Source organism: Oculina patagonica, chromosome 13, assembly GCF_052425735.1.
Source record: "Oculina patagonica isolate OP01 chromosome 13, crgOcupat, whole genome shotgun sequence".
NCBI lineage: Eukaryota > Metazoa > Cnidaria > Anthozoa > Scleractinia > Oculinidae > Oculina > Oculina patagonica.
This window is the reverse complement of record NC_135770.1, coordinates 37,238,151-37,310,239: the sequence shown is the minus strand read 5'-3', so window position 1 is coordinate 37,310,239 and position 72,089 is coordinate 37,238,151. Positions and strand designations below refer to the sequence as shown.

Below are 72,089 nucleotides of genomic sequence, written 5' to 3'. Positions count from 1 at the left end.
ACCCGCCTTGCCGGGGCACTCGGTCTACTTGCCCGGGGCACCCTTCTAGGCGGGACAGCTTTTTGCCATGTAAACGGTTATGACCGAGCTATCCCGGCTTGCCGGGATAAGTTTTCGCGCGTGTTTTTGAACTAAATTTGAAGTAAATGGCATAAAATGTATATATTCTGGACCCAAACAGTGCTATTTGATCAAAATTAGTTTTATCGGTCGGCTGGAAAATATTTCTTTGAGCAACAGCTAATTAATTCGAAATTTTCGTGGGAATGATTATCCTAATTCACGACACAACAAATTTAATTTCAATTTGACAGCCAAATACTGTTGAATTTCGATGAATTTCGCCAAAAATGAACGCAGTAAATTTCTGAGAACTTGCACATCAAATTAAAATAGGTTTGAAGACGAAAAGCCTTGATTATTCAGTAAAAAGTCATATTTTTCTTCAATCATTTGGAGCTACAATGTTTTCCGACGCCGTGACACGCTTCAATGACGCTGTCTCATCTCGGGTAGAAGGGCTGTGAATTCTGCATGTAAAGGCGGGCTAGGTTTTATCCCTTCTAGCCGGGTAACTCGGTTAGCCGGGGCACCCTCCCTCCATGTAAACAGGCCCTTAGTTACCTCAAGTCGCTTCTCGATGGCCCCGCTTCTCGTGCCATACAAGGGTTAAATTTGACAAACGACAACTACACTTCTGCCGTAGAGTTGCTCAAAGAAAGATTCGGTAAACCCCAACAAATCATCAGTGCGCATATGGATGAGCTCCTGAAAATACATACCGCAAACGACAAGCCGCACTCCTTGCGAATTATCTACGACAAGATCAGTGTACACACAAGAGGCTTGGCGTCACTGGGAGTTTCATCGAAAGAATATGGAAGCCTTCTTATACCCGTCATTATGTCGAAATTACCGAGTGAAATTCGAATTGAAATCGCACGCAAGTCTAGTGACGACGTTTGGAAAATCGAAGAGCTATTGGAAATAATCAAGAAGGAATTGGAGGCCAGAGAAGCAAGCGAAGAGATAAAGGCCAGTGATTTTACTCGAAAACCGACGCTACCGAACCACACCCCGTACAAGATTCCAGGAACGCCCACATCTTCAACATTCCTGTCCAACCAAGGCTCGCAAGGCGGCGGAAAATTCACCATTCGCTGTGCATATTGCGAAGAATTTCATTATTCTGCCTCGTGTCCGAACGTCGTTGACCCCGTAAAGCGAAAGGAAATTCTGCAACGAAAACGCCGATGTTTTATCTGTCTAAAGGTTGGACATCGTAGCAGCGAGTGCCAGACAACCAAAACATGTCGCCATTGTAACAAACGTCACCATCAGTCCATCTGCGATCATCAAGGCTCACCGAATCAAGAAATCAGCACTACTTCTATCGCAAACGACCAATCCGAGAATTCCCAAGTAACCACAGCGGCAACATTTCGAAAGCAGGGAACGGTGCTACTTCAAACAGCAACAGCAGTGGCCACCAACGAAGACGGTACAAAAACAACAAGGGCAAGAATTCTGTTTGATAGTGGTAGCCATCGATCTTACGTTACTAATGATTTGAAAGCACGATTAAATCTAAAGTCCTACAAAACCGAGATGCTGAATTTGAACACTTTCGGGGAGCAGAAATATCGAAAGCAAACATGCGACTTGGTGAAGATTCGACTCAGTAAACCTGGCCTCAATGAAGAAGTGGAAATCTCCGCGTTAAGTTTTCCTGTCATATGTTCCTCTCTGCAAAGCAAGGTGGATATCAACAAGTTCCCCCAACTCGAGACCCTGCAGTTAGCCGACGAATTCAACGATGGAAATAACGACTCGATAGATGTTCTTATTGGCTCAGACCATTATTGGAATATTGTGCATGGAGAAACGATTCGATGCGAATCTGGCCCTACTGCGATTAGTAGCAAACTAGGATGGCTTTTGTCCGGTCCAGGTGGAGAGTCGGTTGGTAACGCTACCGTATCCAATCTTGTAATTACAGGAGAAAGGGCTGATCATCCCTTCTACACGAATGAACACGACCAGCTGGTGAACACTCTGAAGGATTTCTGGGAAACCGAATCGATTGGCATTAAAGCGGAACAAGTTGAAGAATCGACCGGAAATTCGTTCATCAAGGATCTGAGCTACGATGGAAAGCGTTATGTCGTTGGTCTACCCTGGAAAGAAGAGAGAGAGGCGATTCCTAGTGAATACCAATTGAGCCGCAATCGTTTGAATTCATTGCATCACAAGTTAAGACGAGATCAAGAGTTGCTAAAGGAATACGATAAAATCATCAAGGAACAGTTGCAATTAGGAATCATTGAAGAGGTTAAGCCCGAAACCGACGACAAATTCAGCGAAACCGTGCATTATTTGCCCCATCACGCAGTTCTCCGCCGAGATAGAGAAACAACCAAAGTCCGAGTTGTCTACGATGGCTCAGCAAAGTCGCCTGGAAACAAGTACTCCTTAAACGACTGCTTAGAAGTTGGACCAAACCTCATTCCGCAATTATTCGATGTCCTCGTTAAGTTCAGGTCAAACCCAATTGCCTTAACTGCCGATATCGAGAAAGCCTTTCTCATGGTCTCAATGAACGAAGCAAGCAAGGACATGCTGCGATTCCTGTGGTTCAAAAACCCGAGCGAAATTACTCCCGAGGTCATTCAGCTTCGATTCTGCAGATTGGTGTTTGGTCTGAGACCTTCTCCTGCGATACTTGGTTCTACCATTCGTCATCACTTGGATTCATGCGAGAAATTAAATCCCGAGCTGAGCTACGTGATCAATTTGCTCAGAGAGCGCTTGTACGTAGATGACTTCCTAGGAGGAGCCGATTCAATAAAGAAAGCACAAGAAATCTACGAAAACTCGAAAGAAATCATGTCTAAAGGTGGATTCAATTTACGAAAATGGAATTCCAACAGTGAAGAAGTACTCGACATCATCAATTCCAAAGATAAATCTCTGGCATTATGCACGACGAAGACCGACCCGACAGCCGAATTTTCACAAGATGACGAGTCCTACGCTAAGTCAACGGTTGGCCCAGCAGATAATCAAGGTGACAAGCTCGTTAAAGTCCTTGGCGTGAATTGGAACACCAAAGGCGACGAATTCCTCTTCAACTTCACAGAATTGATCAAGCTTGCAAACACATTGTCAGTCACAAAAAGGTCACTACTGAAGATTAGTGCCAAGATTTTCGACCCGCTGGGTTTTCTTAGCCCTTACGTAATCCGACTAAAGGTCATGTTCCAGGAACTGTGCGCTGAAAAAATCGATTGGGACCAAGAGCTACATGGAAATTGGCTATCGAAGTGGAACTTATTCCTGTCCGAACTGGAATCGTTGAACAAGATTCGTATCCCCCGATATTATTTCATCGCAAATGCAAAACCGAATTCCATCGAGTTACATGGCTTTAGCGACGCGTCAAAACAGGCATACGCAGCAGTTGTTTATCTCAGATCGTCCTACGATGATGGACGTGTCGCGGTCCGATTGTTGTGTTCCAAAACAAGAGTTGCCCCTGTCAAACAGCAGTCAATTCCTCGCCTTGAGTTGTTGGGGGCCTGTATTCTCGCGAGATTAATGAACACTGTTCAGGATTCTCTACCCGAAGAAATCAGGAAATTCTACTGGACCGACTCTAAAACTACACTCTGTTGGATCACGAATGAGAAACCATGGAAACAGTACGTAAATCACCGAGTTGCTGAAATCCGACGATTGACATCCAAAGAAGAATGGAGACATTGCCCTGGCTCATTAAATCCCGCTGACTTGCCCTCGCGTGGAATGACTGGCCGCGAAATGGTCAACTGTTCAACCTGGTGGGAGGGACCTGAATTTCTCCAGCTGCCTGAGAACGATTGGCCTCACGATCAATCAGTTACAGAAACCAATAACGATGCATGGTTGGAACTCGTTAAAAACCCACCCGAAGTAACGCACGTGTTAACCGCCTCTGAGGGAAAACCCGCGTCGATTAATCTTACCGAAATTATCAAGTGTGAAGAGTTCAGCACTCGCGACACTCTGTTACGCGTGACTGCGTACGTGATGCGTTTTATCAACAACGCCAGATGCAAGGTCAAACACAAAGCCAATAGCCAAGATGAAATTTCCGAAGTGCGCCGAAACGAAGAGCTTTGCTCCGACGAAATCAACCTTGCCGAGACCTACTGGATACGAACAATCCAAGCTAACTCATTTGCCAGTGAAATCCAATTTTTACGAAATGGAAATCAACCGAAGCCCCTGCGAGTGGAACAATTCTCATTGTTTCTCGACGAAAACCAAATGTTGCGTTGTCGCGGACGAATTAACAACTCTTCCTTACCTCTACAAAACAAGAATCCGATCCTGTTGCCTTCAAGTCATCCTTTCGTCGATTTGCTCATTCGTCACACACACGAACGCGTAAAACACAGCGCAGTGACTAACACGCTAACGACGCTTCGAGAGAGCTTTTGGATTTTAAAGGGACGTCAAGCCGTGAAGCGTGTTTTGAAGCGTTGCGTGACATGCCGTAAACTTGAAGGACTTCCATACTCGTCGTACAATTCACCAGATCTCCCAAGCTTTCGAGTATCGGACGATCCACCGTTCACTCACACTGGATTGGACTTTGCTGGACCCTTATACATCCGCACCGAAGGAAATCAAGAGAAAGAGAGCAGCAAATGCTACATCTGTTTATTCACTTGCGCATCGACGAGAGCTGTTCACCTAGAGTTAGTACGAAGTCTGACTGTTCAGTCGTTTCTACTAGCCTTTCGACGATTTACCAGCCGCAAAGGATTGCCGGCTACGTTGATATCAGACAACGCAAAAACATTCAAGGGAGCGTCCCGAGAAGTTCAAAAAATCGCTCGATCGAAAGAAGTTATGGTCCATCTGGCAATCAATGGAATATCATGGAAATTCATTGTCGAGAAGGCTCCTTGGTGGGGTGGATTTTGGGAGCGACTGATCCAGAGCGTCAAACGGTGTCTAAAGAAGTGCATTGGAAGATCGATCCTGAACTACGACGAATTAGAAACCCTTTTGGATGAGGTGGAGGCAGTCATAAATTCGAGACCGTTAACGTACGTGGAAGACTATCATGATGGCGTGACACATACCTTGTGTCCTTCGCATTTGATCAATGGTCGACGTATCACGAGCACGCCTAATGGTGGGCACTTCGAAGTAATCAGCACGAATTCATCTCTAACCCGAAGAGCGAAGCACCACCGTCATCTTCTCCATCAATTTACCACCCAGTGGAGAAAGACGTACCTACTGAATCTACGAGAAAACAATGCCCTGAAGTCCAGGGTTCGAAGTGGGCCCGAAATTGCTGTTGGCGACATAGTGATCTTAAAGAACGATTCATCCAACCGTATGTTTTGGAAACTGGCGAAAGTCGAGGAGCTGCTACCGGGGAGAGATGGCCTCGTGAGATCTGCAGTCGTAAAAGTCGCGAACAGTGACAAAAGGCCTCGTCTGATGAGACGAAGTGTAAAACATTTGTTCCCTATTGAAGTCAACGCGAAAGACGACGACAATCCAATTGGAGAAACAGCGAACACGCCTTCTGTGGAGTCCTCCACAACTCGGAACGATAGGCCACGTCGTAATGCGGCGATCATGGCAGACATTTTGCGAAAGTCTCAGTTATAAATCTTTCTTATTTTGTTTGTTTATATGCGTTTTGTTATGTTGCTCACCGGATGTGAAGCAACCTCGGGGAGTGTCACGAAAGCTTTGTTTATACGCGTTATCGAAATCGAATGTTTACACACGTGCTAAAGACATTTAAAAGAGAGACAATGGATTGAACGTTTGATTGACATTTTTTACCTCGTGATCAATTATCGATGTCTAGGTTTAAAGCCCCGATCAAACGGCATGATAGTTGATGATAGTTCCAACTATCGCGCGCGTTTGAACACAAACTATCATGCACTATCATCAACTATCACGCAGTTTGGACGTGCTCAAATTCGACATGATAGTTGATGATAGTTTTTACCGTTTGATCGCGGGGATGATAGTGCATGATAGTTTATCGGTCAGTGGTTCAGTCAAAGACGGGCTTAATCCAAGATTCATGGCTGCCGCAAAGTAAATTCTATCGTTCGGTGAAGAAGAAAACCGAAATTTAGATTAATATTTGGACGATAGTGAAGCTGAAAACGAGAAGTGAGTGGGAAAAAGAAGAGTAAAAACAGCGTCAAGAAAGCACTGAAAATATCACTGCCAGAAGCAAGAGATGGCGTGAAAGTATCGAAAACAAGGAAAAACATGAAAACATTTCTGCACCGAGTGATAGTGGAGTTGAGAACGAGAAAAGCAAAAAATGAAATGCGCGAGCGCATTGCGTGATTTCGACCAACTATCGTCAACTATCATGGAGCGTTTGATCGCAAACATGATAGTCAGTGATAGTGAATGATAGTTGGAAGCAGTGAACTATTATCAACTATCATGACCGTTTGATCGAGGCTTAAATAACTTTGTAGATAGTTTTATAGACTTTCTCAAAGTCCTTCGACGCGCGGTTTAGGTATGTCACGTACGAAGGACTTTTCCAACTTGCAGCGCGCCAATTTTACCGACCCAAAAACGGGTCGGTGAATAAATTATAACCTCGGCCAATCAGAGTCGAGATCTCAAAGAAAGTGTCATTCAAATGTAAATCGATGCTTCTTGACGCGTCATTTCTTGTCACGTCGAGGTCACATCATGCGAACAGCGAAGGAAGCGTTGAAAATTGCTAAACAGGTCACGGGAATTGGAAACGATGAGTTAAAAGAATATCAACAACAGGCCAACAGGCCATAGAAGCGTATCTCTGCGGAAAAATGTTTTCGTTTCTGTGCCCACGGAAGCGGGCAAAAGCTTAACGTTTGAATTGGCACCGTTTGCACTCGACTACATGCGAAATGGAGGCGACACGACGATAGTCCTTGTTGTTGTCCCTTTAGTATCGCTCATGAAAGAACAAGTTTACTCTTTGCAAAACCGATTGCGGCCTCATATGTTGGAGACGACTGCAGCGACGAACAGTTGAAGGACATAATTGATTTAAAGTTCAGAATTATTTTTGGAAGTCCAGAAGCACTTCACAACATTTACCATCACATATTTCGCCGATTAAAAGTGTTTGCAATCTATGTTTAGGAAGCGATTTATTGTGTATTCAAGTAATGTTCAGCTATCGCTTCATGACCAGCCTTCAACGAATTCAACGTTTACTTTCTTCTGCTTTCTTCACGATCTTCTCATTTTTGTCGGCACAGTTTCTACAAATAATATTTGTAGTCGAGTTAATTCAGGTTCTAAGCTTAAGAATTGCCGTCCGGCGAGGATTTCCAGGACTAAGCAAACCTTGTTTTTTCCCCCTGGGCCGATCAATCTTCGTCTGTAATCGTTTTTTACGACTTCCTTAGCGCAAAGAATACAAATTTGCTCTTTCGAGCGAGGAGAAATCGAAATTCGCGTGATCGTTTAGGTCGGAGTTGACCCCGCGCTACTTTCCGACATCACAAACAAGAATTATTGAAACTTGACTCCTGCTAGAAAAGTCACGCGCTCGAAGAAACACCGCCCCCTGATAATTGATACCTCTTGCTTTCGGCGGGAAACTTGATTCAAAATCCTTCAAGTCGCCCTCTCCCGACTTCGTCACTCGCGGTCGTCGCTTCGCGACTCGCTGCGGGTCGCTTCGCGACGCTTTTCGGCTCGCTTCGCTCGCCAATAGAGGGCGACTTGGTGCAAGTCTAATAGTTTTATGATCAGTGTGTGATTAAACGAATTGAAAGAACTACGAGTGTGTTCATAACTTTACGATAACAGGGAGCTCAATGTACGTACAGTTGACTGCATTGCAAAAACACTCAAAACGCTAAAATTCGCCCTTTTGAGCTACAAGGACGTCAAAGCACAACGATTGAGGTAAGTTTACGTTTATCTTGATCATAAATATGAATATGAATATTACTCGCTATATTTCATGCTTATAAGAACGATAGAACGTTTCCCATACATTCCTATTTGAAGCATCAACAGTCGCTCCATTTGTGTGGGTTCCCTGTGATTAGATTGGGCTGTCTGTGACTGTATATCCAATGGAGTCGAGAGCTTTCCATTTGGTCGAAAATTCCGAAAATTCCGGTTTGGGGGTAAATGGAAAACTTTTTTTCGGTTCACCCGACTGGAAAATTCCCGGAAAAAGTGGAACTGCTCAAAAGGTAGTCCCGTTTTCCCGGTTGGAACGTCCCGACTGGTTTCTCGTGTTTTCTTTACCAGTTCCAGGCCCACCACAACTAAATTTTCACCGCCATTTTGTAAACAAAATGGCGTCAGAGGTCATGATGTACTAGTGTTCTTGTTGCTTGCTCGCAACGCACTCGATGGAACATTTACTAAACCACGACTGCACTTATTACGAAAATGGTAGGTAATTTGATTTGAATTCGGAAGGTGTACACTTTTGATCATATTTAAATGAGGTGCCTTCAGGCTTCACTTCGATGCGTGTTTCGCGCGCTGAATGGTTTCGAATTATTTGCTTTGTTTACTTTAGAATCTTTAGATTTCAGCCGTTCCTCCGTTTGCCCTATCAGCCAGAAAATGTGACATCCAACAACAGCAACAAGCTGCAGACCTGGCAGGATCATGATGTTAGGAACTTTTATATCATGGGCTGATTATAAACATATGTTTGGTGGCAAACAGAGGAAAAAGGAGATTTTCGACAAAATCGCTGCCGACTTCAAGGCTAAGTTCCTCAACACAGGCGAAATTTGCGACAAAATGGAACAACATTTTCCCGTTGAGAAATTCCCGGAAATTCACACCAAAATTTCCGGATTTTTTTTCTAAATGGAAAGCGCCCATGGTTTTGTACCAACTATGATGGAGTTGAGCACGTCTCTTAAAAATTGCCCGCTTGCGGAAATGATTAAGAACGTTCGTACTATCATGACTATCATGATCATGACGCTGTCTTTATTTGAAGGACTTCCACTTCTAACATTCGTTGTTTGTATCGGCCGCATCAACAATATTATTGCCCACAATGGGTTTGAATGTTCGCTGGAAATTCCAGAGGAAATTTACATGCGTCTTTCTGTTATTCCTTTGGTACCCTTCATCAACAAAAAGTCAAGGATTTTTTCCGAAATTAGTGGATCTTGCAGAACTAAAGCCTATAACTTCCACATCAACGTGTGGAGCGACGGGCAGTAGTCATTATTGCCAGTCTTCAACTAAACAAGAATTTTTGCAAACTTGCTTTCTGCAAACGTGTAATTTTGCTTGCTGTGCTGACTGTGGCTCAAGTAAGCCTGTTCCTTTTGATTTGGCGAAACTTTCGAATAAAGTACGTGTAACTCAAGACGGTGATCCAAGGAATGGGTCCATTGTCAGATCGTTCCGTTTTCAAGGAGATTCTTACATACAAATGCAACCTCTTAGGATTATACCAATAAACTATGTGAAGCCAGGGTTTACTATCAGTGTGTGGATTAAACAGAAGCAAGGAAACAAGGGGTAAGTGAAATCGAACCGATACGGGGTTTTTTTGGTGAAATGGACATGAATTTTTAGATCGATGTCTGCTTTGTACCGGATCTGTCATTTAAATCAATTAAACTCACTCTGATCATTTTATCAGGGACCGCGGAGAGGGAGGGGCTAGGGGGGCTTTAGCCCCCCCCCACTTTTTTACAGTAACAAGAAAAAATTATAATGAATTAAGAAGCAAACGAAAAATTACTGAAAAAATTTCGTTTCTGGACACCATATTATTAATTTAGTTTGTAAAGGACGAAAGTAACATCAGTTACTATTACCAAAGTAGACTCGCCTTCAACTTAGATTCATAAACAAGTAAATGCGGACAATTGTCCTAAAGGTTTTCAGTTATAATCGAAAAATGCTAGGCTTCTACAGGATCATGCTCTTTTTTTTTTAAAAAAAAAATTGCTTTTTAAGCGCAAGCGGACTTCTCATAAAAAGGCCGGCCTGTTTTGTCATTGGTCAGTTTTGATCCGAACAAATGGGTTGAGTTAATAAGACGATACGTTTGTTTTCGAGCTCATCCTAAAATTAATTCATTTTGTAACAATGAAAGTGAAATTGTCTTTTCTGTTTTCATTCGTTCTGGTAACATCTCAGTTGCCGGTACTTCAAGATGGTGAGAAATGTTCGTGTCTTGATGTAAGGTTTAAAGAGTCAGTGAGTAGTTATATCGAACGTTTTGTGGAGCAACGTCTCTTTATCGCAACGTTTTGCGGTTTTAAGCAATACTTTTACAAAAAAGTTTAAGCGCTGAACGTTTAAATTTTTAATTTCAAATGCATTTTCCAGTATCTAAGAGAAATTGAAATCCCAATTTTCCTGGGGGAGCATGTCCCCGGACCCCCTAGTTGGCTCACTCTTCCGCGTTCGATAGCAACCCTGAGAGAGGCAACCACCCAAAAGTTCCTACGCCCAACAAAGGTGCTTGAAAGGGCGTAGGGTCCACGAACAGGGTGGGCGTGGGACCTACAAACCCTCCTAAACCAACACTCCCCCTACCCTGCCACCTGCCAAGCTAGATATAGTATAAAATAATGTTAACATATTTTCTTGATTTGAATACAGGGTGAAGATGAATCATGTCATTTTTTTTTTCAACAGCACGATTATTTCTAAAGATGAAACTGTACATCCATTTTCCAATGTATTTCAACTTGTCATTCAAGATTATAACCTGAAGTTTTACTATCGGCCTGCTTCTGGTAATGCGTCTGTTGCCTCGTACACCCTTCTGCAAAGCCAAAGTGAAAAGCTTCAACCAAATGAGTGGCATTTAATAACTGTAGCCATTATTGACAAAGGCCTGTCATATTATATTGATGGAGAACTCATGAATGCTAACATTGCAACTCTGACTGGTCCTATCTCTGATCAAGGGGGTGCTGTTCTAATTGGACAGAAATATGAAGGTTAGTAGCTGGCAAGTCTACAGTTCTTTAGATGGCGATGCTCTCTGTGGATGAACATGTGAATGCAGTGCATTGTTGACTAGGCACACGTATGTTTTGTACACACCCATTTGCCATGAAGACTAGCTGTTTCTTTATGTAGGTGCACATCTTATCCTTTGCATTTAACTATTAAGTCAGAAAATTGTATACAGTGGTAATGACTGTGACAATTATACATAATTTGTCGCCTCCTTTACAGGTCTCTTTAGACTGTGTTTAGTTAGAAGCTAGACTGTAATAAAAATATTTTATTGTCAGTCAATATATACATGTACTTGTTTAGTGTCTAGAGCTGTTTTGTTTAATTTATATTTTGACTTCATGAATAGTTTCTTCGTATTTGTAAACAAGATATGAATTAATAGTGTGTGATTATTTTCATAAAGGTGATGATCAGTATGAAGGTTTAATGCAAGATATTTTTATGTACACCAGAGCCTTGACCAACAGGTACACAAAATCTAATGCCATGTAATTATTTTATTGGTCAATAAAGAGACAGCAGACAACTACAATGTACATGTAACTGACAGACGTATGGACTGACTGACTGAATGTTTCACTAGTTAATTCATGACTTGCTGATTAATCCAATGATGCAATGTATATTAATTAATTACTTACAGGTATTTGGATTATCTTCTCTTTTTCAGAGAAGCAATAGAGGCCTTCACAGGTGTGCTGCCAGTAGTGTATGTTGCCAGTAATTGTCGTTGCCCATCAACTCATCCAAAAATAAATGTTGCTGAACCAGCAAAGTGTCTGAAAAACTTAGAAGGAGACCTTGATACCGTATCCCGTTTGGCCGATAGTGCACACCCAATTGAGTTTGCCACTGATGGCGACACGCTTAGCTTCTGGCTGTCAGAGCTCACAGAAAATGCAACCATTGACATTAATTTGTCCTATTCAGGATTACAGGTATGTTCATTTTTCTTTTCAATACTGAGTTTTGGTGGTTTAACACTGAATCGTATGATACCTGTGTCACCTTGAACTTGTGTTAAGATGAAAGTCAATAATGGTAACTGACAAGCATTATTGCTTAGCAAAAATTTAAATTTGTTGCCAATTTAGAAATGCCATATTTATTTAATGTTGCAAAATTAAGAGGTTGAATTCATTTTTTTTTAATCCAATCATGCACTGTTACTGATGCAAGGTATCTCTGGATATATTATGTTTCAGTTATATTACTGAAAAAAATATAATTAAGTATTATATATATTGAAAGAAGAAGTCTTTTCTTTATTTTTTCCCAATAATGCAAAATTGTTATATCCAGAGACCACCACTTGGTTTTCATTAATATTAATTTGTTGGAAAATTAAATGGAAATTAATGAATGTTTTTTGTCAACATTACATTAAGGTGGGGGCGAGTAAACTGCATGTAAATATTTTTTTAGACACTTGTTACCTAATGGTTGTAGTTAATCGGTAGTACCAAGGGTTGAGGCAGCATCCTTAAAAGTTCACTTGACACTGCTGCATGTGTATACCGGTATTGATTACTTTGTGAAACAGCTTAGTGTATAGTAGAATCCCGATTTCCTGTACCTCCAGGGGAAATGAAAATTGCTTCCAGAAATTGGGAGGATTGAGAAATCCCCAATCTATAATAAAGTTACAGAGTAGTGCTACATCCAAGGGAAATGAATTGCTTTGAGAAATTGGGAGTTTCTAGAAACCAATTAGGGTTCAAGAAATTCCGGATTCTACTGTGAGGCCCTGCCAGGGTAAATTCCAACAAGCCACATGGCCCAAAAAGTAACGACAGCACCTAAAATAAATTTGGGACAAACGACAAACCTTTTGAAAAACTTTATTCCGACAAGGACAAGTAATTTTCCTTCAATTTTACTACCGACAGCGATGTGAAGTTTGATAAAACAGCCACACAACACATTTTTAAATTTAAACAAGTGACACGGGAACCCCCTGGCAGGGCCTCTACTGTATATAGTTGGCAAATAGATGTTTGATGCTTTTTTCAGGTATTCTACATTGTCTTGACGTTCTATGGACCAGTTCCTGCTGGGCTGAAAATTGAGCGATCAGTAGACAATGGAAAAACTTTCCAGCCCTGGCAATATTTTGCTGAAGATTGTTCTTCATTTAATTTGCCAAACAATGGTCCTCTGACAGAACCTGACTCAGTCAACTGTGTTCAATATGTCAAGTGAGTTGTCTTTGATCTGTACAGTTAAAATTACAGTTGATTTCAGTTTACGTAGCTGATCCAACCTCAATTTTTGGACTTTTTAGATTAAAAAATTCCAGACTTACGAATTAATGATCATCTGATCATGAATCTCAATTCTCTGGACTTTTCAGGTAAAAAATTCCAGACTAAAGAACTAATAGACAACCCCATGGTGAAAATTTATAAGTGCATCAAAACAATATCCCCAAGCTGATCTCTATTCTTCCCAAGATAAAAATACATATCTTAAGTTACACAAAATACATTAAAAATATACAGAACGATAAGAAAACTTGATATTATATTTAAAAATTAGCCTATTTACAAAAAAAACATTCTTAAATCTATCAGAATTTACTTCCGGGCAAGTTTATTTATTTATACCTGCCAACTCTTATGCCTTAGGCATGAGTCTCACGCCTGCAAGTTGAAAACGTCGATCTCATGTCATACGCTTACGATCCAAATTCTCATGCCTAGTTGAAAAATGTGAGTTATTATAACCATAACCGGCACACTTTCTAAAAATATGTGAATTCAAACTAATATGAGAAAGGATGTGGACGTGGTTGTATTGCCTTCGCTAATCCTGGCTTTCTCAGCATAAAAATCACAGGGCGCCCATACAAGCGGCGTGACTGTTTGTATGTTCGAAATATAAAGAAATGTATGGGGATTTTGAAAGCGTCTTATTATCGTAAACTTATTTCGAGTAATATCTATGTTTAAATTCAAAATAAACGTAAACCTACCTCAACTGTTGTATTTTGTCGTTTCTGCACCTCGAAATGGCGAATTGGAGGGTTTTGCGTTGACCGTTGCTTCACGTAATAAGAAGTTCTCTTCTTATTACGTGAAGCAACGGTCAACGCAAAACCCTCCAATTCGCCCAAATTCGCCATTTTGAGCCGCAGAAACGACAAAATACAACAGTTGAGGTAGGTTTACGTTTATTTTGAATTTAAACGTAGACACTACTCGAAATAAGTTGACGATAATAAGACCCGTTCAAAATCCCCATACATTTCTTTATATTTCGAACATACAAACAGTCACGCCGCTTGTATGGGCGCCCTGTGTAAAAATCTCATGCCTTTGACCCAGAAAAAGTTGGCAATTTCGAAGTTAAGTTTTACAATTATAATATATTGACTTCTAACAAATGTTTGATTGTTTTACTATAGGCCATTACAATCCAGCCGGGAGGTAGTAACTTTTCAAACAGAGTATCCACCACCACCAGGCTCCAACATTCCTGTGAGGCCATTTGGTCAAGGCTGCAGTAACCTGTACTGCTCACAAAGACTGCTGCAGTTCATGAAAGCTACGCATGTCAAGTTTAATTTGTACAATCACACTCTGGTGCAGAATGCTAAACACCGATACTATGGCTTGGAGAGAATTCTCGTCACTGGAAGGTTAGTTTAGACATTACATGTGAGATGTCTCCTGATGCTACGTACTGCATTCCATAAAGTTAAAACTATATCTTAGACATTATTTTTTCTGAGGAGGGAGATAAACAGGAATACTTAATGAATAAAACGCTAGGTGCAAGAAAAGGCCAACCAACATTAAATATTTGGGCCTACCAACTAAAATCAAAGGCAGCCCTATTAGTCTCCTAAACAGACGTTCGTAGGGTTCGTCATGCGTTTCTCCCCCACGAACGTCTGCTCAACCTAGCAGCCACTTCCATCGTGGGGGAGGAATGCGTGACGAGCCCTAAGAACATCTGCGTAGGAGGCCAAGTCCTACTGGGCAATCACTAATTGCCAAACTGACTAACTACACCTAGTGTAACCAGAACGGAGGCTCTGGAATCTGATACAAATTCATACAAATCACCTACAAACAACTGTACATTGGCTAAAGTATTACTTTTTACATTAAATGGTGTTTTTTAAGGTGCGAGTGTTTTGGACATGCATCATCCTTCAACTACATTAAGGGGAATGCTACACACCCTGGGCGATGTGTCTGTGATTGTCATTCATCGACTAACACTGAAGGAGAAACTGTAAGCACTTTCAGTTTATACTATAAATTGATTAGTTTATAAAGTAACACTTATTAATGTGAATTACTTCCCTGCTACTCAGTCAGCAGCTCATATGAATTCATGGAACCAGGCCCACAGTCTGGATCAGGTAAAACCCAAGACATGATGGGTCACAAATTTATGTCTGAGGTTTGGAGATTTGTGAGCAAATTGTCATGTCCATGCAGCAAAGCAGGCTGAAAGAGTGTTTGTCACAAGTTGGAATTTCAGTAAAAAAGAAAGGCTTGGGGGTTATTTTGAAGGTGCACAGAAAAACCAGAAAAGTGCTGAGCAAATTTATCTTTAAATATAGATATTCAAATGATTAATTAATTGATTGATTAATTAATACATTGTTTTACAAATTACTATTTTCAGTGTAATAATTGCAAGCAATTATACAACAACAAACCATTCCAACGAGGTGACCAAAATGATTCATACCTGTGTGTGAAGTGTGAATGTAATGAACATGCTGACAGTTGTGTCTACAATCAATCTCTGGACACCAGTCCCAACTCACGTACCCAGGGGGGAGGAGGGGTGTGTATCGACTGCCAACACAACACAACTGGATGTTACTGTGAGATGTGCAAGGAGAAATTCTACCGGGAGTCTGGGAAGAGTCTCAAGTCACCTGATGTGTGCTCACCTTGTGGATGTGAGGGGCCTGGTGTTCAGTCTGGAAAGTTGGATTGTATTAAGGTTAGTGCATTACTCAATAGAGTGGAGACAGTTAAAGCTCGCTAGTATTTTTTTTTTACATCTATAGGTGTAAGGTTTTATACTGCTAAGTCACTGTTAAACACACCATCTAAGGCTTGCCTATGTACAAGTCGAGCACACAGAGCACAAAGTGCAAAGGTGAGCGCGAGCAAACCAGAAACCAGAAGCAAACAACTTTTAGAAAGTCTACACACTATTTTCTTCTAATTCTCTACAGCTGTGTGACGGAGGATGTATCCATCCTTTCAAGTTTTAGGGATGATCTAGCTAGTAATTACAGTAAATTTCATGACTGCATTTTATTTTATTTTTGTATTGTGATTAGGATGATTCCAACTCAAGTGTCATTGCTGGTCAGTGTGAATGTAAAGCCAACACCCAAGGCCGTCAGTGTGATTTCTGTAAGGATGGCTTTTTTGACCTCAAAGCAAGTCACGCAACTGGTTGTATTTCATGTGGTTGCACACTTGATGGTACTAAAAACAGGAACAGTTCATGTCACGCAACATCTGGGCAGTGTGACTGCAAAGACAGAGTGACAGGTACCAAGTGTGACACATGTAAATCTGGATACTGGGGGCTGTCAGGTGACGAGCCTTTAGGCTGCAAAGAATGTGACTGTGATCCATTTGGAACAATAGCTGGAAATCTGAATACATGTAACTCAGTTACAGGGCAGTGCTCTTGCAAACCAGGTGTAATTGGAAGGAAATGTGACCAGTGTGCATGTGCGGCTACTTGTAGACCAGATCCTAATGGTTGTCAATCCTGTAAATGTCCTCCAAAGAATGGTGACAACAACTCACAAGGTAAAACCAGTGAAGGGCTTTACATAATCAGATGTGCAAGATATGTTGAGATCAGAAAGTTCAGTGATATTTTATTTCGCTTTATGCGCAAATTTTGCTAGGCGGTTTCTTTCCTGAAAATTTAAATTTTTACTTATATACCCTCCTTAAGAAGCCGTTATCTCGATGACTTAACGGCTACTTTTGGGTCGGTGTAAAATTCTTGGATCTTGAGATAGCCGTTATCTCGATGACTTAACGGCTACTTTTGTGTCGATGTAATATCCTAGGTCGGTGTAATATCTTTGGATCTTGAGGTAGCCGTTATGTCAATGACTTAATGGCTACTTTTGGGTCGGTGAAATATTTTTGGATCTTGAGGTAGCCGTTATCTCGATGACTTAATGGCTACTTTTGGGTCGGTATAATATCTTTGGATCTTGAGGTAACCGTTATGTCAATGACAAAATGGCTACTTTTGGGTCGGTGTTATATCTTTGGATCTTGAGGTAACCGTTATGTCAATGACAAAATGGCTACTTTTGGGTCCGTATAATATCTTTGGATCTTGAGGTAACTGTTATGTCAATGACAAAATGGCTACTTTTGGGTCGGTGTTATATCTTTGGATCTTGAGGTAACTGTTATGTCAATGACTTAATGGCTACTTTTGGGTCGGTGTGATATCTTTGGATCTTGAGGTAACCGTTATGTCAATGACTAAATGGCTACTTTTGGGTCGGTGTGATATCTTTGGATCTTGAGGTAACCGTTATGTCAATGACTAAATGGCTACTTTTGGGTCGGTGTGATATCTTTGGATCTTGAGGTAGCCATTATGTCAATGAAAAAATGGCTACTTTTGGGTGAGTGTAATATCTTTGGATCTTGAGGTAGCCGTTATCTCAATGACTTAACGGCTACTTTTTGTTGTATCTTTGGATCTTGAGGTAGCTGTTTCTCGTCTTCGCTACTTTTAGTCGTGTAATATCTTTGATCTGAGGTAGCTTTATCTCGATACTTAACGGCTACTTAAGTCGGTGTAATATCTTTGGATCTTGAGGTAGCTGTTATCTCGATGGCTTAACGGCTACTTTTAGGTCGGTATAATATCTTTGGATCTTGACGACGACAAACGGAAAACCTCAAACCGCTAGCAGCCATTTGCCGTAAACGCGATGCTAAAGGTCTCTAATGACTAAATGGCTACTTTTGGGTGGGTGTAATGTCTTTGGATCTTGAGGTAGCCGTTATCTCAATGACTTGAACGGCTACTTTTGGGTCGGTGTGGGATCTCGAGGAAGCCGTTATCTCGATGACTTGACGGCTACTCTTGGCTTGGTTTAGTAACGTTGGAACTTGAGGTAGCCGCTAGCCAAATTAGTTAACGGCTACTTTTGGTTAGCTATAATAACGTTGGACCTTGAGGATGCATCACCTCGGCGCGGAGCATTGCATTCCTGGAAAGGTACTGTAGCGTGGTGAGTACCAATCGGTGTGATATTTTTTCCAGGTTATCAAGTGGGCGGTTTACTTATATTTTCTGTCACTGTGGTATTGTACCCTGACTAGACTGTTTGTACACGCAGTAACAAACCAACGTTAATATTAAGAAAAACCGCAAGATGAAGAGTGCGCAAAGGTAAACTGTTTAACAAATCAAGTTCTTTGGGTTCAGCAGTAGAGATATAACCAGTTTATTCCTGCTATTAATTATTGATTTTATGTGTTGTTTTTATTTTTCAAATTCACAAACAAGAACGTTTTACAAATAATCTAACGAAGACTCAAGAATGCGCAAGGCTCAAGCTGCGCAAACCAGAACTGTGCTTCGGGATAAATCCGCATGGTAATTAAGTCCGCAAGTCGGGTTTCCCGTCTAGCATGTAAACGCTTCAATGCGTTTTCTCAAGAAACGTATGAAAAGTTGGCTCGCCCGGGGTAGCTCGGTTAGCCGGGGCACCCCCTTTCATGTAAACAGGCCCTAAGGTGAACCGAGCCCTCTTTCACCCGATGAAGAAAGTGTTTGAAATGAATGCCATGATACACCACTGGCATTAAAAAATGATGCCACATATCAGGCTGGGATACCTGCAAGACCCTGCAACCACCGATTTTCTCCTATCTCAAAAATTTCATCACTTCCAACAGAAACACAATCACCAAAACGTTTTCCTCACCAATGTGGCAGTGCTTTGTCGTAGCGGTGAGGCCCGTTTGCAGTTTGTGCATTCGCTAAATCTGCCACAATTGATTCAGCGCTTCGAAATAAATTTGCGTGGAGTAAATGGAAGTGTTTTTGCGATCGTTAAGTTTTATTATCTTTAAAAAAAATTCAATACAGTTATCCCTATAGTCGCCCGATAGAACACAACAACTGACTCAATAAAAACTGCCCCTAGGAGATTTTGCAAGCCCGAAGGCGCCTTCTCTGCCTCCTTCCCATCATTCCCTGCGTCAGATACTACAAATGTTCCGTTGTTGACGTTCATACAGTGCAGTGTTACTTCGATTACAGACAAACAAATCTACGTAATATGCGTGACATTAAGCTTTTTTTACCAAAACGTATATTTGAATAAGTTCCCCTCTTGATTGATAGAGCTTACTCTAAATGACGAAAACTGAGTTTATGCTTATTGCTTCAAGGCAGAAGTTACAGTCAACTCTCTCTTAACGGACACCTCTATAAGACGGACACCTCTATAAGACGGACACCTCCATAAGACGGACACCTGGGTATGGTCCCTGCCGTTTTTCAGTCATTTTACTGTAAGAAAACTCTCTGTAAGACGGACACCTCTCTAAGACGGACAACGGACACTTTGAAACCGCCAACGGACAGGCACTTAAAGTTATTTTTTCGTGAATAATACTTCAAAACTTGTTATCGACATATAGCAAAGCAGGTCAGCGCCTTTAGAATACCAAATTTACCAAAAACAATCCGCTAAAACGCATTACTTCTCTGTTTAAACTTGTAGATTTAGTTTTCTACTTACAGTATCACAGTTTGTTATTAACAAATAAGTCGAATCTCTGATATTATTTTTGTTCCACTTTATAGGTTTTGCTAACGTAAGCGACTAAAACAGACGTGTATTCGTTGTGCATAGCCGTTTAACTTTATCGTCTCAAACTTTCAGGTGTCACGTTACCTCGACTCTCTATAAGGCGGACACCTCTATAAGACGGACAGTTGGGGCCGGTCCCGAACGCAATAGAACAAGTAACCTCCGCTAAATCCCTCGGAGTTTATGTTGATCAAAATATAAACTGGGAGTGTCATATTGAAAACATTTCTAAGAAGATAGCTTGTGCCATTGGTGCAATTAAACGAATTCGGCATCTCACTCCATTTAATATTTTGATCAAAGTTTATAATAGCCTTATTCAACCACAATTTGATTATTGCAACGTAGTGTGGGGAAGCTATAACAAGAGCCTTTCTGAAAAACTGCAAAGGCTTCAAAACCGCGCAGCTCGTACCCTAATGTCTGCGAGCTATGATAGTAATTTAGATGATTTGTTCCGGACACTGGGGTGGCGAAGACTCTATTATCAAAGATTGGAACAGAAGTCTATCCTAATGTATAAAACATTACATGGTATGACTCCTGATTATCTGAGATCAAGATTCGTATATCGTGACGATGTTAGTGCTTATCGTTTAAGGAATACCGAAAACAAATTAGTTCTTCCACAACCTCGAACTGATTATCTCAAGAAAAGTTTTTCGTACAGCGGAGCTCAGTTGTGGAACAACTTACCTATAGACCTAAGCAAGCATCTTCACTGGCCGATTTCAAATCTAAATTAAGTCGGCACAGTTTAAAGTAATATCTAAATTTTAAGTAAATTTTAGACACGGCCTCCATGAAAAGCAGACTTTTCTTTTTTGTTATTTGAATTTGTTGTTATTAAATTTTTGTAGTTAGTTAGATAGGTAGATAGTCCAGTAACTTAATTGACTGATGGAAAAACCGTGTATAAATAAAGTTATCTTATCTTATCTAAGGTCCCTCTCCCCCACCTTCCTGGCTTACTCGAAATCCTCACTGAAATAAACAAGCTCCGCAGTCTTTACAATACACGAGGTAAAACTAATCTACTCTAACCCGAAAGTAGCCGTTAAATCATTTGGATAATGGTTACCTCAAGATATAACGTTATTTTACCGAGGATGATCTTTTTCCACTTTCGCTCCTAAGACTGAGTGACGGCGAGTGCGAGAGTTGGAGTTTGTACCTACCTTGCCGTCTGCAGCGTGTGCAATGTAGTTTGTTATCCAATCATGTAAAACTTTGCCAGACACGCATACTCAGTGATACAAATTGTTCCTGACCCTAACATGGAAGTGGCAATGTTGTTGTGGTCCTTGGGGAAACAGTTCCTGCCCAGACAGTGATATTTGTAACTGATCCTAAGATGTTGAAGGTCGAATGTGTTCATGCCGATAGACGACCATAGACCTTTTGTGGTAAAAATCTGCAATTTTGGAAATGGGGCAAACAGGGTCGCAAAATAGGGTCGCCCACTACCTCTCGGAACGAGTTAATTCATTGGTTCTTAAAACAATAGATAACAGGTGACAACAATGCCCCTAGCCCTGAATAACAATAGACGTAGTGTTTACAGCGGGCGAATGAAAATAGGGTTCCAGAGAGGTAGTGTATTACTGGCAAAATACGAAGTTTGTGTGGTTATTTCAAGGCAGTCAATAACTTCCATAAAGTTGAATTTCTGCGTCATTTATGAATCATAAACTTACGATTTAGGTAAATAAGTTTACTGCTGATATTTGAGGGATGTGGCCTGGGTGAGACCTGTGGGATCCCTTGATCATGAAATTGCAGGCCCCCACCCAAGAAATAATCCAAAAAATGTTGGTATCTTTATTTGAATAAGAAAAAAAAAAAAAACTTTATATACTGCACAAGTTAGTCTAAGATTGACTCCAATGTCTTTTCTACAGCAATACAGCTTTAAAAAAAGTCTCTAAAATCAATGGTCTAAATCACCGTCTTGAATACAGGATTTTCAAAATATGTAGTAGATAAAATATGAGCGGGAGATCTGTATGGGCGTTTACAATGGCGAGCCGATAGGCGGCCATTGTAAACGGCCAACAGATCGGACGCGAATATTTTATTCTACTTGTGAAATGAAAACAATAAATTGAATGCAGTTTTGTTATGCGAATCAGTAAAGATCTGTATCAAAAGTTAATGAATACTAATTAGCTGAGCAGGAGTCTGTATCAAAAGTTAATTCTATTGTTTGATTTGTATTGGGGTTTACAGTTGTGTACATGTGATCTGAATACAGTGCTGGGATTGGTTTGCACCCTCATGAATAGTTAATGAATTTTACAAGACTAATTACAACACTTCAAGTGTTGGGCAATACACAATGGGAGAATACTACAAGCTACACTACAAGCAGTCCATTTTTTTTCTCTCATGTTTTGTAAGGGCAAGTTGATTGAAAGTTACCAGTATGTGGAATTGCAAGATTGCAACCCTAGGCACCACAGTCCACGCAGTAATACACACCCTATACAAAGTCTTCAAACTAGTTGTAAGACCAAGCTGTCCAGCTTAAAAAGTGTGACCTAAGCCGAGTCATCCTTCTATGCAGAAATTATTGGCTCATTGTGCAAAAACAAAAGATATTACAAAATGATTGCACAATGATCCAAGACAACATCTGCAAAGGAGACTGAAGCCGAGCATGGTACACTGTAGATGCCTTATTCAGGGGGAATTGCTATTTTTTTTTCTGAAAGCTTTACATCAGTTATTCAGAGATGGCTCTAAAAGCTGGAGGAACGCCACCAGTGTGGAGTAAGATATCCCTCGGGCAAAGGAATCTTCTGATCTTTGATACAGGTTTCTAAGAACACCTTCAATCTTACGACAGGTCCGCTCTGTGCCTTCTCTGTCACTTTCTCTATCTTGGGCACATAATCTAACACCAGTGTGTTGAGCAACTTTCCAAATTGTTTTTTGTACTGCCTCATCAGCGCATGTCCTGCAACAGCTAGAAATTCATACAGAGCTGTAGCAGTGTAATCAGGTCTGGGTTCTAAGTTCAACATTCTTGACAGCCACGTCCACCCATGACCCAGTCCATAAGGATGTTGCTTAGTTTGTCCACTGGGGGGTATAGAGGATATGACTGCTGCATACAGTCGAACAATTCCAGTCATGCGCTTAAGGAACTTGTCTTGCTCTTCAATATCACCCTCGGAACACAGATAACCAAGTGACGCAAAGTACTCTGCGTCAGACAGCTCAGCTGTCCTTGGGATGAAGAATGGCACTAGGAATGGGCACTGGTCATAGAATTGTGCCAGAATTAGATTGCCCACATCAGGAAAACTTGACCACATGCCTATGATGACTGCAGCAATGGGAAAAGCTGAACTGTGACTGGACGAAACTTGTTGGGATCCCTGTTGGACGAGTTTCCTTGCAAGAAGTTCTTTACAGAAAGGCTGAAAAAAGTAACATGTAAATGTTAATGTGCTGTTTCTTTTTAAGTCTGTGAGAGGCATTGTGGCTTAAATTAATTGCTACACAACCTTCAAAGTCAAACGTCAGACTGTCAAGTTGGCCGTAGTCTTCTGTCAATCATACATAAGTGTGCTTATGGCTTTTCTTCTGCCACATAACAAAACTGTCGACACAAAGACCAAAGAACTGAGAAGCATTCTATTTTGCTGTTCTGCTACCAACATTTCCAAAGGGAAGGGCAGTTCTGAATCATTACCGAGGTACGACATTTAAAATTTGGCCGAAGATTTCTCCTAAAAAATTGTTTGGTTCAAATTTCTAAACTGAATGATGGAATCATTTGGCAGTTGGGAGGTTTGAATTTGGGGGTGGTGCAGCAATGCATCGGACAGTGACAGCTACAAACTAAACATAGTTGGTAGCTTTGAATGCTAAAGTACTGTAATTCAAAGATAGTCTGCACGCAGTCTCTATATTTTCTCTATATAATATGATGGGATGAGCATGAAAATAGCAAGTATATCCAATATTTTAAAGGAGCGGCAAGCCAAAAAAGCTGCAAGCGGCTGGCTAGCGCTCATATATTACGCTCGCTTGGGTTCATCCCCACAAATTTTTGAGAAAAAAAGAGCCTTCTCTCAGTCTAGCTCAAAGATTCCAATATTTTTTTTTTTTTTTTATTTTTATTATTTTTTTTGTTTATAGAAAAAAAAAATTTTTTTTTTACCTCTTCTAACAAAATAAAAAGACTTACTCGTAAAGTGTAATCTACCTTAGCTGCTGGATGCTTGGCAATGGAGATCTGTTTTCCTCCCACCTGGACAGATTGTCCAGACAGTAGTTTGGTCAAACGCTGAATCTTGTCCAGCAAGTGACTAGGTGACTGGTCAGATATGGCATTGATGGGTGTGGTGACAGCTTTGTGGAGGTCAAATTTGTACTGCTTCAATGACTTATCTGTATTCAGTGGCTCAGCTGCCTTGACAATCTCAGTCTTGTAACTTGCTAGCCTTGAATACTCTTTCCATGCTGTATCTGAAATGCAAGAGGAAAGCTCTTTTGAGATTCCAGACTTTGCTCCGCCTCGTGCAGTGGAATCTGGAGGTTGACCTGCTGAAGTTAACGTCTGGTTGTTTTGTTTTTCTTTAGAAGCTTTTGCAGCCTGTTGTCTTTTTTCTTCTTCCTCGTTGGCTTTGGCTTCTTCTTTCGCCTGACGCTCAGCTTCTTCTTTAGCAGCCTTGTTATTGGCTTCATGGACAAGGCCTTTTGCCTTTTGAAATAAGCTATAAATCAGGGCAGAACATTCCTGCATTATCTTCACATTCACCTCATCTGCTCGGCCATTTTCATGTGCACTTAAAAGACTGTTTTGCGAAACTTTCAACACTTTGTTCATTTCACTCAGGATTTCTGACACAGATGGAGACAGCAGTGACTTAAATTTACATTCTTGGAATGTTTGTTGAATTTTTAAAGCAGTTTCTTTAACACTGTTGCAAGAAACTTCAAGCTGCTGTAGTTCTTTCTTGATTTGCTGTTCCTGTTTAAGTACTTGTAACCTTAATTCTTCCACTTCTTTGACTTTCCTAACTGCTCTTTCTTTATACTCTTGGTGAGACTGTTCAAGTTTTTGTTGACGCTGCCTAGCCTCTTCACTTTTCCTCTTTTCAGCTTGTTGCAGTGCCTGTACAGATCTGATAAACTCATCAACCCTTTCATTCTCCTTTTGTTGCAAATAATGATTTTTCTCTTCCACTAGTTTCTTTGAATTCTCCACAAACTTCTCTTTTATAGAATTCAGCCTTTCTCCTGCTTCCGTCTTCTTTTCTAACTCGTAATGGTGAATAGCAACATGTGTGGAATCAAAGCTTGCCTGAAGTTCTTTCTCCAGCAACTCAGCATTTTTCACGCTTCTATTTCTCTCGTCTTCTAAATCACTTTCCGTGTTTGAAGCTAGGCTGCTGAAAGAGAAATCGTCGCTGTGCTTTAATCCTTCCTTTGGTTGAACTTCTGCAACATCGCTTGATGAAATAAAACTGTTTTTCCCGCTTACAGAAATGGAAGATGGCGAAACGGTTGACAAATTTGGGGACAACAAAGGCGGCTTTGAACATGCGGCCAAAGCTTCATCTGTCGGCTTCCAGTCAGTGTCATAAGTTAAACGACCCTTTGAACAAGATGCTAACCCCTGCAAAACGCTAAAAAGCTCCATTGGTGAACTATTTGGCGAGGTAGAAGGTAGACATTCTCTCACCAACACTCGTGCGGAAGCCGCCATTTTGATGCTCGTTAGACCTGGAATCGAATTAGCATTTCCAAATATGGATGAATAAATTCCCAACGTTCTTTGGTAGTTGAGAAACCACAAAAAAAACGTTTTATTTTGGAACGAGGAAGGGTGATTTTAGCGGCTTCCGTCACGACAAAAATTAAGTTAGAATGATAATGTTCTACGTCTACAGTACATATGTATTTCGGAAACGTTAAATAAACTAAAGAAAGCTCAAGTGTGTATTTTCGCACATTTTTTGAGCACTATTTCAATCATGATACGGCGTTCGTTGATCCAGGCGACTTGGTTGCTAAGGCACTATTCGGAGCTATTTGACCAATCACGATCAAGCCATGAGCGTCATCGGCAAATTTGATGTGCACTGTACATACCTAAACTTGATTCGATCGTTGCAGTGATTGTTAACTTTAAACAGCACTGTTTGTGAGTTTTTCCCCGATGGAACACTTGATCGTTTGTACGTGCGTGACTGCAAGGTGACACACTATTTTCATTCGAAGGACTTCGCCTTCTAATATTCGTTGTTTGTATCTTGTGTTCGACACTACTTGATGTCAAGTACCAGCTGAATTCGACCGCATCAATAATATTATTGCCCACAATGGGTTTGAATATTCGCTGGAAATTCCAAAGGAAACTTATATACGTCTTTCTGTTATTTCTTTGGCACCTTTTATCGACAAATGGTCAAGGATATTTTCCGAGATTAGTTGATCTTGCAGAACTGAAACCTATAACTTCTTCATCAACGTGTGGAGCGACGGGCAGTAGTAATTATTGCCAGTCTTCAACTAAACAAGAATTTTTGCAAACGTGCTTTCTGCAAACGTGTAATTTTGCTTGCTGCGCCGACTGTGGCTCAAGTAAGCCCGTTCCTTCAGATTTAGCGGAATTTTCGAATAAAGTACGTGTCCCACAAGACGGTGATCCCAGGAATGGTTCCATTGTCAGATCGTTCCGTTTTCAAGGAGATTCTTATATACAACCACTTAGGATTCTACCAATAAACTACGTGAAGCCAGGGTTTACAATCAGTGTGTGGATTAAACAGAAGCAAGGAAACAAAGGGTAAGTAAAATCGACCATACATTTTATTTGGTGAAACAGACATAAATGTGTAGATCGATTTTTGCTTCGACGTACCGGATACAAGTCAGTCGAACTGTCATTTTATCAATCAAACTCTGACACTCCGATCGATTTTATATGGAACGAAATCGAACTATTCTAAAGAGTTTGAGTATCAAGCTAAATCAAAATTAGAAATACAAATCTGTGGATCGAGTTTAGTTGTGTTTGGAATTAAATCTAACATCGAAATAGTCAGTATTCGATTGAGTTTGATTGCCTATTCCTCTGTCAGTTTATTTTAAAACGTTAGTAGATTATTAGCAAGCTTAATCTATGGGATTATACTGATGGAAAGCAAATTCCTGCATCAACTTGGTGACTCACTTCCCTGTTGATATCAGGAAGCTTCAATAGAGTGAGGCATTTTATGAGGGCCATTTCAGGGTACCAGGAAGTTTTCAAGACACAGTGTTGACAGGGAATTTCAACGGGTCAGATTTCCATACCGTCCATTGCATCTACCCGTGAACGCACGCACACACTAAAAACATGTTTTCAAGTGAAGTCAAACGTCTGCGTTTCAGGTGTCAAACTTTGAAGTTTAGCAGACCGTAATGGCAACTTTTGCACCCGAAGTTCAACACATGCCGGTTTCAAAATGGCGGAAAGTTTAGATATAGAGACCCTCTTCCAAGAAATTGATGCTGATCTGTGTCGATATGCATACACAGGTTCACTTGAATCATTTCGAGGGTAAAGTTTCGCCTGTACTCTGTGTTTATGGTGAGCATTTTGAGTGCAAAAGTTTGTGTTACAGTCTGCTCAACTTCAAAGTTTGACACCTGAAACACAGACGTTTGACATCACGTGAAAACATGTTTTTAGCGGCATGCGTTCACGGGTAGATGCAATGGACGGTAGCTCACCCCAAATCATTAGAAGTTTTTCCATCATTTTTTGAGTCAAGTAGCTGACCTCGTCAGGTTTTTGACTTGAGGTCCCTATCTTAAATCTGGAACAAGTACTGCCTTAATTTTTGTGTTCTGCTGCTATTATGCCAAATGGCATAATGCCAAGCAGGACATATTGTTATCGAAGGAGAGAATGGAATGTCTAGAACAATAGAAAGTCTGTAATAATAGAAAGTGGTAACAATAGAAAGTATGTAACAATAGATAGCAGATACTTTCTTTTTTATAGACTAAGTAAAAAGGTATTTCTATCATTTAAATTTGATATCTTAATGATCAACTAGTCTAATCATAAAAATAAAAAAAATCAAAAAAATTCTCCGTTTCTGATATAAAAAAGTGCATGAAATACAAAATTTGTAACAAAAGAGCGTAACAATGGGGAGCTCAGGCTCCTGCTAAGAGCTCTCTGTCTCGCTTGATTAGTACGTGTGTGTACGACGGGTTTCAGCTGCTTTCAGAGTTGTTGCTCGTGACGTACGCAGTGGTCGCTAACGACGACAAATACGCGATCAGCCTTTTTTTCCGTGGAGTAAAAAAAATAAACCCTCACCGCCCGTTAGCTAACATGAAATAAAAAATAACCAAAGATCCCATCCTGTATATGACCGAGTGAAAGCATAACGAGCTATCGACAGAAAAAAAATATTGGATTGTTTTCAGTTTGCACGTTTGCTATTTATACGCGCTGGTTTGTGACGTACGCAGCGGTAGCTGGCATGTTGCTTTGCATGCACAAGGGTTACGACTTTTAAAGGTTCAAATGTCATAATAACTTGCGTGACGAATTATCTTGGTGTAAGCCGAAAAACTGATCGAAGACAGTTATCAATGTTGATATGTTATACCAGCAGAACACACGGACCCATTAGGGCCTTATTTTTGCATTTGAAGGATTAATCCTGGGTATAGTGTAACAACCTGTGAAAGTCACCAGTGTCACTTAGTGTCTCTTCATTGAATACAGGGTGCAGATCAATCATGTAACTTTTACTTTTTTTCGACAGGACAATTATATCTAAAGATGAAACCACACTTCCATTTTCCAATGTATTTCAACTTGTCATTCAAGATTATAACCTGAAGTTTTACTATCGGCCTGCTTCTGGTAACGCGTCTGTTGCCTCGTACACCCTTCTGCAAAGCCAAAGTGAAAAGCTTCAACCAAATGAGTGGCATTTAATAACTGTAGCCATTATTGACAAAGGCCTGTCATATTATATTGACGGAGAACTCATGAATGCTAACATTGCAACTCTGACTGGTCCTATCTCTGATCAAGGGGGTGCTGTTCTAATTGGACAGAAATATGGAGGTAAGTGGCTGGCAAATTCAAATACAGTTCTTTACTAGATGGCCATGCTCTCAGTGGATGTACAATGTACATGTGTATGCAGTGCATTGTTGACTAGGCACATGAATAGTTTGTACGCACCCATTTGCCGTGAAGACTAGCTATTTCTATATGAAGGTGCACATCTTAAGTAATAAGGTGTCTCCTTTACATGTGAATATTAAGTCAGAAAACTGTATATTAAATGGTAATGGCTGTGACTGTATACACAATTTGTTGCCTCCTTGCAGGTCTGTTTCGAAAATGTTGAGTTAGAAGCTAGACTGTAAAAAAATATTTTATATGTTATTCTCAGTCAATATACATTTTGTACATATCCCGGTTCTTGTTTTTCTAGAGCTGTTTTGTTTTTTTATTTGAATTCAAGAATAGTTTCTGGGTATCTGTAAACAAGATATGAATTAATAATGTGTGATAATTATTTTCATAAAGGTGATGATCAGTATGATGGTTTGATGCAAGATATTTTTTTGTACACCAGAGCCTTGACCAACAGGTACACAAAATCTAATGCCATGTAATTATTTTATTGGTCAATAAAGAGTCAAAAGACAACCATACGATGTACATGTATGTAGTAAGCTGCAAAAAAATCTCTGACTGACTGACCCACTCAATCGATTCACTAACTGACTGACTGGCCGACCAACCGACTGACTGACTGACTGACTGATCGACTGGCTGACTGATCTGACTGACTTTTTTTGTACTATTATTAACCGACTGTTTCACTAGTTAATTCATGACTTCCCGATTAATTGAATGATGCAATGTATATGAATTAACTATCACAGGTATTTGGGTTAACTTCTTTTTCAGGGAAGCAATAGAGGCCTTTACAGGTGTGCTGCCAGTAGCGTATGTTGCCAGTAATTGTCGTTGCCCACCAACTCATCCAAAAATAAATGTTGCTGAACCAGCAAAGTGTCTGAAAAACTTAGAAGGAGACCTTGATACCGTATCCCGTTTGGCTGACAGTGCACACCCAATTGAGTTTGCCACTGATGGCGACACGCTTAGCTTCTGGCTGTCAGAGCTCACAGAAAATGCAACCATTGACATTAACTTGTCTTATTCAGGATTACAGGTCAGTGGTACAAATTAGATGATACTACCGTGCTACCTCGTGCAAATTAGTAAGACTAGTTGTGTAAAGATCAAGACCAAAAATTCTACAAGAAGAAAAGGTCTTAGTTGTAGATAGAGGAGCCCTTTTAGAGTGAAGTGTCTTGCCTAAGAGCACAACTGCAGTAACCCTGGCCAGGGCTCCAACCCTGACTGCTCAACCCAGAGTCTAATTCACTACCGATAACCAAAATGCCACTGTATCTCACACACCAAATTTTAATTTTATTTAATCAGCAGTTTTCTTTCCAACCAATATGCAAAATTCTTACAAATGGTCCAGCAAGAGACTACCACTTGGTCTTACATGCTGACTTAACCCTTCAGTGTAATGCACCTGTCAATGTTAAGCCCCAGGGTGGGAAGGGAGACAGGCAACCCATGGGAAATTTACTCAACCAGCTTTTCCCTGGGAAGGGATTTTGACACTTGGGTGCTGCCCCCTTGGTGTCGGAAATTTGACATGGCTGCCATCTCCAACAGAAAATTTTTTCATATGGGGCAGGGATTTTACATTCACAAGGTGCCCAGGGCTGGGGAATTTGACTCTGGCTCCCATGAAAATGTCACCCCCCCCCCCCCCCCCAACCCTGGGCCAGGGCAAGCCTCACTTCGTGAATGCTGTGTAGTTGACAAGAAGATTTTGTTTCTCGTTACCGGTACTTTTTTTAGGTGTTCTACATTGTCTTGACGTTCTATGGACCAGTGCCTGCTGGGCTGAAAATTGAGCGATCAGTAGACAATGGAAAAACTTTCCAACCATGGCAGTATTTTGCTGAAGATTGTTCTTCATTTAATTTGCCAAACAACGGTCCTCTGACAGAACCTGACTCAGTCAACTGTGTTCAATATGTCAAGTGAGTTATCTTTCATCTGTATAGTTAAAATTACAGTTGATTTGGCTGCCCACTTTGTGAAGATCATTGGAAATTGGAAACTTTGTTCTGAAGTTGCCGATTACGTTGCAAGTTAGCGAATCAAATTGCAAACTTCGATACAAAATTCCCAACTTTGGCCTGAATGAACTTCCCAAGTTTGCTAGTTGAGGAGAAACAAGACATGTTGCTTGGAAGTCATGGCGATATCTCAACTCCCTGATGAGCATAATTAGCTGAACCTTAATTTCTGGGCTTTTTAGATTTAAAAATTCCAAACTTAAGAACTTCTCTTTCAGTTAATTGTAAAATTTGGTTCCGTTACATTGTATATCAGACCAGATACATCAACCTAAAAAAATGCTGTTAATTATTTCTTCACTAAAATTTTAATTTTTTAACTGTTTAATTTTAGGCCATTACAGTCCAGCCGGGAGGTAGTAACTTTTCAGACAGAGTATCCACCACCACCAGGCTCCAACATTCCTGTGCGGCCATTTGGTCAAGGCTGCAGTAACCTGTACTGTTCACAAAGACTGCTGCAGTTCTTGAAAGCTACGCATGTCAAGTTTAATTTGTACAATCACACTCTGGTGCAGAATGCTAAACACCGATACTATGGCTTGGAAAGAATTCTTGTCACTGGAAGGTTAGCATTAGCTTCAAGTCCTTCAACATGTGTGATCTTTGCTGATGCCACTGCATAATCCCCCTCTGTTTGCACTAATTGTCTATGCCCATGCATCCTTACTGCACATGTAATTCATGTCACAATGCTATGCCACATAATGCATTTAGTATACACACAACAAGGGCTGGTAGCCAAATGTGTTAACTTCATTTGCAGTCTACTCTCCGTAATGGTCAGTTTCCTTGTCAATGTCAAGTTTAATTTGTACAATCACACTCTGGTGCAGAATGCTAAACACCGATACTATGGCTTGGAAAGAATTCTTGTCACTGGAAGGTTAGCATTAGCTTCAAGTCCTTCAACATGTGTGATCTTTGCTGATGCCACTGCATAATCCCCCTCGGTTTGCACTAATTGTCTATGCCCATGCATCCTTACTGCACATGTAATTCATGTCACAATGCTATGCCACATAATGCATTTAGCATACACACAACAAGGGCTGGTAGCCAAATGTGTTAACTTCATTTGCAGTCTACTCTCCGTAATGGTCAGTTTCCTTCTTTTTTTGGATACATGTAGACAACTTTTTTCCAAGAGAACTCCACAGACTGTGAGCATTTAAAAAGGAGGCTCCCACAAACAACTCCACATTGACTTTTAATAACTGTTTACATTTTTTGTGTTTTTTCAAGGTGCGAGTGTTTTGGGCATGCATCATCCTTCAGCTACGTTGAGGGGAATGCTACACACCCTGGGCGATGTGTCTGTGATTGTCATTCATCGACGAACACTGAAGGAGAAACTGTAAGCACTTTTAGTTTGTAAACTAACTTGTAAAAAAGTTTGTTGGGTGGCCACAGTAAGGCGCGTCGCGCTGTATCATAAATGAAACAATTAAAAAGAAATGAAACACTTCCCTGCTACCCTGAGTTAGCAGCTCCACTTGTAAAACCAGCCCCGGCCCACAGAAGCGATCAGGAAGAACAAAAAAAAAAACAAACCAATTTCATAGTTCAATAGATTTATGGCTGAAGTTTCCAGTTATCTATTTTTTTAGTAGACAACACAAACCAACATTCCACATCCAGGGATATTGGTAAGAGCAGGCTGAAAGAGAGCTTATCACCAGCTTAAAAAAGAAAAACTTGCAGGGGTCTACTTTGAATGTGCACAGAAAGCCCACGAAATTCAGAATATCTGGCTGGGCTTGCACTCCTTCAAATCAAATCTGACTTTTGCATTTAAATTATAATAGTATAATAGTAATAAAATTAATATTAAATATTATTGTTTACAAATAATTATTTTCAGTGTAATCGTTGCAAGCCACTGTACAACAACAAACCATTCCAACGAGGTGACCAAGATGAATCCTACCCGTGTGTGAAGTGTGAATGTAATGAACATGCTGACAGTTGTGTCTACAATCAATCTCTGGACACCAGTCCCAACTCACGTACCCAGGGGGGAGGAGGGGTGTGTATCGACTGCCAACACAACACAACTGGACGTTTCTGTGAGATGTGCAAGGAGAAATTCTACCGGGAGTCTGGGAAGAGTCTCAAGTCACCTGACGTGTGCTCACCTTGTGGATGTGAGGGGCCTGGTGTTCAGTCTGGAAAGTTGGATTGTGTCAAGGTTAGTGCATACTCAGTAGGGTGGGGACAGCTAGTGAACACTATTTCTTTTACATCCAAAGGTGTTAATTTACCATGTAAGGTTTTATACTGATAAGGCACAGTTGAACACACCATAACTGTAATTCTCTACAGCTGTGTGACACACAATGTATCCATCCTTTCAAGTTAAGGAGATGTTATTACTAAATTTCATGATAAACCATCTATTAAATGCAATGGTCACGCTACACAATAGTCATGATTCTTCACCGTATGGCCAAGACCTGTAGCATGCACACAGCCTATTATCCATGGAATGGCAGCCATGGACAGCTGTTTTGTCCTTGTTAGGACTCATCAGCACCCTCGGGTTCACCTTTGGAGTAAATGGCAGGGTCTATGAACTTATGTGAGACCCTTACGCCTGGCTATGCCATGCTGATGAAACCCAACAAAAACTTAACAGCTGTCCATGGTTGCCACTTCACGGGTAAATAGGCTGTGCGCATGCCTACAGGTCTTGGCCAGACCGTGGAGATGTGTAGTGTGACCATTGAATTCAGATGGTTTATTAAATTTCATGACTGCATCTAACATTTTTTTTTGTTATTTTGGTATAAGGATGATTCGAATTCAAATGTCATTGCTGGTCAGTGTGAATGTAAAGCCAACACCCAAGGTCGTCAATGTGATGTCTGTAAGGATGGCTTTTTTGACCTCAAAGCAAGTCATGCAACTGGCTGTATTTCATGTGGCTGCACATTGGATGGTACTAAAAACAGGAACAGTTCATGTCACGCAACATCTGGGCAGTGTGACTGCAAAGACAGAGTGACAGGTACCAAGTGCGACACATGTAAATCTGGATACTGGGGGCTGTCTGGTCACGAGCCTTTAGGCTGCAAAGACTGTGACTGTGATCCATTTGGAACAACAGCTGGAAATCTAAATACATGTAACTCAGTTACAGGGCAGTGTTCTTGCAAACCAGGTGTAATTGGAAGAAAATGTGATCAGTGTAAAGATGGATTCCATAGCCTTACTCAAAATGGTTGTACGTCGTGTAACTGCTCTGTTGCTGGAACACAACCATCACTCTTGGACAAGTGCAACAAAAGTACTGGCCGCTGTGATTGTAAGACTAATGTGGAAGGCATTAACTGTGACCAGTGTAAACAAGGCTTTTACAATCTGTCTGAAAGCAACCCTCAGGGGTGTACACAGTGTGCATGTGACACCAGAGGGACTGTCGGAGGATCAGGACAGTGCGAGCAGCAATCTGGGAACTGCACTTGTAAGCCATTGGTGGTTGGTCAGACTTGTAACCAATGCAAGCTGGGAACATATGGACTCAACCAATCAAATCCTAATGGATGTCAACCCTGTAATTGCTTTCCTAAGGGAACAACAGATGGCGACAAGAAAAGACCAGGTAAAATTTGTGTAGCACTTTGCATTATCAATTTCCATTCTTCCAAAATTTTTATTTAAACACAGACTACAGTGTATGATCTACTCCTGTGGGGGGGGGGGGAATCCAAAACTGGTGATCATCGTACCTTTTATGAATTTGGATGGTGCTGCTTTAAACATTTAAAACTAAATGACCACAATTTGGCTTATACCAACATGTAAAAGGTAAAGTCTGTGTCCAAGCCAAGTGGCCCATACAGCCGGAGCTTATCCCGATTTCCGAAGCATTAAGTGACTGAGAGTATTGCTACTCCCCCCTGGATGGGATGCCAGTCCATCACAGGGATTACTCCCCAGCAGTAAATTTGCCGGTACCCGTTTATACACCTGGGTGGAGAGAGGCACTGTGAGAGTTAAGTGTCTTGCCCAAGAACACAACGCAGCGCCCCGGCCAGGACTCGAACCCAGGCTGTTTGACTCGGAGTAGAGCGCGCTAACCATTAGGCCACCGCGCCTCCTACCGACATGTAGCAGTGCCATTATTTTGATTCCATTTAAGGATGAAAATATATTCGAGCCTCTTTCACAAAACAATACTCTGGTACCAATTAACAAAATATTATTACCCTTATCACTGTCATAGACCTTATGCAAAAATGGTTGTCATTCATTTCTGTTGTTTGGTCAAGTTTCTTAAAACGCTGATGGTGGCACTTAAATATATATGAAATATTAATATGCTATTCTGACAAGTTTCAGTGTTTTGGGTTAAATGGCTGCAAAGTAATGACTCATTAAAATTTAAGAGATTTGTATGGAAAAAGTCACCCTGGCCTGCCTAGCCTCGTTTTCATGTTTTTGGCAATATAAATACCCCTGTAACTTCCCATTAGATAAGAGTATAGCCTTTAAACTTCATACACTGATTTACTTTGACTTTATCTTTAAGTAAGAGTAATTTAATTTCGTTGGCAAATGATTTTTTTGGGAGTCGAAAATTAACAGCCGCCATATTTGCATTGGGTCTATATGGGCGTCAACCCCTTCCCCACAGGAGAACTGTGGTTTTAAGTACAATTAGATTATGTTGAAAGTTACAAAACATACAAAGAAGAAATAAATACAGAAGACATTTTTTAACATTCTCTTTTATTTCCTTTCTCATTCGCTCATGACATAACTAAATTACTTCTATCTTTCCCTTTTTTGTTGTTAATAGGATGTTGACACTCTTGTTGGCATTCAGTGAACTTGTTTTAATTTTTCTGCTTCAATGTTTTAATTTACAGGATTTTTTAGCAGCCAGTATTCAAAATATGTATAATAGAAAGCATTGCAATCCAAACCACTTTCTGAATGTATTGTAAGTTGCTTGAAAGTTAATTTTAAGTGAAGTAAGTGAAGTGGTTTTTATAAAATAAAATTGGTCTATAGGAATAAAACAATTATAATTAACAATAATCCGAGTTTAAAACCCATAGCCATTAAAAAATTTCACAAAATGTTGAACCGGTTTAAATTCCTTTGCCATGTAATGACCCAAATGATGGATAATTGAAAGCTGCGACTTCAGAAAAAAAAAACTTTTTCCACATTGTTTTCATTATTTTCGTTACTCTGACAATGATACCTTGAAAAAGATAGATAGATAAAACTTTATTTAAAAAGCGGTAATAAATTTGTGAAAATGGATGAAATGTTTCAAGATGTCATAATTTTTCTGACTTAAGTATCATGCTTTCTTTTGAGTGGAACAGTAGTGTAGATAGAGTAGAAGTGTACACTATACCTCCAACTTGACCTTTGTCCTTCTTTTTCCAGATGAACTCACATGTTCTAGTAATGGCCAGTGTTTCTGTTTGTCCAGTGTATCTGGACTGCGCTGCGACTCCTGTGTTGCTGAGTACTACTGGAATCCTTCAGGGCAGGGCTGTGTACAGTGTCAGTGTAATCTCGCTGGGTCTGTCGGAAAGAACTGTAATGATACCGGACAGTGCATGTGCAAGGCAAACATTGGTGGACGGCAGTGTGATAAATGTATTGATGGTTACTATGGCTTTGGAAAGTGAGTGACATACGTAATACGCCCAGCCATGTGTGTTTTTCCCCACCAAAATGACACTGGTTCACACATGTTCTTGTGCTAATGAGAAATCTCATACTTGTTATAGAATCTAAAGCTCTGTGATGAGACGGGAATGTTCAATTCAAGTGAATACATTGTATAATATTAATATCTTTTGAGGTTCTGAATCTCTTTGCCTTTATTTGCATTTTTGTGCAACTATTCTCCTTATGGAGGAGGAGAAAGATGTATAGTGCTTTTGTCGAAGTGGAGTACTTTTGTCTTAAATACAAAATCCCTCAGAGCAAGGACGAGAACCAACAACAAACTCAACCTTCACATGTTGCCGGGTCAAGGATTCAAGCCAGGCCACACTGGTGGGGGGTGGGGGGAGGCAGCGCACTCAACACTGCGCCAGCCATGTTTGTTTGTTTGTTTTACAATGTTTTTGTTATGTTTTTGATTTCCTCAGCTGTGTACCTTGTAACTGTAATGCAGCAGGCAGTCTGACCAGTCAGTGCAATGAAAGAGGAGAGTGCACCTGCAAAAAGAATGTTGAGGGTGATAAGTGTGACCGGTGTAAGAATGGAACCTCGCATCTGCAACAAAACAACAAATATGGCTGTAGTGGAGGTACAGTGTATGCGCCTTGTAACTAAAGACTATCAAGTAATGATTAGTTATTAGTCAGGAAGAGAAAAAGGTAATTATGTCTTTGCTAACACGGGTTTCGTTGGCTTGCATGAAACTCTGTAATTGTCTGAATAAATTGTTGAAAGAACATTGTGTGACCAAGTCTATTTCATTCTCTCCCCCAGAGCCGCTTGTCCCTCTTAGCTGGGGAAGCCTATGCACAAGAAACAAATAAGAGATTTCAAAAAGGTTCATTTGATTGGCTGTTCCTTTTGTTAAAATCCAGTCAATCAAGTCATGTGTCCCCAGAGCCACTTGTTTCTCGTGCACAGGCTTTGCCGGCTAAGAGGGGCAAGCCGCTCTCGGGACGAGAATGGGTCTATCTAACCAGGGAATTTTTTTGCAACCAGTGAAGACTCAAAAGAGAATCAATTCTTTTTGGTCTATATAATTTGGCCAATGTCATTGTAAAGAAATAAGAAAACTTTTACATTTAGTTGTAGCTCTTTTAGTTTATTGCCATACAATACAATACAATCTTTATTTAACGTGGTCAGCACGCTTAGCTGACGTCAGTTGTCCTTATGTACCACCGACTTCTCAGTACTAACATGAGAAAAGAATGTTAGGCAGGAAGTTGAGAGAATTCCTATTTCTATCTTGTGAATAAACAGGGTGGTAAAGGGGTTATGCGTGATGCGTGATTTGGGCAAAAATAAGAGCGTGACACGTGAAAACAGCTCAAATCTGGCCGTGCTACGTGAATTTCCGGTCTAGTGTGACGCGTGATCTGATTATTTTGAGGACCGTGATTCAAGCTGAACACGTTCGTGAAAACCGAAGATAGATTGAGAACTCAAAAATCAATTTACGGTATCGAAGCAAAATTGAGAAACGATACAATCTTGAAGCCAAAGACTGATTCTGTATAAGGACGCGTTCTTTCGCCCAATTTATGCATTTTAGGTCTTGTCTTACACTGTAAACTCGCCTGAGATATCAGTTTTGCTACTTGGCTATTGAAAGGTAAATGCGACACGAATTAACTAATCACTTAAAGCTCATTTTCTTTAATAATGAATACCCAAATATGCCATTTGTGAAATGGTAAAAAAATATACGTGACTCGTGATTTGTGATCCCCCCCCTTTACCAACCTGAATAAAAGGCTTAACCTGACAGCTGCCTCGTCCCCAGGCGTCCTCGTCCTTGGTCGTGCACGGTTCGCTTGGTGTTGTGGGACTGACGTGCACGGTTCGCCTCAACGTCCGGCCAATCGGCGCCTGGGGACGAGGCAGACCTGACAGTGGATCATGTTATAACACATCACACCCGCCAGATACTAGCTGACACTTACAGTTCGTTTGTGTTTTGTTTCAGCTCCATCAGAACAACCCGCGCCATTTGTAACAGTCTTATCTTCTCGAGCTATGATGCTAACATGGTCTCCGCCTGACAACCCTAACGGCATAATCCTACGATATGAGCTGTACAGAAATGGAAGCCAGGTTCACAGCGGGTTAAACCAAACATTTAATGACACATCTCTCACCCCTGACATGGTGTATTACTATTACATCATCACTTACACGGCGTCTGGAAGCGTAAGAAGCTTGGACGACGGTAAAGTTTACCGTACCTTCCAAGACGCGCCACAGGGCGTTCCTGCCCCGGTTATTACGAATATCTTGCCAAGAAATGCAACCGCATCTTGGCAACCCCCGAGCCAGGCTAATGGACGCATTATTGAGTATCGCTTGATATCTACCAACAGTAGAAATGCGGCTGAAGTTGTGAATTGCCGAGGTATTCTATTTTCATGTAAGTTAGGCGATCTCAGACCTTACACCGTGTATAACTTTACCGTCGAGGCGTGTACAAATGGCGGATGCACTCGAAGTAATATAACAACCATTTTAACGCTGCCAACGCTTCCGGATTTCCAACCGGCCCCAAATGTGACGTCACTTCTGGGAGGAAACGCTGTGACAGTGGAATGGGACGAGCCTCCTGAACCAAACGGACGGATTCTGCGTTACGAGCTGTACATGCGTGCAGCGCCTTTCACTGGCGACGGAACTTTGAAGTTTAACAGCAATCCTGCACATGACTCGAATCGCTTCAATTTTAGGATAACAAACGTGACGGGACTCATCCCATTCACAGAGTATGAGTTCAGGGTTCGCACGTTCACTGCGCAAGTCCGAGGTGACAGAGCAAGTCTGTGGACGCGGCATAGGACTGGGGAGGGAAGTAAGTCCTTTAGCTATTTTTCTGTCTGTGTAATCGTGGTAAAATCAGCCATGTTAAAAATGGGGCATAGTACAAAATACCGGGGTTTGGGCACGTGGCAACTTTGACTTCCCTGTCCACCAAACTAACTTGATTTGCTAAGAAGTTGGAAACATTATTGATAGATGTCTAAAGATGCCAAGACGAAAAATGTTAAATTTTTTGTCATCTAGCAAAATCTGAATGGCTCATTATACTAGAAGAATAATTATTCCAAACAGTTAACTAGATATCTTAGTTTTTAACGCAGATGTTTGTTGGCTGCGTGACAACCCCCAAGAATGCCTGCACAGAAATCTCAATAGAAATCTCCCAATCGATGCATAAGACAAAACGTCTCAAAATCGTGTCATTTTTCTTTTAAATTTTAGCTCCTTTGGGTGAAAGTGCCATGAACGTCGGTGCCAGTCCCTTCAACAGCAGTTCAGTTGTGGTTTCTTGGAGTCCTCCCCAGACCCCACAAGGTGTTATCACTCACTACATCATGTACAAGTACCAACCTCCTTCAAGTCCGACTGCTGTGAAGGCTGCAGAGGCGCCTGGGTCCCAGCAGCAGGGCGTGGTTGCTGAGCTGATGCCTTACACCCAATACAAGTTCACGGTCCGCGCTTGTAATAGTTTCGCCTGCTCAGGACACAGTCCAGAAGCCCTTGCACAAACATTACCTGCGGGTATGTAATGTAAAATAGTTTTTTTTTTTTAAAAAAAAAAAAAAAAAAATTCGTTCTAGTAAGAACAGCGATAACAGAAGATTAAGCCAGAGTATAGACTTACCGAACAACCGACCAACCAACCAACCGACTAATTCGTTCGTTATTTCGTTCGTTCGTTCTTTCGCTCGCTCTCTCGTTCATTCGCTCGTTCGTTCAAACCCCTTAAAAATTCTAAGTACTGTATCACTCAACCCCAAATTACAAAAAAAAAATCAAAATCAAAAATTCAAATGGTCACTGCACGCTGCCTGAGGTAATAATGATTTGTTGCAGTTTAAAGATAATTTCGTCTTTGACACAGTGTGGTTTTGTGTAAAGTCAAAAGTCTTTTGTTAATGTTATCTTGTTTATTTTGCTTTCTAAGATTGATTTTTAGAAGGAATTTACTAAGCGTTCCCTATTAAAAATCTCATAATGCTCTAACTAACCGTTGTCTAACTAGTGTTTGCTTTTGTTGTTTACTTTCATTAGCTCCTGAGGGGCAAGGACAGCCTACGGTGCTCACAGTTGATTCATCCACAGTGTACCTAAAATGGTCCCAACCCCAAACCCCTAACGGTCCTCTGCCACCGAGCTACAACCTAAGTCGAGCCTACTCAGCACTGTATTTTCCGCCACCCTTAGTGACAGAAGGAGTGCACTTCCCAGGCCTTGGATTCTACAAATTTCCATCTGACTTTGTTAGACCTGGTGACACTAATGACATCCAGTTCTGGTTCCGTACCCAGTATGCGTCCGGGCTGCTGCTATTCCTGGTATCAGATGGCTCTCAGACCGATATGCTGGCAGTTCAATTGCGTGACGGTAAACCATGGCTGATATTTGATTGCCAAGATGGCCCGGCAGCCTTCACAATTAGCGAGTCAGTTCGCTTTGATGATGGTGAATGGCATCAGTTGAAAATGACACGTTTCCGCCGTCGTGGTACACTTACAGTTGATGGATATCAAGCCAGTCAGGATAGCCCAGGATCAGCAACTGTGATCTCCATAAACACTGGAGTGTACATCGGTGGTCTTCCTGCTTCCTTCACATTTCTGCGGCCGAACTCGGGAAATTCTGAAATAAAAAAGATCAGTTTCATCGGCTGTCTGCGCGGCATCACATCAGATTCACGCCAGCTGGATTGGACGTCTGCTTTGGAAGCAGTCAGCGTTGAGCCTCAGCGGTATGGCTGTCCAATGAGAGACAAGAAGAAGGCCATATTACTCAGAGGTGGTGGCTATGTTGCCATTCATTCATCAAAGGCTGACATTCTCAGTAGCAGCATATTCAGCTTTACATTAAAGTTCCGCACTCAGTTATCCTCAGGTCTGCTTCTGTTCGCATATGGACCAACATCATCGTTTGCGATTCAGTTTGCAGGAAACCAAGTCAAAACAAAGTACGTTACGCCAAGTGTTTCAGGCTCTGTTACTGTTCCACCTCCTTCTGGTGAAATTTGTGACGGAAACTGGCACAACTTGACTGTTACTAACTTCAACGCTGGGTCATTAACGATCATTCTTGATGGCAACACTGTTGTTAGATCCGGAATCAATCTGGATATTCAATCTCGTATATATGTCGGAGGCGTCCCCACTTCGGCCGAGGCAATGGCTCAGCAGGCTGGAGTGAATGTGGAGTCGTCGTTTGGTGGTTGTGTGATTGTTCAATCTGCTGCAAAAGAGATCGATTACCTTGATACTGTGACTGCTATGCACAATGCAGATCTTGACGGCTGCCATCCTGAGTCCACGGTGCCGGTCAGCAGCCAAGTGGGAAAATGTTTGCTTTTTAATAGTTCTACTGTGTATTCTGGGAAGGCAGAGAGGTTCAATGACTCGACAGTTGACGTATTTACTGGTACGTTCGAAGACATGTTATCTAAATTTCTATTTTTTTACTAGTAATATATCAAACAGCGTTTCTCACGTTTTCAACGCCGGGGTTGGAAATAAGAGTATTTAAAATAGTGGAGTAATTTTGCGGAAATTTGAAGTGTAAGAAATGTCATGAGACACTGTCTCGTATGTTTGATACCCCGAGCTGAAAGAGTTACTTATACCACAATCGCATAACTCTTCTGTACAAATACCGTAAAATTCTTAAAGTACCAAGCCTCGTCACTTTTGGATTTCGCAGTTTTTTTCTATTGCTAAGGAAGGTGGCACTTTAGGGTAGCTATCAACTAAAAATGCTTTTATGAGGCTCTCACGTAAGAAATCAGATTAAGGGATAAAACGTGTAAAAAGAACTTGTGTTTTATCAGAACAGGGTAATATATGGTCTGTAAACAGCATTAAATCGTATCGTGCTGCTGTACCCAGGGGATCGTTACTGAAACTTATTTCGCTGCACCTACCCCGGGAGGCTCCCCCCCCCCAACCCCTTGTACGTCCGAGAGGTTAAAAGCATCCATATACTAAGCTGTTTGTTTTTTTCTTGTATCAGATTACTTGTACCGAGTAGAAAGTTATCACGCTGGAACTTTAGGCTCAGCTAAAAGTGCCTGGATTGCTTCTCGCAGTGGTCAGGGAGGTAAGATTAGAAGTTCAAACTTTTAAGGGTTGAATTAGCTGAAACAAAGTTTTGACATTGTTGAAGTAAGCTGTGATCTCAACCGGGTTTAAACCAGTCTAGACACAATTGTTGCACCACTAATCGTGTTTAACATAAATTGTTGCTCAACCACTTTGTAAATGTAATTGTACAATCGATTGTGGTTAACAGAGTTCCGTGTAAACGTTAGTTTAGTCATAAACCAGGGCTAAAATCAAATAATCAGCCGTCTTAAGACAAAATGAAAATACCATGAAAAATATATTTTTTGTGGAAACTAAATTTACAAACGAAGTGGAAGACGACAAACAAATTTAGACTTGGCTGATAAATGTTTAAAGTTAATTTCAAATAAAGTAATTGAGATGCTTTGTACTTCGTAGAGAGTTATTAAATTGCTTTCCAATTTTCTTTTCCTGTAAAAGCCCCAACTGGTCTCCAAGCCCCCATACAGCTGACACCTCTACCAGGCGGCAAAACAGTGACAGTAACCTGGGCACCACCAGAGCGTCCCAATGGAGTCATATCACAATACAAGATACTTTCTTACCGTGTACACCCCCCTCAGTCAGCACCTGGCGAGACAGTCATCTCGGACACAAGTGTTCTTAACGCTACCATCTCAGGTCTTCAACCTTACACCACTTATGAAATCAGGGTTCAGGCCTCCACGGTCGGGGGAAGCTCAGTGGGGCCTGGTAAAAATGTCACAACTGAGGAATCAGGTATTTTTCAATATTTGTTTAGTTTTATTCCTTTTATTTGTAGTCAAAAATTTTTTCTTAATGATAGTTAAACTGACAATTTTAGTTCTTGTTAAAAAAAAATATTTTCAATTAAAGTGGGCATAGAAACGAAGGAAAAAAATCTTGCAAATTTCGAAACTTTAGAAGCAGTCGGGATGATACATTTGTAGCCTATGGTGTGATAACAACCATCTGGGAAGAGGCCTCAGCTTAGAGTTTCCGTAAACAGCTTCCATTAACTGTTTTAGCCGAGGCAAACATCAGACTAACTTAATAAATTCGCAAATTGTTGATGAGGCTGTTCAAACCACGATTTGCTTTTTAGTTCCAGAGAATGTCCCAGGCCCTACGGCTGTCCGACGTCCAAGGGAACTTGAGGTACACTGGACTGAGCCTGGACACCCTAATGGCGTCATAACCCAGTACAACCTCACTCTGAATGGACATGTGAATTACAGTGGGATCAGTAATAACTTTACAATCCAAGGCTTAGAAGTTTATACCGAGTACACACTACAGCTTACCGCCTGCACACGAATCGGCTGTGCTCAAGGACCGGAGGTCCGGATAAGAACCGGGGAGTTGCCCCCAGAGGGGGTTAAGGCCCCACAGCTATTGGTGCGCGGAAGAACCGAAATTGAAGTAGAATGGGAGGAACCGAGTGTTCTCAATGGGGCAATTATACGCTATGAAATCCTGTTTGCAACCAGAGATGTTCTGAGTGAGTATGTCTCGAAATATAATGCTACTCCTGATGAACGTGACACTGTTATCAGCAATCTCACGGCAGGGACAACGTATTATATTCGGGTGCGTCCCTTCACCGGAGGCGGCGGGACCTTCAGTGACGCGGCCAACGAAACAACGCATGAAGATGTCCCAGACGATATCCCAGCTCCCAACGTGGTCGCACTCAGTCCGTACGCTCTATTCGTCATCATGTTACCCCCAGAAAAACCAAACGGAGTCATTACACGCTATGAATTGTACCAAGACTCAATAGCAGCCCCCGTGTTAAGTGAAATCCAACTGACAAACTATACAGCAGATGGGTTTACTCCGTACAGCCGCCACACATTCCGCGTGCGAGCGTGCACGGCGCAAGGGTGCTCATACGGCGCGCTAGCGGTGGCCTTCACTCAAGAAATTGCACCCAATGGTACGGTGACTTTGAGTGCAAGCATCCGCAATGCTACAGCGGTTAACGCTCGTTGGTCACGCGTGGCAGTGCCTAATGGAAGGCTGTTTTACAACTTGATGGTTCATGGAAAATTCATTGTGCGTGGTTCTGTTGAGTTAAAAACTGAACAACGGGTAGAAACTGCTATTTCTGTCGAGGAAGCCGAAAAGGATTTCATCTACAATGGCCTTCTTCCTTTTAGTAGTTACACATTCTGGGTGAATGCGTCCAATTCTGTTGGATTTGTTCTAAGTAACAATGTTACCCACTCCACCCCTGAGGGAGGTAAGTTGTCGCACGTTGTCTACCTAAGGAGTTCCTACAGGGATGCCACAGGAAATGGCCAGGGAAAATTAAAATCTTGAAGGACAGGGAAAGTCAGGGAATTTTATTTTGAGTCAGGGAAAATTGACATTTTCAAGAGAAGTCAGGGAAAATTGAAACTCTAGCATCTCTTATTTTATACCAATAAAGGCTGAAAGTGGCATTTCAGGTCGTTGTGATCTCCGCGATGTTTTTTGTTGTTGTTGTTGTTTTTGTTTTTTGAAGCTGAGACTGGAGGCCGCCACTGTATATATGCTCCTTTTTGTATTAACGATTTTAATTTCCTCAGGGAAAAGTCAGGGAAGTTTGAAAACTGATACCTGTGGCAACTATGTACTAATTGTTTGGTAGCTTGTTTCTCGTCGTTTGTAGTAGCAATGATTTTTTTTTTGTTATCTTTATATTTTTTTGTGATTTCAGTCCCTGATGGCTTGAAAGCACCCAATGTCACAGTGTTCAACTCTACTTCCGTGCATGTCACGTGGGAACAGCCTGCATTGCCTAATGGGGTTGTTGTTGGCTATGGACTACTCCAGAAAACTGGCAGCGGCGAAACAGTTCTGTTTAGTGGAATGGGATTTAGTTTTACGGTCACTAACCTCCAGCCTTTCACGGACTACGAATTCCGTGTGAACGCCAGTACTGTTGCGGGGTCTGGGTTCAGTGAGTGGACCCGAGTCAAAACCCTTGAAGATGGTAAGTTCAGTGTGCCATCGTAAATAGGAAATAGCTTTCTGTGTGAAATAATATAATAATATCTCTTCTCCTGCAATTTCCAAATTATGACAGTATTTCATGAAGTATCCTGGATTTTTTTCTCTCTTTTTCTTCTAGTTCCCAGCTCTCCGGATGCACCAGTATTTGAAAACGTGACCTCAAGTTCTCTCGCGGTGGTCTGGGACCCACCAGCTGAACCTAATGGCGTGTTACTGTATTACGTTATCTATCAAAATGGCACAGAGATCCAGAGGGTCATGGGAAACGTCACTAGCTACGTTGTGTTTGGTCTCCAGCCCTTCTCTGTCTACGTCTTCAAGCTGAGCGTGTGTACAGCGGTCGGCTGCAGCAACAGCTCCGATTCAGCGCCACAAAGAACTTTTGAATCTGGTAAGAGCTCCTATATTCTTTAGTAATATAAAGTTGTATTTCTCTTATTTAGCTACAGACTCCCGCGTTTTCTAGCGAAACGTATTGATATCGTAGTCACTCACTGGCTAAATAAAAGCGTTATCTGTTGTTGTTGTTTACGAACTTTATGGCCAATCAGTGCGTCAATAGCCACACTCACTTTGATGCCTCCACCTCCCAAACTAACTTGTTTTGTGATGGTCCAAAACAAAGAACCAATAGAAATAGGTCACAAATAGTGAAAATCTATATCTGCAGGCTGCCGTCGATACGCGTTTCGCTCTTACCATTTTTCAGAACCCTCATACATACTCCAGGAAACCTTAAAAGTCCTTCCCGACCATTGCTTTAAGAAAGATGCGTACCGACACGGGCACCTTTTCTGAAGTTCGCGTTTGCAGATTCACAATAAACTCAACCTGCCATAACCGGATAACTCTACATCAAATCAAACTGCGTGTTATGAAACTGTAATTCAGTTCCCTTGTCCGGTATTCTGAAAATAAGCCAAAGGACGGAGTCTTGACTCTTAGTAAATATGCCACACCATTTCTTATAATAGGACACCTGGCCGTAAAGGAATATTCAGGGATTCAAAGTCTCCTTTTAATCCGCTGACTTGAGGTTTGGTTGTATGTGATCCTGAAGAGCGTTTGCTCTCTGTTTTTATATTTACTTTGCAGGTCCTCGAGGTTTATCCGCACCAAGGCTGACATCCACATCAGGAAGGACTGTTGTAATAGAATGGGATGCTCCCTCTGAACCAAATGGCATCATTCAGAAATATCTGATCCAGCGACGAGTCGTGGGGGGTGGTAATCCGTCCAACGTTGCTGAAGTGAACGCTTCTCTTTCACAGCGTTATGTGGATAATACAGCGCGGCCAATAACTGCGTATCAGTACCGCATAGTAGCATACAACAGTGGCCCGGGGGAACCCAGTCCTTACAGCAATGTTACTACAGGCGAGGGAGGTAGGTGATCACATCCTCTGATTACATGTAACTGTTAGTGTAAGGAGCTTAAAGGGGCCTTGAAACGGGATTTTACTAGATTTTTGAACAGCCAAAATGTATTTGTTTCTCAAAACCTTAAAATAATAGTCCATTTTATTAAATGCTTTTAGGCGTGCGTCGGCGTCTGGCTGGGTGGCGTGGAGGGATTGCCTGGCTTCTCAGTTCCTTTTCGCTTTTTGCTGTGCTGTTTTCGCATTGGTTTTCTTCCTTTGATGTTCGTTTTTGGGTTGTTTTCTCCACTTTCGCGTTGGACCATCTGTGTCCCCGTGACGTGCTCCTTTAAGTTGTAAATCAGCATCCATGATACATGTTTACCGGAATTCAGACCTGGCGTCACTCCATTGTTAACATCAACTGACATTTCTTTCTCTCTTCTCCAGATCCCGAGGGCATAGCGGCTCCCACTGTCCAAGCACTCAGTCCCTACGCCATACACGTGACATGGACCACACCGAGCATTCCTAATGGAGTGGTCACGCATTACATAATCAGAGTCAACCACCAGCAAAACTCACGCAACACCACAATCAATGCTAACGCGCCGTTAGAGCTCAACGTGACGTCACTAGATCCTTACATTATGTACAATGTCATTGTTAGCGCATGCACGGTTGGAGGATGCGGTAGCAGCTCGCCGTCTCAAGTGCGTACGCTTCCCGCCAAACCTGAAATGCAACCCGCGCCAGTAGCGGAGGCGGAGTCCCAGACCTCTTTGCGCGTGAAGTGGGATGCACCACTCAGGCCTAACGGGGTGATCTTGCGCTATGAGCTTTTCAGGAGAACAGTTGAAGACCTTGTGGAAAATAACATTACTGCACCAACAGATTATGTAAAAGTGTTTCGGGGCACGGCTTTGATGACAGAGTTCCTTGATACTGGCCTTGGAATCTTCTCGTTACACCAATACAAGGTAAAGTCAAAAACAAAAACTTCGCTATAAAAGGTCCTAATATTTCCGTAATAAATTCCTACTGGCAGGCCATAAAACCTAATGATTCTGAGACTTGACTTGCCTTATAAAAAATCTAACTATGTATGGACAAAATTGTTTTTTTTAACACCGTTTTCAGGTTACAGTTGAAACTGGACAAGGTAACACCACAAGCAACTCCTCCCTACCCTACAGAACAAGCCCTGCCCCTCCCCTGGCGGGCGCCACTGTCAATGGAACTGCTCTGAATCACACATCAGTGTTGGTCACGTGGTCTCCTCCTGGAATCAAGAAGCTCCGTGGTGCTGTTGTGTCGTATAACTTAGAAATTGAAGACACATCCCTACCCTCCTCCCCAGTCAGTCTTGTGGATACATACCCTGGACACCAGACTCGTGTGACTGTCACAAACCTCAAGGCCAACACTATATACAAATTCTATGTAAGAATTTGTTTATTATTTTTTGCTAACTGAAGGTTTTCCTCAAAAAATCGTGTATCAAAAAGGTTGTAAGTGACCCGACAAGGCTTTTCAGCAAGCTGACGTCACAGTTATAAGATTGACCAGCATTTGAGATTTCACCTGTTGAACATTGCGATGATGTTGACTTAGCTTCTTAGGGTCCAGGGTAAGCAAACTGTATCTCTTACTCGTGGTCGATCTTGTTTTTATCAGGTTGAACTGGACAATGGAGCAGGCACCTACAAGAGTGATGGCTTCTCAATCAGAACCTTAGATGGAAGTAAGTCATACAATTGTTACGAGAAACGACGGATTAACATTTACTAGAACGTTGTTTTCGTTGACTATTTGATCGCAGTCAGGAATTGGGCGATCTTAAACCAATAAGGTGTATAAAACATAATTACGTCAATAACGCGTTCAGATTGACAGATGTTTGCCTAAGATGCCATTGGACCTCGCAATTGGAAATCGCGTCTAAAAGTATTTATTGTGGCGTTGTGGTGCCTACGGAAACAAATTTCAGCCAAATATTTACATCCAACGTCACGAGTTTCCCGCTTCTAGTGCGGTTTTCCGTCATTTGAATGTTGTAAACCAAAGCCAATCACGAGAAGAAAAAGGGCGGGAAAAAGCGTGTAAACAAGCGCGCACGAGGTGCTCTGATGGCGAATAGGTGGCGCGAGTTTTATTTTAATCACAGATTAGATTGGATTACTTTCGACGCTTAATTGGAAAAATGATTCTTTGTGATAATTAAAAAAAAAAAATAAAAAAAAAAAAACAAGAAAAAAAAAAAAAAAAAAAAAAAAATACCCCCCTCCTCTCGCGGAGCCACCATAACATTATAATAAAAAAAGGTTAATAGCTCATTTCTTAAATAATAATGCTTAAATAACTGCTTTGTTCATTTTAGTGCCCGAGGGATTCGGTCCACCTACATTACGCGCTTTAAGCAGCACCGAGATCCGCGTGACCTGGGTTCCACCAACAGAGCCAAATGGAGTTGTTATATTGTACAAAATCTATGTGTAAGTTTAACCTTTAAAGGTTTTACTTTTGAAACTTGGAGGAGCGTGGTCGAGTGGTTAGGATGCTGGTCTTGAATCCCGTAGGTCCTGGGTTCAAGCCCTCCACTCTGCCACTAGAGTTTGTTTTTGGTGGTGCCGAGTTCAAACTCTGATTTACGTTTAATTTTAACGTTTCTTTTTTTCTGACAGAAACGACACCTTGTGGACAAACGCGACTGGAGCTGAAATACTAGCCATCGTTTCTGGACTCCAACCATTCACTTATTATGTCGTAAAGGTGTGTACTATGATGATGATGATGATGATGATGATGATGATGATGATGATACCTTTATTTAAGTGTCGAGCAAAAATAGCACTACAAGAACTACTAAATGGCGACATTTAAAGTAAAATAGAAGAGTCATTTAAAGCCACCTAAAATACTAAGATAACCATTCTTCTCGATAGACATAACTTGCACAAGCTCCCACATAAATGCCTTTAGGTATATATTTGTCACCAATATTATGGCTGCCAGATCATAACTCCCTAGCTAAATATTCATTTGTTTTTTTATCCATTCATTTTAAGGTGGCAGTGTGCACTACACATGGTTGCACGATGAGTGGTCCAACAACAACAACGACTCATCCTGCAGGTAAAATTGCTTATTTATTTCACTGCCTTACTCTTCCTCGCTCAAGCGCTCGCTTTTCCCTTGTTTGTTTGTTTAGTTGTTGATATGATTTTTTACCACTTAAGACATTAAATTCCGCCGATCTCCGGTAAACAAGGAAAGAAAACATCGGAATCTCTCGTCTTCTCACTTTGTTTATGCGCGAAACACTAGCGGCTTGTTGTTGAAAAACCAGCTTTTTTGATGCCTGTTATTTATACATGTACAAACTTTCGTTTTCACTTTCAAACTTTAAGCGCGAACCTGCAAATAGCAAACAGTTTGATTTATTTCTACAGCCAAAAATAAACAACTGTGCTGAATTCTAAATTGTTTTAATCCCTTAGAGCCTACAGGGCTTGCTGTACCGCGGCTGACGGCAGGATCAACATTCATTGTTGTCCAGTGGGGTAAGTTGAAAGTCGTTTTAGATATCTGTAAAGTGATGTTCTTGTCAATGTCTCAAATGGTTACTGGAAGGTGTACTCGTAAAGAACTACATGGGCATTTGTGAATATCCTCATGGTGTTGTATTGCATTTTTAGAGCCCCCATCTCGGCCAAATGGAATCATGTCCGGCTATCAGATTTTCAGAAGAATGATTTACCCGTGTCCAACAAGGTATGTATCACGCTTGTTTTAATCGATCTGAGCAGAGGAAATATATATACATGATAGAGCGCTTAATTCGTTTTCAACTTGAAATTGTCAAAGATAAATTTGCGTTTGCTTTGGTTTTGCATTACTACGCTCAGTGATTGGTTTGAAAATCTCGCCCCACTTTCTCGACCAATCAGAACTAAAACCAAAACCAATCGTGACTCGCTCGCGCACGTTTTCCCGCGCCTTCGCGTCAGCTACATGTATTTGTTTCGAGTTTTGATTGGTTCGACTGGATTGTCTGTGTCCTTTGTGATTCGCCAATGTAACTATAACCCTTTCCTTTTGGTTACTACGACACTAAATTGAAAACTGCTCTATGCCAAAGGCTGGCCGTTAAAACTGGATTTATAGGAGGCACATCAATATGGTAATTGCAAAGTGAACGGTAACCAGTCTCGAAACCACGTCGTCTAATTTGAAGGTCGCGTGATTAACTGGTAGAAAAAGCTCATTTAATCATGTTGATCTAGTAACGGACTAGTAGTGTTCTGTACTGCTCTGTGTAAACAGACGTTTTTGAAAAGAACTGTCTCGTGTAAACAGACATGATCCGGTCTAGTCTCGGATAGGACCCATTTGTGACCGATCCCGTATGAACATTGCCAGAGGTTACACTGTGGTTACCAAACACTTGCTATAGATTTATAAAAAAACTTATTGACTAAACTGAATTATTTGCTTGATTTCAGTCCGCCACCAAAAGCCAAGTGCACCTTCATCGAGTGTCACCTATCGGAACAGTTGTGTGGAGTCACATGTTACAATCCAGCCAATCAGGTAGGCCAGGCGAACCGATCCATTTTAAAAATATATATATCCGGCAGGAAAAAACCGATAAGGGCATAACTGGTTCGTGAAGTTCTTTTTCTCAGTCTTCTGAAACAAAATAATGAAAGCCAGAAATGAGGTTATTTTTTTATTTTTTTGGGGGGGAAAATTATCGCATAAAAAAAAAAAAAAAAAAAAAAAAAAAAGGGGAAAAAAAAAAAAAAAAAAAAAATATAAATTTTTTTTTATTTATAAGTTTTTTTTTTACCCCAAACCGCGAAAATAAGTAAAATAGTTATACAACTCTCGTTTACGGACGAATTTCATTACTTCCCCGATTTCATATTTTCGGGGAAATAAGGTATTTTTTAATCTTCATCGGATTCTGTATAACCATAAGATAAACTATGATATAATAAAAGTATCTTCTCTGCTTATTTCTAGATGTGTTGTAATGGCGTTCTTCACTCACGTGACCCATCCAAGACATGTTGTGGTACAAGCTACCTACGTAAGAACCAAGCCTCTGACGTGTGTTGTGGAAACACATTCCACATAAAGCAGGCCGACTATCAGTGTTGCCATGGCGACTACATTCAGGTTCCATCAGGCCTTGTTTGTTGCCCGAAGTCTCAGGGGGGTAGTGTGGTGGGGCTTGGTAATGCCTGTTGTGGGGACACCCCCTATAACAAGAACGATCCGTCCAAGGTGTGTGTGTGCGGAGCGCTGTACGATCCCGTGCCACCAAGGAAATGTTGTGGAGGGAAGGTTGTGGCCTCTGCACAGGTCTGCTGCGGCGATGAAACGAACGGAGCCGAGTATGACCTGGAAGCCAGTAAGAGTTGCTGTGGAACTCAATACGTCCCTACAGATACGAGCCTGTGCTGCAAGGGGTCAGCGGGCGATGTAGTGGTACGTGCGCGGTCATTTCATTGGATATTTTACTGGCCTTGGTTGTTCAAAAAGCTGATAAACGCTAATCTAGGATCGGATGTTATGTTCATCTTGGTTAAAAGTGTTTGAGTTGATGCTTAAAATAGGGAAATAAAGGACAAAATGAATATATTAAAAATAATTATCCACAAATTATAAAACCGGATTCAAACTTAGCGCTAGTCCTGGATTGAAGCTATCCTGGTCGCTTTGAAGAACCGGGTCGATCTGTTCTTAGATTAAGAGAAAGTTATTTAAAATTGGAGAACTTCAGTAAGTCCCTTTTGTATTAACATAGTATATTTTTAATTCTTCTATTTCAAGGTGTATAACTACAGCAGCGCAGCCGATAAAACTGCGTCCAATCACAAATGCTGCGGAAAAAGTCGAGTGTCCAACAGTCTCTCCTGCTGCAACGAGCGTGGCTATGAACCTAGTTCCCAGACCTGTGCGGACAAGTCGAGTAATGGAACAGATGGCTGTGGACTGGGTACGATTTGTAACAAGACGGACGCGCGCGTGGCAATGTGTGACCGATGTGATTTCGACAACACAACGTTGAACTGCGGTTTCGTAGCTGGTCATTACGCGCCCACTCCATCCAATGTTGTGCCGCAAATTTGTTCGACAGATTACGAGGAAATTCTCAAGAATCAATACAATCCAAATCTTCGAGAGTACAACGACACCAGCTTATCGCCTCATACAGTTTATGAATATTACCTCGTCGCCATAAACAATGTAGGGAACGTGTCAAGTCCGGAAGCCAAGAACCGAACGCTCATGGGGCGCCCTGAAGGTCTACAGCCTCCAGTTGCTGTACCGATTTCCTCAACGGAAGTCCGGGTCACTTGGAGTAAACCTTCAAAGTCCAACGGAGTAATCCAGGAGTATAGACTCACGCGAATAAACGGACAAACTGCCCAGCGCCGAGTGGTATATACTGGTCTCAATATGACATTTACAGACCGTGGGCTCGAGCCCTTTACTGGTTATCGTTACGTCATTGAGGCTTGCACGACGCACTGCTCGTCAGCGGAAATGACGTCATTGATCTACACCGATCAAGCTGCACCTGCCTATGTGAACGCGACCATTTTAGTTCCGGTCAACTTCAGTGCGATTCAAGTGTCGTGGGTGGAGCCGCCTAAGCCTAATGGGCAGATCATTCGATTTAACGTTAGCCGTGTAATAAACAGCACTTTCAAGATCCATTTGAACCCGAATGACAAAGGTTTGAGCATGAGTCTTGTGATTGGTGGACTGTCGCCCTACACTAACTACACTTTCGAAGTTGTCGCGTGCACGCGCGTGGGTTGTACAGCAAGTCCGCTGGCCTCAATCCTGACATTGGAAGCGCCTCCTGAAGGTGTTCGCCCTCCGAATCTAACGGTTACAGGCGCAAGAGAAATCGAGGCTACCTGGGTCGAGCCAGACGTCCTGAATGGCGTTATTGTCAAATACTCGCTGTACCGAGGGGACCTTCTTGTGTATAATGGCACAGATGCCTGCTACAAGAACCAGCGATGGTAAAGATACGTGTATCTTTCAAGATAAAGGCAATGGTCTTCAGCCGGTAACGACTTACAGTTACTCGGTGAGTGCCACGACTGGCGGGGGGACCACTAACAGCAGTGCTACTACTGCCACCACCCCGGAGAGTTCACCAGAAGCCATTCCTAAACCTCGTCTGACAGTGAAAAGTGCTTATAGTATTTTGGCGGAATGGGACGAGCCCGGCCAGACCAATGGCAATATTACAAGTTATTCTGTGATCGTGAATGGAAGTGAGCATAACGTTGGTCTCAATATGAACAAGTTAATCACAGGATTGAATCCCTTCACTGTGTATTCCGTTCGCGTCAAAGCCTGTACTGCTAAAGGCTGCGGGCTCGGAGATCGCGAATACGCCACAACAAATGAGGCCCCGCCTATTGGACAGGGAGCTCCCACGTTAGTGCCGCAGGAATGGAATGTTGTTCAGATATCTTGGTCGCCTCCGAGCTCCCCTAATGGAATTATCACCCGATATGAAATCTATCGTAAGATAGGGAACAGTGCGCCCCTGTTAGTTTGTTTCACTTCCCAGCTAACCTGCCTGAACAGTGGTCTGCTGGGATACACGGAGTACTCATACAAAGTAAGAGCAAGGAATAGCGCTGGATCTGTAGACGGACCCTGGGAAGACGTGCGCACTCCTGAGGGACCCCCTCAGGGTATCAACCCACCGTCTCTGAATGTACTCAACTCCACCGCTGTGTACGTGTCCTGGACTGCACCCTCTCAACCTAACGGTCTTGTCACGCACTATGAAGTGCGTTACCGCGAGGAACTCCAAGTCCCCGATAATAGTAACATCACTGTAGCGGCTCGGGTGCCTAGCAACGTGTTGAACGTGACAGTAAACGACTTGAAGCCGCACACAGACTATCAATTCTTGATTGCAGCAATCAACAGTCGCCGTGAGGGAACGAGTGCCTGGGCGACAGCAAAAACCAAACAAGCTCCACCAGCAAACCTTCGACCATTACAAGCTGACAAAGCGGCAGATGGAAAGAGCATGCGTCTATTCTGGGACGAGCCAGGAAGCCCTAACGGCATCATCACTCACTACAAGCTGTACAAGGATGGCGTGCAGCTATACCGCGGCGCCACGCGTGAATACACGGTCACAAGACTTGTTCCTTTCACCGAGTATGAGTTCCAACTAGAAGCCTGTACTGTTGCAGGCTGCACGCTGGGTCCAAAGCAGATCATTTTCTCGGCAGAAGTGGATCCACAAGGTCAATCCCCTCCCACGGCAGGGTTTGTAAATGCAACAGTTGTCCAGATCAGTTGGAGGCCACCAGCTGTGCCAAACGGAATCATTGTACGTTACGAGGTTTACAGGACAGTCACGCCAGTACAGAAGCGCAGAAAGCGTGCTGTAACGCCATCTTCCGACCAGCCAATTTATTCCACCAATGACACTAACAAGCAGAATTACGTGTACACGGACACCGGACTGAAGCCTTACACTCAGTACGGCTACAAAGTGCGCGCGATTAACAATGGAGGATTTATCGACAGTGATACGTTAACTGTCACAACAGACCAAGCCGCTCCCACGTCCATCGACGCGCCGCTTGTCACAGTTTTAGGCGCGTACTCCGTGAACGTGACATGGAAAGAACCAACAGAACCTAACGGCGTGATCCAGTTTTATTTCGTGTACAGAAACGGCTCCATTAAATACGAAGGAAATGGGAATGAAATGAGTTTCGTGGATCATGGTTTGGAGGCTTATACCGTGTACAGTTACACAATCAAGGCTTGCACTTCAGGTGTACTTTGCACTCTAAGCTCTCCAACTAGCCGTCGAACAGCCCAGGCTGCTCCTTCAGGCGTGCGCCCCCCTGCTCTAGAAGCAGTTAGTGCATTGGCTATTAGGATATCCTGGGGGGTGCCTGACAAGCCCAATGGAGTCATCACCAGGTACCAACTGTACGAGGTGGGTGACAGCTCTCCGTTATACACCGGACTGGACAAGTCGATTACAATAAGCAACAAGGAACCTTACACGAAATATTCATTTTACATCATCGCTTGCACAAGCGCGGGATGTACGCAGAGCGCATCAGCTGAAGTGCGTACCAAGGAGGCTCCGCCGACTGGTCTTGATGCACCCAGGGCCACAGTGGGTGGCTCGTCGTTCGTGCGAGTCGAATGGAACCCTCCGAGAAAACCGAACGGCTTAATTCTGTATTACCTTGTCACGCGTAATGGTACTCAAGTTTATAACGGCACTGATTTGAGATTCAACGATCACACTGTAGCTTCATACACCGTATACGCGTATGTCGTGACAGCTGTTAATTCCGTGGATCGCATGACAAGTTCTCCTGGGCTCAGTCCTCCTACAAATCCGGGTGCCCCAGATAATGTAAGCGTACCGACTCTCGAGGCTCTCAGCGCGTCATCCATGAAAGTGTTTTGGGCAGCTCCAGGGATACCAAATGGTGTTATTTCCAAGTATGAAGTGCTGTATAATTTTAAAGGAGCACAAGGGAACGCTCAGGTCAAAGATGCTGGTGTTGCAAAGGAAACAATTCTTACTGGCCTGTTGCCGTACACGCTATATGAAGTCAGAATCCGCGCTTGTACACTCAAAGGCTGCAGCACAGGCGAGGCAAAATCTGCCCGCACCCACGAAGCTCCACCAGAAGGTCAGAATCCCCCGGATTTCCCACGTTTGGATATCGGTGCCAGGAGGGTGTTGGTCTTGTGGAATGAACCGATGAAACCGAACGGATTTATGCTGTTTTACAAGTTGTACCGGCGCGGAGCATCGCTGTCTGGTAATCAGCCTTTGGTTTATGGTCCAGAAATTTACGTTGTGAACGTAACAAATGGTTCTGCGTTAGCATACAACGATACAGACGTGAAACCGTATCACAAGTACGAATATCGCGTGATCTCGGGTAACAGCGCCGGCGAGACCGCGAGTGAGTGGTCAGTGGTACAAACTTTAAGCGCACCACCAGAGCAGCTAAAACCGCCGCATGTAAATGAAACACGTGCTAACAGTTTGGAAGTGTTGATCTTTGCACCTGGTACACCCAATGGTGAAATCAGAAATTACATTTTAGAAGTGTCAGGACAAAATATATCAGAAGGCCTGTCCACTGTTCGTGTAGTGCGCGGACTTGAGCCGTTCACGGAGTATACTTTACGTGTGTATGTTTGTACCGACGGGGGCTGTGCTGCGGGACCCAGTGTGAGGCGGAGGACGTCTGTGGGAGTTCCTTCCGAATTTGGCCCCCCGCGCGAGGTCGATATAAATGCCACTACAATAACACTGGAATGGGATGAGCCAAGTAAACCAAATGGAGTCATTCAAAGGTGGGTCTAAATTAACAATAAAATTTTCACTTATTAATAATGTCAATGAAATATTCTTTTATGCTTGATAAATTTCAACTAGATTTGTAAAAAAAAGTGTGTTTATTTTTTCTTAGCATTGTAAGCCGTATTTTCCTACAAATTATTATAAACTGAATTTTTCCGAAGGAAACTTCAAAAAACAATTATTTTGTAATCTGTTTTAATGTTGTCAATTTTTGACATTCTTACTCTTTCTTTCGCCTAAATATTTCATTTTTTGTGTGCAGAAGCGATATTCGATTTAAGGTCGCAGAATTGACAGAACGATCATGGTTTCCTTCGAATACTACTAGTCGCTTCATGCTACAAAAGTAACCAGCTATGTCAAACGCTGCTTGTGAGGGTCACCTATTTCATTTTTTTTAACAATTCTTTTCTTTTTCAGATACGAAGTTCTATATCAATCTTGTGATGTCGACTGTCCCACTGCAATACCTGAGAGCGGGATCAACACAGGTCTTTCACGGCGTTATACAGTTGAGGGTCTGACTCCTTACACCATGTACAACCTCAGGATAAAGGTTTATAACACGCTACATTCAAGACTGTCCCAGGCACAAATGATGCGAACAAAAGCTGCAAGTACGTTGAGTCTTATGTAGATGTTTTAAAACAAAGTCAGAATTGTCCTGTTCTAAAATGTATGCGGTGTTGATTGTTCGTGTTTGCCCAAATCCGTTGTCTACTGTCTGATACCCCTATGCTGCAACCCCGTCCCTCCACCCCACCCCTTCCTTCCCCCATAGTCGGTAGAATTAGCTATAATGTTGTGTTAGAGTAGTACTGAAATTTCATTGAGATTTCAAGAGCGATCAACTTACAATTTCACCAAACATTATTGATAAATAATCACGAAAACAGGTGTTGAGAAAAAAGAAAATTGAAAATTGCGGGATACTGACTCGATGTTCCGTTAAATTTTGATCAATAAAGAGAACTGATATTCCGGGTATGGGACTTTGTTTAAACGTGTTTCTACTTCTCCGTTGACCCAGAACTACACCAATCCAGATCATAAATCACGATATGTAGTTTCTCTGTCATCAATCCCTATATCGCTAGACTGATTATTCTTGATTCGTTCCAGATCCCGAGTTAACAGGAAACAGGCCGCGAGTGAACGTGACAGGGCTCAAGGTGGCTGTGGACTGGAGCGAGTGCTTTATTCTTAACGGTCCCCTGGACACTTACGTGCTGTTAGAAAACGGATTACTTACTTATGAAGGACAACAAAACAAGAGGGACCTGGGAACTAGGCATAAAGGAGGTGAGAGCAGTGATTCAGCCAATGATATTCTCGTTTCCAGGGCGGCTCAATTTCTTAGCTGAGAAATTGAGTGCAGAAACACAGTCTATCCAATCGTCTTAACGCTCCAACGAATACGTTATTCGAGCAGCCCTGGCAACGAACGAGCACGAGCCATCACGCATCTGACCAAATCTCTTGTTCTTTGCTGTGACGTTTTATGTTTTTAGATACTAATACCATTCCAGTTACTCTATGCCTCTTTTCAAAACGAAACTACTTGCGAAATCATTCAAATGAAAATGAGTTTTATTTGCATGAAAATGGACTTGCAGGTGAAACTCATTTTCATTTGAATGGTTTCGCACGTAGACTCGTTTTGAAACAGAGGCAAAGGTAACTCGGAAATGGCTATTGTTCAACCCTGACTCTTAAGTGCTACTATGATAAAATTTTTGATTTTCATTTTTTTACATTTTCGTGAACAATTAGACTTTTTACTCACCATCCAAATTTCAATCTATTACGAACATCAGAAGTCGTTTTATAACATTTATTCCATAGAATTACGGCCGCCATAATCACCTTTTCCGCTTGGTTGCGAATAGGGAGAAAATGACGCCAAAGCCCAAAAATACCTCACGGGTTGAAATTAGAATAACAATCAGCATAGAAAATTGCACGAAAAACAAGTCCAAAGTTTTTGTTTCTTTTCGCGTGATTTTCAATACATATTGTTATTATAATTTCAACCCGTGAGGTATTTTGGAGCCTTTGACGTCATTTTTTCCCTATTCGCAACCAAGCCTTGGAACAAGGTTGTTTAAGGTCGCGCGGGACCCTTGCTCATTAATAAATTCATTAGCCAAATTTCTTGACGGAGTGCTATCTTGTAAAGCTTTAATTCACTACATTTTGAACATTGATTCCTCTAAAATTTAACAAGGATATTCGGGGATGATGGAATTACATCATGATTGTCCTTATACTGAGAGATGATCGTTGTCTGTGATGTTACAAGCTCTTAAAAGTTTAACTGCAGATAATGCGATTTTGTGTCCAAGTTTTCAGCTAGCACAGCGCACCGAATTAAATGATTATATAGCCTAGTGATGAATCATAACCCCTTTTGTGCTATGGCTAGAACGAAATTTTCGATTTCAAAAACTGCTACAAGTTAATGGCTTCTAAGAGAGCAAAAATGTGAAATCTAAACTTTGAAACGTGCTATCTTCATTTTGAGAAGGAAATTTAAAAATTCGCTCTAGTCATAGCACAATAGAGTACATCAAGTTTATGTTCCTCGCGAATCAACTCTTGAAATTCTTTATCGGCGGAGAAAACTTGGACACAAAATTGCAGGTTTTGAGGCTTCCGAAGACCTTCCGAATCAATGTTTACAACAACGTGTGATATATTCAAAGCTGTGAATCTAATTATGATAATTCCCTATTTCCAGCGCACGTGGCAGAAAGCTGAGAACAATTACTAGTAATTACTTGTACAAAAGAGTTCAAAAACAAACATTCTCATGAATATTTCGTTTGTTGTCGGCTTCGTCGTCCGGCAGTTCGTGCATACTCTTTAAATAAATACATACTATGATTGCAAGGGTCCTGCGCGACCTTAATGGCGGCCGTAAATTATCGGAAATAAACGTTAAATAAAACGACTTCTGATGTTCGTAATGGATTGAAAATTGGCAAGGTGAGTAAGAATGTCTTATTGTACACGAAAATGTAAAAAATGGAAATCAAAAATTTGATCATAGTGGCACTTTAAAAAAGGTAATTTTTGCATTTGAGATTTTCGTTGTAGTGACATATTTGTTTTGCTTTTGTTGTAGAGTACACATACATAGCTCAAGCCACTACTTTAGTTGACGGCCGCAAAGTCACTGTGACTGCACCGTCCAGTGTCACAGTAGAACTACTAAGTAAGTATTGCTTGTCTTTGTTATGGCTACTTAACAGAGTTTTTTTTGTAAGGTCTTGATAAAAGCAGGCAAGTAAAGATTTGAAATAAAACGACAATTTTTTTTAAGTTTACATAACATATTTTCGACAGAAACCTCTAGATAATCTGCGCTCGGCTTTCACCGCCGGTTTCTGTGCTTAATGGCTTGTTATATTGCCTTTTTCCTCTGGATGGGATGCTAGTCGATCGCAGGTAACGCTGGTTGCACACTCATTTGTACTCCTTGCTAGAGTGAGACACTTAAGAATGTTGGGTCCTGACTAAGAACACAGAACCCGACGCGCTATCCATTAGGGCACCGCGTCTCCCATCAAATCTCAAGAGTAAACTCTTACTGTAACTCGCCCACTTACTAACTCCGAGGGTATTGGCACAAGACAATCAACCCTCCTATGTTAAGTCATGTGATCAATAATATTTCATCTATCAAAGACATTTACACTTTACGACATGATTTTTTTTTCTTCAGCTGAACCCGTCGAGCCACCAACTGCAGAAGCACAAACTGCAGATGACTGGTATCGGAGTGTGTGGTTTATAGCTGTCATGGCGTTGGTAGCCATTATTATCTTGTTCGTGTTGTTGGCATTCTGTCTGTACAGATCCAGTGGAAGTAGAACTGTTTATGTACGCGATAGAGAACCTTTGCCTCCGCGCACTAAAATCCGATCCAGACCTCCATCCATGTCGAGTCTGTACACGTCCAGCCTCGACAGAAAGAACGGCAGTATGATTGTAAGTCCTTGTTTATGTTTTAACCTGGGGAGGGGTAGAATAAATTCCATTTCCGGTCGGAATAGCTGTACATACAGTTCTTAGCGGTTTGACAAACCAACGAGGAGAAATTCTGCATTGGTTTAAAGTATGGACGCTTCCCGTTTGCATGGAATTTTCGGTGAGAATTTTTCGACAAAATTATAGAATAGTGCAATTTTTTCATCACTTGAACGGAACGAATAGACGCCGTTGTGATAACACCGCGAGAGCCTGGGTCACAAAAAAACATGGCATTCTATATCTTCCCGTCTTCATGAGAAAGTTCAAGGAAAAAACTCTCGCCGCTTCTGAAGAATCGCCCTTTATCTACACTCGACAGGAATTTTGACTGAATCTTAATCGATTCAACGGGTAATTTGTTGGCTTTCTTGGCTTAATTATCGACTTTGCTTTGTGAACGAAGTTTGGTTAAGTTGCCTACCACAAATTTCAGAACAGTTTAGCCCCCCCCCCCCCCCCCCCCCCCCCCCCGGCGTACCAAAAAATCTGCGATATTCCCGTGACGTGGCTCCTTTAAATAGAGGCTAAAGCACAACGGAAACAAACACACGAACATTTAACTCGATATTATATTATTTAATTTGCTTTATCAAAAGTAAAGCTGCGTCCTCTAGAACTTTGGGAAATATTTTAAAAGAGTTTGAGACTAGCAATATAATTTTATTTAACATTGTTTATCAGGAGATGCACCCGATGCAGAATCCATACCACAGTAGTACGACAGCCTTGTTTGACAGCACTGAGAGACTGAACAGACACGCCGACCAGTATGATTATTACAATGGCAGTCTTCACAAAGTTCCACTGGATACAAGTCAAGATTGGGACGGTTATATAAAGAGCCATAGCAACAGGGATTCTGGACTGGTAAGATCTGTTTCTATCTGGCCCCGTAGGTTTTAGTATTGTCATCTTTTTGCCTTTCATCTACCCTAAGTTAACTGTATCAGGGTTCGTACGGTTCCTGGAAAACCTGGAAACTCCTGGAATTTTATTGTGGCACTTTCCAGGACTGGAAAGTCCTGGAAAAAGACTACCGGTCCTGGAAAGTTCTGGAAAACTGTTAAACTCAAGTAACAACTGAACTCTCAGAACTAACATTATAAGAAATGTACAGACAGTAAGGAGAAATAATATTGAGATCTTGTGAGCAAAAGGGTTAATGCAAATTTTGAAGTCCTGAGTCCTGAATCAATCTGAGTCCTTGAAAAGTCCTGGAAAATTGTTTGTGAAAAAGGGTACGAACCCTGTGTTACGTTGAGGCTTCCTTTGTTTTGTGACAAATCCCCTCTTAACTCGAAATTGTGAACTCAAAAAAAGTTATTCTTTTCCAAGTCTCGATCATTGCAGACGTTTCTAAACGTATGCAAAAAAACTGTGGTGGACCAATCTGCTCTCCGCACGATTTCAAATAAATACAGTCAACCATTTTTAGGGTTGTTCAGAGTGAACAATGTGTAGCGTGCCGATATTGGCTGAAATTTGCGCTAACCTTTGTGGACCCGGTTGGGAGTGGGGTAATTCCTTGCTCATAGTTTGTTTTTTTTTTTGTTTATTTTTTTTTTTTTTTTTTTTTTTTTTTTTTTTTTTTTTTTTTTTTTTTTTTTAAATTTTTCCCCCCTTTTTCCCCCCGGGGGAAAAAAAAAAAAAATATATCCCCCCCCCCCTTTTTCCCCCCTTCCTGCCCAAAAAAATATATTTTTTCGAGTTTTTATTGGTTCACCCGATTTTTTTTTTCCTTTTTTAATGGCCAAAAAAAATAATTTGGTTTTGGTTTTACGAAACTCAAATAAAAACTGCTCTATCCTGCAGGCTAACAAAACAGGCATTCTTTTGTTGAAGTTTAGCATTGTTTCAGTTAAAAGAGCTATGTCACGGGGATTTCGCAGATTTTTGGTTTAAACTGTTCTGAAATTAGTGGTAGGCAACTTAACCCAATTAGAAAACATTATCTTTGGACATCTACAGGAAGATATAACCTTAATTTGCGGATAGAAAATTAACCTACGGCTATAGATATCGATTTTTTGGTGACGCTCGGAAACAACTTGAAAACGTTAGCCTGACTTTTTCAAGTTGCAGTCCGAGCCATCCGCAGCCAAAGATGTTCGTAACAGTTTCAGTGCTCTTATATAACAATTTTTAATAAAAATGGACCATTATTTTTAGGTTTCCTGCGACACAAATATAAATTTTGGCTGTTCAAAAATCTGGTAAAATCCGTGACATAGTCCCTTTAAAGCTGGCGTATTTACAATCTGTTCGCGTTACTGTTCTTTTTACAGTATGATGACGAAAAGTTGGACTTCTCGGACAGTGAGCCGAGCACACCGTATCAGAGCTTCAAGAGGGAGCAGTACTTCACAGATACCCATCTATAGTCTATCAAATTGCTAGAATTTGTAATCTTTTAAATTATATATTGTATTAATATCGCTGATGAATAATATTTGTAGTGTAGTTAGGTAGTATATTAAGCTTTGTCGCAGCAAAGGAGTGTCAGATTGTGATTTAAGAGTGAGTGTGGTTTTCCAACAGCTTTCGTAGTAACTTTGTTTTGGCCTTTGTTAAAGCAATCTTTTCCAGCAAATAAGGTGCGTAACTAAACTCAATCGTGAATTGACTTCCGCGCTTGGCACGGTTTGCACATTTTCCCGCGCTTGCAATTGGCACGGGTTACATGTTTTCCTGCGCTTGGTGCGGATTTCTAGTTTTCCCGCGCTTGACGCGGTTTGGACATTTTCCCGCGCTTGGTACGGGTGACATGTTTTCTCACGCTTGGCACGGGGTACAAGTTATCCAGCCCCTGCCAACAGCTAGATGGGTTTACTCGGGTTTACTTCGAGTCTTTGCTTGTCGTCTGTCAGCCTGGCTCGCAATGATAAGACATGATCGATAACGATGATGAACTTAAAGTTATACGAACGTCGTTAGAAACTGCGCTATGAACATGTTTGTCGTAAATTTATTGACCAATAATCGCGGTATTAACTTTAGTATCTAAACTTACTGGAAAAGTTGACTTTAAAAAACAAATAGTTATCTGTTGTATTTGTATTATGGATAATTGTTTATTTACGCTGGATTTCATTTGATATCTTCCACTACTGATTGTGGAACTACAGTATTTTATTAACTTGACTGCTCTGGCAGCAGTATCAAGTATTTAATAGACGCTTATGAAATACGAATGCGCGTAAAACCGTTCACACCCACCTTATTGTTCCCATATTTCCCTCGCATCCATAAAATACGAGAGCCTTCGCCTAGTCAACTCTTTCTCAGTTTATTATTTTGATCCTCTTAATCTCGATAGAATTCTAGAAGAATTTCAGGAGTATAACTTGTGTCCTGGGGGCATTTTTAAACACGTCGAGTCTAGAAGCCACTAATTACAATTATATAAAATTGATTTAAGTTTGCTGACGTTATGTTGGCCAATAACTTTTGCAAGATACAAATCGTGTGTAGTTTTACAGCTTAAGGCAAGTATTTTTTTTTAATTAAAATTTTGAATTATTTTGAGTGAACAAAGACGATGTTGTAAATGTGTAAACTACTGTAAATTAGCTGTTCATATTAAAATACACTTCTAGCAAAACAACGCCTTCCCGTTCTTTTTGTCTGGGGCTTTGTTATGGAACAATTGCACAATCTTAACGCTCCAACCCAAGTTTGTCCACGATATAAAAATGTCACTTTTTAAAATTTTGTTATCAAGGGCATGGATTTTTGGGACGATTTCTTTCATTTGAACGGTCGCTTAGTTAGGTAAATTAGCAGATTATGAAAATAAACTTGTTCTTCAGTAGAACAACGCCTTTCGGCCATCAGTAAAAGAACCCCTTTATACCGCCCGACTGCTGAGATTAACGTAGCTCAACGGAATAGAACCACGTTAATTGACAGTGAAAAAATGGTTAATTATCTTGCAATAATAAAACAACCGAGACAGAACATAAAAGCTTGGATTAACGAGGATTTCTTCATTGAAGTTTTAACAGTACACAGTCCCTTTTGGGTCTCGATCATATATGGGTTTATTGTCTGGATTCAATTCAATCATACCGGTTCAAAATTGTACAAGATGCTAAGCGACGACCAGCGAACTAAAACAAAACTCAATAATAACGAATGAATAAACGGCCGAGTTGTGCAATTTCAATTTGAAGTATAATTGATTTGTAGTGTGGTGCAGATTGCACCGGTTCCTGTTTGCAGGGTAACTGGCAATCTTTAAAACAGAAAATGCTAGTCGATGTGGACGACCGCGAAACAACTAAAAGCTAATCAAACAAATAAAAGATTATTATGGTTGATGAATATATACAATCCTTATTACACGTAACCCGACAGCAACAGCCTAATGCCAAACTCTACACAATTTTCCTGCCTGAATCTTTGGGCGTATACTTCAAAGGAGAGAAAAGTATTGGCTGAATGCACCTGACAAGAACCCCTGTAATGAGCTATTGCTAGATGGGCAAAAACTTCAGCTCTCCATCTGTTTTACCCGGTGCTAAGGGTGTGAGTGTGTTTGCTAATTACACTTTACAATCTAATTTACATGTGGTATATATAGTCATCCGGCATTGTAAGGGGACAAACAAGCCGATTTCAAAGGCAATCAAAAATCGAGATTGCGATGTCAAAATTCTTTGGTTGCCTTTAGGCTAGAATGAGCTAGAATATACCTTCGTTTCGCTAGTAAATGGTGCATTTATTTGAATTGTTGCTGAGAAGCTGTGAAGTCCGTACCCTCGAGAGCAATTGTGGATCAGTGGATCGAATCATAAATAAAATTCACTCAATACAGTAATAGGAGCTTTTGGCTAGCAATTATTCAGTTTAAAAACAATCTATTTAAAAGAATCAATTGTTTCAAAACAATCAATAATTGAGATGCGATGTCAAATTTCTTAGATTGCCTTTGGGCCAGAATGAACTAGAGTATGCCTACTTTTGTATCGCTGGTAAATAGTGTATTTGGGCATTGACTTGTACCCATGTCCGTACCCATGAAAGCAATTATGGATAAGTGAATTGAGTCATAAATAAAATTTATTCAAATCAGAAAATGGTGCTTTAGTAAGAGCTATTGTTTGGGCGATTGTCTAAGAGTACAATTAATATCGGCTGCTTCTGTCCTGGGACAGCCTTCCTAGTGTGGTCCAGGTGTGGCCCAAAAAAGTGTACCCTGCGCAAGTCTAGGCATTTCTAGATTGTGCTAGTAAAGTAGCATATTTGCTGGTAGCACTGCTCTTTTTCTGGCCAACGCTAAATATGCTCGTTTTTCCAATTGCCCTTTTTTTTTGCTCTTTGCATGTCCAGGCCGTTGTCTCGCGTCCCCAGTGTTCAGTCCACTGTCTGTCTTCGCCGTGCTGTCTGCGGTTGCAGCATCCTGTGCGTCTGCGCTCTGGCGCCGGCAGGCCGGCGGCAGCCGACGAGGGACACTCTCTTGCTGCCTGCGACAAGCGTTCATCTGGCGCTGGCATGGCCGACGCCATGGCCGCCTGGGGTACTGGGGCTGACATGGTTTACATGTGACCTCCGGTTCCGGCCCCCGCCCCGTCCCCGTCCCGGGATCAGTGCTGCATGCTACTATTGTCCTTTCGATCGTCACAAGTGCTGGGACGATGATCAAATTGGATGAATGACGATATTCAATTCGAATGCTGCAGTGCTATTGGGAAAAATATGCCAGTGCTCATTCTTCTCACATCTACCTATGCGCAACCTTTTATTTTATGCCACAAAAATCACAGCAGGCCGGAGATAAACCGGCGTTGTCTTGTTATAAGGAAACTAGCGAACAATATTAGAAATGCCTATACTCTATTTCATGATCCGGCAACACTTTTGTCTCCCATCAGATGCAACGTCATGCTTTATTGCTCAACCAGTCTGGTTCGTAACAAAGAAAATTTAAATACCATTGAAAAAGGTACAAATAAGAATTCACTCTCATAACTCCAGTTTCAACCAAGCTTTCACCGACTTGTTGCACAACAGTTTAGAGCCGGTGGTTAAAGATGCCCCGAAACATCCCGTTATAACTTTCCAAGCAATTTCGAATAATCTTATCGATGATGGGATGCCGTGCATGTAATTTGTTGGAAGTTAAAACCAGACACGTCAGAACAATCGCGCAGTGATAATGGAACTAAAATCAATTGTCGTTCACGTTGCCATTGTTTTTCTCTCTATGCGGCTGTCTGGGGAATTTGTTTAAAGCTCTCAAGCACTGATAATAAATTACCCTCCACTCGGCTTGCTTGGCATTAAGTTAGTGGTGGGTACACGTGAACATTGCTGTGGTACAAATCTTGGACTTTCCTTTTGCCAAGGTAAGAATTACTTCATCGTAGACTCATCGTAGAGATCGCCTTACTATTGTTATCAAGCTTTCATAGAGGTGTCTGCGCGAAAACCTCTGGGAGTTCTTTCTGTATATTTCAAATAAGTGTTCTTACGTAACTATTAAATGCAGAAAGAAATTATAAAATAGTTAACCTGAAGGTTGTAAACCTAAAGAGGTACAGAATCATGCTAGGTCAATCAAATACAACTCTGTCATTGATGACTGGAGACCACCAAAAAACTTTAAAGACTTACGTGAGTTAGCTATTACTAATACACTTCCCAACTCGGAAGGCATTTGCGTGAACAGTTAGACATACCCCCTGTACAACATATGTTTCCTAAACCTGCCGAATGGTTTACTTTTTAAAATAAAGTTCTGTCTTCTTATATTAAGTATCAGGTGTATTAGTACTCTGTACTGAGCTTTTGTGTCTGAGCCAAGAAAATGAAAGAACGAACATTCGATCCCCTTCGTCATCCTTGATTGGATCATCGACATTTCCATCATTTTATTTTGCATATATATCGTGCTTATTGCCTCAGTGAGAAATCATTCATCTCGAATGTTCTTTTTGCGGTTGCAGATCTTTGATCACAAGACGCAAGGAATTCAACCTTAACCAGGTGAACTCCCTACTTGAACACAATACATCATGAGCACAGCTATGACAGATGTCCGCTTGGTAACTCATCCTCCTGCACGTTCACACGGAGGCCAGTATGTCCATCCAGGTATGCCCCAACAAGTTTATTTTCAAATGGCTTCGAATTCTTTCCAAGCCTCAGGCGAGTCAGTCAGGCAAGAGAATATTTCCAACTCTTCGATTAATGCACCAACGGCAATTCCCAAAGGTATTTACCTACATGAAAGTCAGTCGAGATATTATGCTTCTAACGCAGCAGAGAAAACCTTGAAGCGTTTAGATCATCTTAACCCAGTACAACTTCAAGAAGGCGAATATCCTAAGCCACCCACAGCGAAGTTTAAGGAATATTATTTAAAAAGTCAACAAATCAGACAAGAGACTTCTACTGCTGTGACAAATTTGCATAATGAACCATCCAACGGCATACAAAAGATTGTACGAGTTGCAAATGTCCCTGAATGTCCTGATCGGTTTCCTGCCATAAATGTTAGAATATCTACGACGCAATATGAAAGCGCTCAACAGATACAAGCTGAAAGATGTCATGGACATCAAAACGGGCATCATCTTGCTAACGTATCTGAGTCTTCATCTGAGAAAAGGATGATATATTTGCAACCCAGCGGCTATCAAACACAGCTACCGAGTATCCCAATGACCACGGGTAATCCCGTCCATTTGGCATTAAGCGGTATTCAATCATCCAATACCACCCACATGGGACCGAGGTATCCAGTGAATTTCCAGAATCCAAGGTACCTACCTCAACTAGGGAACTAAAGTGTCACTCGCATCCTACGTGGCCAAATCCTGCTCCAGTTGCACACGTAGGATTTCCCGAGCCGGGAAACATTAGTATTTACCCACCATCAAAAGCTCCTCAAGACTTTATCCATTCTTCTTCCCATGGAAGTCCTTATTCAGTATTAGAACCAAGGTCAGGCTTGAATTCAGTTCAGCGCCAGCCATCCACTGTGGTTGTTCCGAATGGCGTCCAGCCAACTTTGCCATTTTCACATTCAGAATTGCCTTCCGCGCAACATTTCTCAGGTGAAAGCAGCCATCTCCCAATACGGCAGTTGGTGTCTGATTTCCCTTCATCTTCCACACTCAGAGGCCAAGCGTCCACACCTGTAGCTCCCGGTGGTATTCATTCAACCATACCAGCAAAATCTTCCATTAATCCTTACTATCCAGACGATAACAATCCACTGTCTAGAGAATATCAACAAGATCCAAACTTAACAAAATGCCATGTCTCCTGTGAAACACCAAAATATATTTCTGCTGCCTTGCCAGCTCATCCCATGAAAGCAGTGCCCACAGATGCCCACTCAGTAACCCATCCTCCTACACGCCAGTTGCCAGTTTATACGCAGGAAGAGCCTATTAAGAATCGTTCTCAAGAAGCTCACTTTCCGGTCCGTATTGTTTATGTCCCTTCAAATGGTGCAACCTGTGTTACTTCTCCAAGGCCATATCATACTGACAATCCAAATGGTCCAAATGGTCCGCCATGTCCTGCAGAAGTTTACAATACTAGGGAAGCTCGTCAGCCAGTTTCAATTAGTGCAAGTCAACCATTCAAGACCAATGGAGGAGTACAATACACGACTTGCTACGCAAATGCTCCCCACTCGTGTGTCCAAGTAAAGTCAATGATTCAGAAGGTCTGACGAGGGTTCCCATTCAATACTCTTACCAACCTCCTTCTGAAGGGTTTTTTCGCCCCATGGGTAGGGAGTGTAGTGCCCCAAACCGACGCATTGACTTGTTGAGTCCTGTGCACCATAAAACACCGCCCTATTCCAAATCAAATGCCATGATGGCACCTCCACCAGGTCGTCCAATTTATGCAGCTGAGGCATTCAGCCAGCCAGCAAGCGCCCAGATCCTTAACCTTACGACGTCCAGCCCACATTTTGGATCAATGAATGGCCATGTCCCTGTGGAATCCAATAACATTTCTTACAATAAAAACTCTGCGTTTCGTAAGACTGTTCATTACCATGACGCAGGGAGGGACCGAGATGGTCCACATTCAGACGTTAACTCGTGGATCGTCCTTAAACAGCATCAACATGATAATGACAGCGGTGACAGCTTCAAGCCTAGCCATGGACGTCCCTCAAGCTGGAGTAATAACAGCTCTTTGCCTGAATCGCCTCATATTAGAAGAGGATCTCCAACAATCTTACTGCACGATCCAACAGAATGTGACAGTTTGGTGGCAGCAAAAGAACCCAGTTGTTACATCTCAGTAGACTCAAAGCCACAAGTTGACAACGAGAAAGAACAAGTTAAGTTCTCCAACATACCGAAGAAGTGCCACGGAATTTTGAAGTCCCATAAAGAAGCTATGACTTGTTTTGAACAAGAGCAACCGGACAACAAGCTTGAGAAACTCACCAAATTCGTCGTCGGTGTTGAATCAAAAATACAGTGGAACAAAGGCAACAATTACAACAATAACAAATATAAATCAAACGGCAGTGAGGTGAAGGACTTGCAGATTGGCAGCGTCTCCAGCACGCAGAGTCCATGTGATGATTCAACGAAGAGTCCTTTCAGTTCCTCCGGAAGTGAATCTGAGGATCCTTTCTGCATGATCCGCCTAGAGAGAGTATACTACTCTACAAATGCCATGCCATCCCGTCATTCCCAGAGCTCTGCCATTTCCGAGGAGCAAGGCTCCAAACTTGGTGAATGTAAAAAAGGAAAGTTTTCTAGCCTCCCTGGTGAAACTCGTCAGACAATTTCCAACAGCGGATACAGTTCCAAACAAACAAATTTTGCTCCTTTCAGAAGCAAAACGAGTAAAGATTTATCCGCGGTTAAGAAAGTTCGCAAGACGTCCCATGTTCCCGTTGCTGGGTCAAAAAAAAGGAAAGCAAATGTCAGCGGTGCCAAAAGAGATGAAGTTTGTGGTGTAAAACGAAAGAATATGGAGAAAAGCAAGTCAACAATTCCACTAAAAGGGACAGCAATTACAGCATTAGGAAAAGTCAAAACAAGCCTAGAGATTCTCTCCACGAAAGACCTGTTTGTTCGACTAGAAGATGTGAACCAGGATTCCGAGAAGAAAGAAAGTCGTATCATGTGCGAAAGAATCCGCAAGCGGTGCACAAGAAAGGTGCGGATCAACAGTTAACTGCCTTGTACCAATGTAGTTTTAAAACTTTTAAATACATTAGTTTTAATTCTGGCATCTTTTTGCACCTTTATGTTGCCAAGGCCTTGTTTTATTACTGCATAAATCGGTGAAAAAAGTCTAGGCGTGCATGTAGGAGTCGTATAATCCAAATTAATTGCCGTTATCGTTGGCTGAAACTTCATTTTTAATCGACAGAAAGATGTGATAAAGTTGAGTGTCAAAACATTGTGGCCACGCTACAATGTTTTTTTTAA

The 72,089-nt window shown here is 41.6% G+C and overlaps 4 protein-coding genes across 5 annotated transcripts in view; 3 read left to right on the top strand and 1 right to left on the bottom strand.

The window, feature by feature from the left end:
- The window catches only part of LOC144637183 (uncharacterized), a 6,327-nt gene extending 654 nt beyond the window's left edge, over positions 1-5,673 (top strand). Inside the window, exon 2 of the mRNA XM_078496316.1 lies at positions 613-5,673. Coding sequence (XP_078352442.1) covers positions 613-5,673 — 5,061 coding nt within the window. The remainder of the gene's footprint in view (positions 1-612) is intronic.
- Positions 5,674-8,636: 2,963 nt separating this feature from the next.
- LOC144634419 (usherin-like) lies at positions 8,637-18,380 on the top strand. 2 transcript variants are annotated; one of them, XM_078493372.1, is made up of 10 exons: positions 8,637-9,549; positions 10,681-10,988; positions 11,417-11,480; positions 11,684-11,951; positions 13,027-13,211; positions 14,420-14,653; positions 15,144-15,255; positions 15,655-15,981; positions 16,328-16,811; positions 18,304-18,380. In XM_078493372.1, exons 1-10 carry the CDS (start codon positions 9,077-9,079, stop codon positions 18,360-18,362), a joined length of 2,514 nt encoding a protein of 837 aa, XP_078349498.1. In that variant the 5' UTR covers positions 8,637-9,076; the 3' UTR covers positions 18,363-18,380. The 2 variants fall into 2 exon arrangements, with proteins under 2 accessions (XP_078349498.1, XP_078349497.1); XM_078493371.1 differs by lacking the exon at positions 18,304-18,380 and having other exon boundaries at positions 16,328-17,251.
- Positions 18,381-22,006: 3,626 nt separating this feature from the next.
- Positions 22,007-25,608, bottom strand: LOC144634422 (uncharacterized). Its single transcript, XM_078493374.1, has 2 exons — positions 24,081-25,608; positions 22,007-23,289 (listed from the first exon to the last, which is right to left on the bottom strand). Exons 1-2 carry the CDS (start codon positions 25,584-25,586, stop codon positions 22,606-22,608), a joined length of 2,190 nt encoding a protein of 729 aa, XP_078349500.1. The 5' UTR covers positions 25,587-25,608; the 3' UTR covers positions 22,007-22,605.
- Positions 25,609-25,952: 344 nt separating this feature from the next.
- LOC144634433 (usherin-like) lies at positions 25,953-65,275 on the top strand. Its single transcript, XM_078493385.1, is given in 38 exon segments — positions 25,953-26,669; positions 28,651-28,958; positions 29,430-29,493; positions 29,817-30,084; positions 30,795-30,979; positions 31,413-31,646; positions 32,324-32,435; positions 32,943-33,269; positions 33,872-34,682; positions 36,485-36,728; positions 37,201-37,361; positions 38,742-39,614; positions 40,025-40,324; positions 40,838-42,211; positions 42,800-42,886; positions 43,333-43,632; positions 43,979-45,118; positions 45,578-45,853; positions 45,992-46,264; positions 46,969-47,259; positions 47,682-48,211; positions 48,372-48,674; positions 48,909-48,975; positions 49,612-49,726; positions 49,916-50,003; positions 50,300-50,366; positions 50,732-50,794; positions 50,930-51,005; positions 51,737-51,824; positions 52,260-52,727; positions 53,073-54,275; positions 54,277-57,629; positions 58,057-58,253; positions 58,759-58,938; positions 60,764-60,853; positions 61,364-61,629; positions 62,353-62,538; positions 63,957-65,275. Coding segments are annotated over 38 exon segments (15,531 nt in total). The 5' UTR covers positions 25,953-26,202; the 3' UTR covers positions 64,053-65,275.
- Positions 65,276-72,089: the final 6,814 nt, after the last annotated feature.

Coding starts and splice junctions, on each gene's coding strand:
- LOC144634422 (XM_078493374.1), bottom strand. CDS start 25,586: ATGGCGGCTTCCGCACGAGTGTTGGTGAGAGAATGTCTACCTTCTACC. Junction 23,290..24,080: donor CCAAGCATCCAGCAGCTAAG/GTAGATTACACT, acceptor TACTTTTTTCAG/CCTTTCTGTAAAGAACTTCT.
- LOC144634419 (XM_078493371.1), top strand. CDS start 9,077: ATGGGTTTGAATGTTCGCTGGAAATTCCAGAGGAAATTTACATGCGTC. Junction 14,654..15,143: donor AGAATTCTCGTCACTGGAAG/GTTAGTTTAGAC, acceptor GTGTTTTTTAAG/GTGCGAGTGTTTTGGACATG. Junction 15,256..15,654: donor CTAACACTGAAGGAGAAACT/GTAAGCACTTTC, acceptor TACTATTTTCAG/TGTAATAATTGCAAGCAATT.